This window comes from Falco peregrinus, chromosome 2 (assembly GCF_023634155.1).
Source record: "Falco peregrinus isolate bFalPer1 chromosome 2, bFalPer1.pri, whole genome shotgun sequence".
Taxonomy (NCBI): domain Eukaryota; kingdom Metazoa; phylum Chordata; class Aves; order Falconiformes; family Falconidae; genus Falco; species Falco peregrinus.
In genome coordinates, this window is record NC_073722.1 from 19,311,938 (window position 1) to 19,384,026 (window position 72,089).

The window sequence follows — 72,089 nt, forward strand, 5'->3', positions numbered from 1 at the left end:
CAGGGCTTCAGTACGCATAGTGGTTGCTCTGGAAGACAAACGTAAATAACAAATGCCCACCCCTTCCTCCTCCTTTCTCTTAGCTTTTAAATCTGAGCAGACATCATACGGTATGGAACATCCCATCAGTCAGTTTGGGTCAGCTGCCTTGGCTGTGTCCCCTCCCAAGACCTTGCTCACCCCCAGCCTACAGGTGAGGTGGGGGGAAGGTTGGAGAGACAGCCGTGATGCTGCGCAAGCGCTGCTCAGCAGCGGTCAGAACACTGGTGTGTTGTCACCACCTTTCTAGCTCCCAGGACAAGCACAGCACTGTGAGGGCTGCTGTGGGGCTCAGCCAGACTCAGCGCCACCTGTCTTCTTCACTGCTTTGGACCAGGCAGGGCACAGTTAAGGCAACACATTCAATTGCACTGCTAGTGCCTTGGAGAAACTCCTCCACAGAGCAAGGAGAAACAAAGAGATTAATCTCAGGTTCACCATTAAGCATGTGATGAAATGCTGGGCATAGCACAATACTATCCCCTTTCACTTAGGTTACGCAAGGCCAGAAGTCTGTTTCTGCCTATATAGTGCAGAAATATGAATTTCAGTATCTAATGGCGCAGTGGGAAATTATGTCACTGGAAACCTATCCAGCTTTCTCTGGCTCCTCAGTACAGGTATGACTTCTTTATCTGTGTCTCAGACAGCAGTAACCTTGGGTATATGTCCTAAGAAAAGCTTGAAGTTGTATTTAACTCTGCAACAAGACATCCCTAATCTTCTGTCAGGAAGCTCCTTGAAACAAACTGGTATAACTCATGTTTAGAATATGTAAATACAAGTTGCATTTGGTCCTCCAAAGTTCACACCTTAGACTTTTACTTCTTCCAGTATGAAAATACATACAAGAAAGAGTAACCTATCAAACAAGGTAAAATTTGTTACATTGCATTATTTGACTTAATAGGAAGGGACCCACGAAAGAGCACAGCTTTGTTATTAGCATCCCATAAGCAGGTAATCGTAAATTTGTGCCATTTTACTGCCCAAAGGTATCACACAGTGAAATGTGAAAATTAATGGCATTGGGAGTTTGATGTGAAAATACATGAAAAAGCCTACTAATTTGTTAATGCTCTGATGCTTGCTTAGAACAAAAACCATTTACCTAAAGTAATTCAAAGTGTTTTGAAGACTAAAGCTTTTTTACTTGTTATTTGGAAGAGTAACATACAAGTAATATTAACACACTTCAAATTTACACGGGTCAGTTTTCAGCTCTGCCCCACAAAGAACCAGAAAGAAAAAAATGTCATCTTTGTAGAAAAAGTCTTATAATTCTGAGACTGAAATGGTAATTTGGCTCTTATAGTGCAGAGAGCACCAATTTTTTTGGTTTGGTTGTTTGTTGGGGTTTTGCCAAAGCAGGTGAAGCACAGCAAAGAAAAGGCTTTTTTTTTTTTTTCCAGAAAATGGAAATGCAGAGCATTCCATGCAGTAGATATGCCTGTAAATTTTAATTTATATACAAGTTTTAGGGAAACTTCTGGCTAATTTACTTTTTTTTTTTAATTCCTTTTTTATTTTTTACCTCCTTCCTGGAGAAGGCAAAAAGTAGTTCTCGTATGTAAGCAACACAGAAGATGGAAAACTTGGGAAATTACACTCACCAATGCAAAAGCAGGGGAAGAGTTCTGGTTCCCAAGTTCAGAACAATTCAGAATAATTCAAGGGTCAGTGACTTTTTCCAGCTGTCTTTTGATTATATAACATTTCTCCTTAAAGTGTCCAGGAGAAGTGGAACTCTATAAAGAAGCCTCCCTAGATACAAACCAGATGGTGGTGGCAGTGGAATATGAGCAAGCTGCCATCATGAGGGTTATAAATTTCATAGGCCACTTCTTGAAAGTTGGGGTAAACAAGGAAAGGCAACCATGTGAGCACTCCAGCAACCCTCATACATTGCACATCGGGGTGTTGCTAAAAACCAGTGCAGAGTTTATAAAACTGATAACACTTTAAATCCTGTGGACTAAAACTCTCAATCCTGACACTGGCATCTGTTATCACAGGATTAGAGCACCAAAAATGCAGGAAAAAAGCTATTTATGCTTTCCAAGCTGTTTTCCTTCACTATAAAAAAAAAATATGCAAAACACCCACCATAATCCTTCATGATGCATCCAATGGTAGGCCTCCACTTTGACACATTCATTGGTACTGCAATACTAACACATCACTTCCGTTATTCCCATAGACATCCCAGGAGTTTTTAGGAAAACCTCTAGTTCATACTTGTTCTCCTTTATGTGTCCCCAGGAAGCCTGTTCCCGCTCATTTAAAAGGAATTACCTATGCTTCAAACATGGATCAGTCAAAGATAACTCCCACCTACCTACAACAACTGAATAAACCATGCTATAGATCAACAGCTGATACAAATTCCACTTTTTCTTGTGCATTACCATTTTTTCTTGTGTATTTCAGCCTGTGTAAGGCAACTGGTTTTTTGTGTCTCAAGCTATATATTTCTAGACAGAGTTTGTACCTTTCTCTGTCATTCCAAGCATATCTTCCAAGAAAAGACATCTCAACGGCACACAAAAATTCTAACCACTGCAAAAGCACTACACCTGTAATGGTCATCATGCACAGTCACCTTGTGCTAAGAGGCTATGACCTTTGTACATAAGTTACTTGGGAGACCATTTATTCTATTTTTTATAGGGACATCTAGTAGTAAAGATATGCAAACAGTTTGGAAACACATGGCTGTGTTTTCTGCTCTTTCACTCATTCTCTGCTCCAACTCCTCAGGTACCAGCTCTTTTACTAACTTGCTCCAACAGGGACTGCATAGTTGTTTAGACTGAGGGATTCACGAGTCATGGTGTATTCTGGCTTACTAAAAGTTCACAGAATAATATTTGAAATACATGAAGATTTATAGCAAAGAACATAAAGCACAGTGGAAAACAGCATCTTCTTCAAAACCTCTCTGGGTATTTTACTTCCTTTCCTATTTGCTTTTCTTTTTTTTTCCAGACGTTACAAGCGCCCATTAAGAATTTGACATATCTCATTCTCTTAGCACTACCACTACCCAGAATTTTTAGATCATCTCATTACTCATTGATTTCTGGGACATGAAAACTCTCCTGATCAATGTCAAATAATAAAGGTTGCTATGACAACCTGTCTCAGCTGACATGAAAATAACTAATGATTTCATTAATAGAAGAGATTAAAGGTAGTGATAATCAGTGCCAATTTGTTCTGTAATGGCATCTGTATTGACGCATCTCTGGTGTCAGAAACACTAGACAATTTTCTTTTACTGAATTGAGTTAGAAGAGATTGGCAATACCCTGTTTCCTTAGGTATGTCCCAGGGAGCTCCTCCTAACACTGTAAGTAACATGTCAAACCCAATACTGTTTTGCTAATTAAATGTTATTAACGCTAAGTATATCAGTGGTAGAGTACAGCACTGAAGGGCTGTAGTGTCTATTTTAGGTTTAATCTTATTTTCCATTTATAGTAATAATATAAAACATAGCTGGAAGCTTTTCTTTGTCTTGAAGGTGATCACACCATTTGTATCTTCTAAGTACAAAATCATTCATTTTCAGTTCTGGGTGAACAGCTACAGTGGTAGGTGTAGGGCTTTGGCGTGTGACTAAGCCACACATACACTCAAGAGACAGTGTGAAAATTAATCTCGGGAAATCAGTGCAAATGGTGCCTTATCATTTGGGATCTCTGTGGTCAAGAGTAGAAAACGCACGGGCTAAGATCCCAGCTTTAAATGAGATATACACAGATCAGTATATTCATAAATTCTGATTCGAATTTCTTGCAGCGTCAGATCTGATCTGCTGCAGCCATCATGGCTGTGAGGCAGTGGCTTGCTTGGGCACAAGATGGGCGCTCTGTCTTACAACACTAACATTAAATAGACTTCCCTTCGCTTCTCTTCATAAATAAATGAAAATTGGAGATGTAAAATACCTTGAAAAAGAGTCAATTTAGTAATGATAGGGACAGCTCCCTTCGGTTTACTGAGTGTCAGGCTAAAAAAAAAAAAAGAGCAAGTCATCTTTCAGTCAAATTGTAGGTTAATTTTGCCATTTTAAGGGCAAAATATGATATCCATTGAGATCCACGAGACCTCTTAAAAATGCAAAAGAATTTATAGAAATTATACACTAAGAAACACAATATAACCCAACCCCTAGAAACCTTAGTAGTTCAGGGTCATCTAATTAGTTATGGAGGTGGACACACATTATTATAGTGATATCTACTGGACACATAACACCTCAAATTGTCCCATGTGCCTTGGTAGAGCATTATTTGGCAAGAAAAGTCTGGTTTCTGCTGAAATGGTACTTGATGTTTAATAGTAAGTATATCAGAAATGATCTGACGTATTTAGTAAATAAATTGTGGTTAGTTACAGCAGACTTTGGTAGATGTGCTCTTATGAACTGTTAACAAAGATCAGCTAAATGCAATTGTGAAAAATGTAAGTCTTTGTATTTGTAAAATGTAGGGTAACGTTTACTTTTTAAACTTACAGCAAATATCTCAAGACACATCCATTTCGTTTTCATATGTCTTTGCTGCTTATTGCAACAGAGCTATCTACCAGAGGGAAGGTCAGCAGAGAGGCTATGGGTAACCTACAACAGCTGAGCACGTTTTCAGATTTCTGATCATAACTGACATCTTAGGAGTCCCAGCTCTGCATTGGGGCCACACAGACCAGTAAACATGATTTTTGCCATTACTAGGAGAAAGCACCAGGCTTTGTACTAACCTGGCAGTGCAGAGACCCAGCACTCGACTGTGTCTCGGCCTGAGCTGGTCGGGGCTTGGTTTAACATTGCGCAGTGGTCAGTGACCACTGCCAGACCCTGTTTTAGCCTGAGCCCTGGGAATACCCTGTGCAGTAAGATGTGACAGCCCCAGGGCACCACTGTGCAACAAACAGCCCCTTGGGGTAGCAGGGCTGGCAGAGGCTGGGGGCTACCTTTCAAACTTCAGCTGGGAAGCAACGAGAAAGAAGCAGACTGTGTCAAGAAAACGTATAAAAATAACTCTAGTCAGATCATATACCCAGGAGTAAGAACCTCCACTGCCCATGACTTTCATATTCCCAGAGGAGGCCCTGGGATGCCAATCACTCTTTGTTTTACTGAAAGAAAATCTAGGTACAATTCAGATGTGGCTGATCTCTCTCCAAAGAGATGAGATGAGGGTAAGACATTCAGAGCATCAGGACTGCAGGATGAAACACTGTGTACATCAAGAGATAAGCCTCAAAACAGCCCGACCGACTGAAAAAAAGCATTCACTCCACGTAAAGCTTTACCTGCCCTAATCAGACAACTTGGTTGGAAAGCAGCTCCCTGCTTATTAAATGGAAAGACATAGGCAGGTAAATCTGACTTCGTCTACCATGCAACAGTGTGAATAACTTGCCCAAGGTCACACAGAAAGGGTGATCTGAACATACCTGTTTCAAGTCTTGCATAACTGTGTATCATTTAATGAACCTACCATTCATGACACTTTCACTGACGCTGTGACTGCTGCTCAGAGGTGCTAGTCATCATCTCGTGAAAATGTCTTGCTTTGTTTCCTTCCTTTAGTTGAACACTGCAATGACAGTCAGTAAAACTCAGCTATGTACAACTGTTACAACCTTGACGCTGAATGGAACAGAGAATACTCAAACAAGCACTAACCTGTAGTGATACAATCTTTCATTCTGAAACTCTGCTGAAAACTCTTTCCAGTTTCATCTTCTCTGTGAAAAAATCCCAGTCAACATATTGTACATGGGTTAATTGTCTTAACATCTCTGCATACACACGGTACAGCACATTTGACAGGCGGGGCCTATGTGATTTAATGGGGACTATTCTCTCATGTAGCTAAAATAAAAGCTTGGCTTAAGGGTAGTGCTGGAAGTCCCTGAGGTCAGCCAAATCCCAATGCTAGATTTATCTAAGGGACAAACATGTAGCTGCCAAAAAGCAGCTACATTCTCCTTGGCCTGAGGCTGCACTGCTAAGACTAGCAGAGCTGAAATTCTTCGTCCTTCAGACTGTGGGGCTGCTATGAAAGCTCCTCTCCAGCAGCTAGGCTGCAGCGCTGAGCTGGGGTGAGACACACTGAGAAAGCTATGCAAATCTTGCCTTTTTTAAAAACAGGTGATTGTATAGAGGAGACACTGAGGGTGTCAAAAAGTAGTAGGATGCTCCTAGCAGGACAAACACAGAAAAGAAGGCCAGGTTTTTAGACATTTAAGATGAGCTTCAGTGAAATAGCTGTTGGCACCTAAAGCCTAAAAGTTTTTTGCTTTTATTCCCTATGCATGCACCATTTTGAGAATCAGGAAGATGTATAGGCAGGAATCATGCTCACTTCAAAAAGTGGCAGAAGGCATAGCCTGAAGGGTACTGAGGAAAGGAAATAAACCCAAAGTTTATGCTGCTCTAACTCTGTTATCTCTGTTCCTTGCCCATCACCACCCAATGCAGTAGGACATGAGAGTAACATTGTAATGGTTGATGCTCCTGGTTTTATGCAGCTGTATGGTACTGCCTGCTTACTTTTCTGAAAACAGGGTATCCAGTACTAACCTCCTGACTAAGCTCTTCGCTGTGAGAAAAAGGTTTCTGAGTAGCAGTTTAAACATTAACATACCTTTAAGGGACAGATGGCTTCATCTCATCATTAGCTTTGACAAGCCAGGATGGGCTATAGGTCTTATTTTCCTTCTAATATTCTTTTGTTGCCTTTCTGGCAATGGTAATTTTTTTAAAATAATAAAGAGCTTTTAAGGAAACATGGCTGAGAAATGCAAACTTTGGCAGTGTTCTGCAAAGCTGAGAAACTAATTTCTCCTTCTTCTCAGGAGTGGATGTAATAGCAGCTCTCCTTGAATTCGCTGTGGCACTGGCATGTTCCAGGCTCCAGAGTCTGCCCCTACTAAGGTCGGTATTTCCTTGCTCAACAGAGCTGCAATGAAATGTACACATTGAGCAAACACGGCACGCCAGCTAAAGTCAGGAGAGAAAGCTAAGCAAAGACTCCGAAGTTTGATTATCAGCATTAATTTATAAAAATTAGGAGTGCAGTGAGAATGTGTCTGTATACCACAAACTGTCTGTCTTTTATGTCTCTGGCTACTATGGCCACAGTCACAGGAGTCCATAGCAACCACAAATCTAATATAGGTGAGAAGCTGAGGAGTTTGTACAATATCTCGGAGCCAATACGCTTATAAAACAAAGAGTCAAAAACAAACAAAAAGCCCCACCAAAAACAGACACACAAAAAAAGGTAAAGAATTGAGAATATTAATACTGAAATTAAATTTGTATGAAAAGTCTTTTCAGCTGGATACACATTGTGACAAGGGGATTCCGGATGGGGCCAGGGCTTTGTAGTCATACGCACTCTTTTTCTTGTAAAGTAAAAACTGGATGCTGCTACATAGGTACTTTTCGCAGCTACCCAAATAACAAGTTTCACATATTGTCTCTACCACATGTATAACACCACTCAGCATCAAGAATTAAAATAGAGAGGGAAGAGAATTAAATGAGAACATTGTGTCAAAAGGGTACTGCAGTAAAAGTAAGTAATTTCATTTGGAATTCACACCTACTTGAATGTGTAATTTTACACAGACAGAAATTTGCTTGAGTTTAATAAGGAATGGCTCCATAACAGTGATCTCATGAGGAATAAAAGAAAGCCAGTGTGGTTTACATGTACAGAAATTAAATCACTAAATACTGAGCAAATAAAAATTTGCATAAGCAGTGGGCTAGTAGTTATTTTACCATTCCTTAGGCTTTTGCATGCTATTTCAAGTGTTCTAATCTTCCCCATTTAGACAGTCTTACATGGATATGACATGTGAGCTTGTGGTATAAAGCATTAATGACACCAATGAGAAGAGTTGTACAGAAAAACAGAGGACTTGCACTTAAGTTCTCTTGTCTTTGGCCCTGGTTCATGAAGTGACATCCCCATACTCTTTAAATCTATCTCTATTCTGATCAGCATTTAGGAATGCATTTAGCTTTAAGCATATGCTTGAGTAATATTGAATTTGTAAAATCTAATTTGCACGGTCCTAAACAGAAATGATTTCCTGACTCTAGTCCCAAGCCTTTAAAATAACAAACAGCTGACAGCAACCTGTCCATGTCTAAGTCACACATTGTTCGTAAATCACACCACAAAGCTCAAGTGCACAGTACTGTAGAAATGCAAGTTCATATTCTGTAGGCCATGATTTATTTTGTGTTACTATGTTATCACCAGTACCTAAAACTGACTTAAGTTATCTAAGGCTTTGTAAAGCCAGCCTTCCACGGATTGATCCTCTCTGACATGGTTGTCTCACCATCCTGACACTGCAGTTTGACTGTTAGGAAACCAAAAACCACAGATAAAACTGCTCAAAATATAGCTTGGCTATTTTGTTCCAATAATTCTTCCATTCTGTTTCTTTAGAAAGCAATCAGGAAATTTTACTGTTTGGGGATGTACTTTCATCATAGAAGGAAGAGGGACAGGTGATAAATAAGGAAGATAATTGCTTTAAAAATTTTTTAATTCCAATTATGAAATTAATTTAGGGAGTCATTTACATGGAGACAAAAATGTTCTATTTTTCCTGAAATATTTCCCCATTTATTTCCCCAATAGGAAACCCAAAATTCAGTTCTTTCTGATGCACAAAAAATGTCTGCATGTCTTTCCTTCAGACCTGACTCCCTCCACTTATTTATATATTTGTTTTAGATTCTTCAAAGTCATGCATGCTCACTTTTTTTTTTTTTTTTTTTTTTTTTTTGCTATGTTACCAGGGAAATATATATTGTTACTAAGGCAACAGGTAATAGCACTGTGTGTATGTGTAACTTGTTAATAAAGTCAAAACTCTGAGCACAGCAGTGGGATATAAACTATTAATTTACCTGGAAAAATTCTAGGGTTTGACTATTATTCAGCCTTTCAAATGATAGATGGCTTATGTTCAGGCGTTTTGGTAATCCCTTGACAATGAACTATTTAATTCTACAAATTTATCATTGCAAATTGCCAGTGCCATTTTTGGGCTGACTAGCTGCATGTTTCAGTAAGCGCTGCTCTCAGTACTAGAAAACCAAGTGATCAGTTCACAGCACAAAGCATTCAAGGAAGTTACATTGTGACAGAGCTGAGCTAGGAGCACTTTATAAGACTGAGCATTTACTTATCCTGTCCCTTGAAGGACTGTTAATCCCTGTAATCCATATTTTGGAGAGCAGAAGAGCAACTGGTGAGAGCTGTTAATTTCACTATTACTTCTTCCCGTCATTAGTGCTCTGAACAATCCCCTTATGCCAAAAGAAATTTCAAACAAAAAAGGTGAAGTTTGGTCATGAAGCAAAATGGTCTCTTTCAAGTTTTTGACAGTAATAAGAATGCGTTTCTCACATCTGAATGTTATACTAGGTCACCCTAGTGTATGAGATCACATCTCATGAGATTGCCATCTAGGGTAAAAAAAATCAGCAGTATCATTCAGTTGAAGGTGTGGACGTAGAATATTACATAGAACAGTAATTTCATTATCCTGACTGACTTAATTCACTTTACAAATGTACCTCTGCAATTTTAATTTATTGCACTTAGCTCATGATCCAGCCTTCGGACAACGAAAGCACAGATAACTTGAGCAGGAGTAAGCCTGAGAAACAGAAGCATCACCCCACCACTAGATTTACTTTGATCCAGCATCAAAGACACTCATGATTCTCTGACAGATGTTTGGTTGTCAGAATATAACAATGTGGTAGGTTGACCCTGGCTGGATGCCAGGTGCCCACCAAAGCCACTCTATCACTCTCCTCAGACAGACAGGGGAGAGAAAATATAACAAAAGGCTCGCGGGTCAAGATAAGGACAGGGAGATCACTCAGCAATTACCGTCATGGGCAAAACAGACCTGACTTGGGGAAATTAACTTGATTTATTACCATTCAAATCAGAGTAGGATAATGAGAAATAAAAATTAAACCTTATAATGCATTCCCCCCACCCCTCCCTTGCTCCTGGGCTTAACTTCACTCCGGATTTCTGTGCCCACCACAGCACAGGAGGATGGGGAATGGGGGCTGTGGTCTGCTCATCACACGCTGTCTCTGCCACTCCTTCCTCCTCAGAGGGAGGCTCCTCACAGTGTTACCTGCTCCAGCATGGGGTCCCTCCCATAGGACACAGTTCTCCATGAACTTCTCCAACACGACTCCTTCCCACAGGCTGCAGCTCTTCACACACTGCTCCAGTGTAGGTCCCTTCCACAGGGTGCAGTCCTTCAGGAGCAGACTGCTTCAGCGTGGGTTCCCCATGAGGTCAGAAGCCCAGCCAGCAAGCCTGCCCCAGCCTGGGCTCCTCTGACTCTACAGGTTCTGCCAGGAGCCTACTCCAGCATGGGCTGCCCAGGGGTCACAGCCCCCTTCGGGCATCTGCATGCTGCAGCGTGGGGTTGTCCCTGGACCATAGGTGGGGATCTGCTCTACCACGAACCTCCATGGGCTGCAGGTGGATATCTGCTCCACCGTGGATCTCCATGGGATGAGGGGGACAGCCTGCCTCACCATGGTCTTCACCACGGGCTGCAGGGGAATCTCTGCTCTAGTGCCTGGAGCACCTCCTCCCGCTCCTTCATTGACCTGGGTGTCTGCAGAGTTGTTGCTTTCACACATTCTCACTCCTTTTTCCAGCTGGGATTGCTGTTGTGCAGGGGTTTTTCCGCCTTCTTAAATACATTATCCCAGAGGTGCTACACCATCACTGATGGGCTCAGCCTCGGCCAGTGGCAGGTCAGTCTTGCAGCCAGCTGGCATTGGCTCCATTGGACATGGGGGAAGCTTCTAGCAGCTTCTCACAGAAGCCACCCCTGTAGTATCCCCCACCAAAACCTTGCCATGCAAACAAAATACAAGGAAACATTGCCAATCAGTCTAATGAACAGTCTCCATCATGCCTTGTTCTGTACCCAGATTAAAAAAATCTGTAATAAATATATAACACAGGTTATAATACAGGACTTAGTTCTGGTTATTAGCCAGGATAATTCTGTTATGACACTAATTAAAAAAAACAACCAAACAAAAAACATTGAAAATACGAAGCTGATCAAGTTTCTTGATACTGTTAAGACACTGACAAATAGTACCATCTCTATGTATTTTGTTAATTTTTTTTCATGAATAACTACTGGCAGAACACGCCTGAAATGTAGAAAGTTTAAAAACGTCCCGAATTTTCTGAAAAAATAATTTAAAGGATTGAAAAATCAGTCTTGGAATATGCTTAAATTATTTCTCCTTCACCTCTTTCTCCTGACCATGTGAAATACATAATTTCTAACTGATTATTAAAGTTACTGCTGAGGATTATCCAGTGAACGCCTGTGGACTGGTTTCCCCATACAGCAACATGGGAAATACTTTGCCCTCTCAGGAACAGAAGACGTTTCATTTAGCCCTTTCTCCCTTCTAGGGGTAAGCCAGCCTAGCTCGTTTTCATCAGTGCGATGAGCCTTTGTCAGCAAGAAGAAAAGACACTGATGTTCCAATTTAATAGTTCTTGTTGCCAGCTCATATAGCTGCGAGGTAACTGAGAAGCAGGACTGTGTTTTGGACATGGAAGGGCTCTGCAAGATGTTTAAAAACCATCTACTAAACACATTTCCCCAGGTATAAAAACACGTCATGTACAGTAACGATCAGCGCTTGTACAATTTTGCCTTGCATTCCTGGAAATAAACAGTTCAAAACAATAGTAAAGTTCTGAGCTTTGTACAAGTACGGGAGTGACCTAGCACCGTAAACATATGGATCTGTACATGCATTTATATATCCCGTGGAATAATGATTACTGTTGCCCTAGTTTAGAAAGGTCAATTGGCAACTTTGTACAGCTGCAAAATGACTGCCAGAGTCCCTGGGGAGATGCTGCAGATGCAGGACTGATGATGCAGATCAAAACTGAGAGAATAGGCTGAAAACACTTTCTGTAAGAAGCTTGTGGAGGCCCATCCCTCCAGTAGGCTCTCACTAGAGGAAGTTTTAAGGCAATGACTGGAGAACTACTGGCAGATCTTTCAGAACAGCAGAATGAAATGGGATGGGAGGAAGAATCTGATGACAGTATGGAAAAATCAGATCTAAAAATGCTCTAACCCAGATGTGCTTTCATTTGCAGCAGGGGCACAGCTCCCATTCCCTCAGTGAAAGTGCATTTATTACATCACATCTCTTTGGTCTTTTTGAAAAGAGGAAAGGTTTCTGACTTGGCCACAAGTGTCTCCAAGAAATGGCTCTACTGTGCCATTGCAGATTTGGGTTATTTGCACATTTCATTACATAGTGACAATAAAGATTACACTCCCAGAACAGAATTGTGGCAGAAATCACTGTTTGGAGAACCAGCAAATTCTAAGGATAACTATGAATCCTTAGGATCTCTCTGACTGATGAACTGTGTATTCGATTCTTATTATACAGAAAGATAAGTGAAAAGTCATCTCACCTATATCTATACATTTCAGGATTGCCTACACAAAATTTTCTCAGGCTGCAAAATATTCCTTTTGAAAAAGGCATGAAATAGATCACCATCCATAAATTGGTTCTTGATCCGTTTGCTCCAGGAACATGGTTTGAGACAGTTGCATATTCTGCTCATGGACGATCTATGAAGAAACACAAAGATGTCTAAAGCATGGCAAAAATAGCAGAACAACAGAAAAAAGGTTGTTGTCAGCTCTGACAGAAATTACTACAAATTTTGAAGCTCTGAGGCTCTGTGTCTGGCAGAAGCCTAAGTAGGTGAATAACATCTCACTCATTAGCACTACATTCATCGGGTACTTCAAATGCCAGAGGTGGGCTCAGCGCTTTCTGGTGAATATACAAAAAAATCAGTAAGTCTCCACAAAAATAAGCGAGCACCGGACTGTGTAACTTTACTTTCTAGAGGAATCTGTGGATGTATATATAGACAGATGGGAGCTGTTTACAACTGTGTATCAAAGTAACAAGCTGATGTGACATTCACAAGAAGAATATCTTAGAGAGTTTGTTTACTAATTTAAATAATTCAGTGGTACTTTAAATTAACCAGGTAGTAAACTTTAAGCTGTGCTTCAGACATAGCATCATAGAGTTCACATCAAAAACAAGAATGTGTTTCTGGTCCAATTTCTTGCCTGTGGATCCTGTTTCAGTTCAGCAAGCAAGAGGATGATTTCAGAATTAATTAGCAGTGCCTGTGCTCATTCTTCAGTTTAAATAGGAAATTACCAAGAGGACAGAGTAGAGCTTTAAAAGCTTCATGCAGGTTGACAGTCACCACTGGATTTCTGAAAAAAAATTCTACAGTTTCCATTTAGTTTTGTTGATGTGCTACTTCATGGACTTCTGGCTCTTATAAACCTGTCTTTTAAAAAGCTACAGTATCATTGATCCTGTCTACAGCAATTTAACTACAGATCATGAACCCCAAAATGTTTTATCTTATGATGAAAGAGTATCATGAGCTGTTGATCAGTGAGTGAACACTTACATGACTATAATGAACTTAGAAATTCAACTGAGTTATGGGATGAACTAGGTGGAAAAGAACTTGTGTCCTAAAACTTCCACAGTTTAATTAATTTAAAATTAAGTGAATAAAGAGATGTAGAACCATTAGGTCCAGCCTTGCATTAACATAGATGCAACATATTTTAAACTGCCCTTGCCCGAGGGCAGTTTTAGGAACTCCTCTTACAATGATGGATGTGCTTCCAGCTCTTCCAAGGTGGGATTTGTCTATTCTCCATCCCAAAGCACATCACTGGAAAATATTTTAATTTCAAATTACCTAGATGCTGTGCTGCTGGTTTTGGTTTTTTTTTTCCCAAAAGTCATCACAGTTGCTGTGATGGTCTTCATGATACAGGAGCAATTAAATACCAATAAAGTAGTTCAGCTCCTAAGTTGCACTGATACTAGTACCTTCGTACTAGTATATTAAACAGCATCAAGACATTGGGCCACAATTACCCGTATTATTTAATCATTATCATACTCTTTGGCATAATTCTGGCCCATGACAATGCTCACAGACAATGTTTGGACACAGTTCAAGGGAGAGCACATCTGGTGGTTGTTCCCAACAGGCATTTTGGACTTGGCCAACCTGTTCTGAAGCAGAGAGGGACAAGAGTGCCACTTACCCTCAGAGCTAAGTAACAGCAGTATTAGTTACAAAAATAAACATGGATAGAGTTAAAAAGCCAACCTTCTCTACAGCACCAGTCCCAAGTGACTGCGACTGTCTCCCAGGAGACAATTAAGACAGCAGGAGAACTGCACAACTTGCAACATACTGTAGCAGCCTCCAATTCATTCAAAAGCATGAGACGGAAAACAAAATCCCTATCACATCATGACTGGACAGCCAACTTGGGGCACCTGTAGCACCCTGAAACAGTGGCTGGGGATCCTGCAGCCCAGGGAGAGGAAAAGACCAACGTGGGCACAGATGGCCACCTGGCCTTGGGCAGGAACCTTGATCCTCTAAAACCAGCAAGCAGCCTGCCCCCAGGAAAATGAGCAAATCCCTACAGATTATTCAAGTAAAGGACATTTTCCTCTCCAATTAAGGCCATTGTAGCTCATGAAAAAGAACCCAACAGGTTATTTGGAAAAGAATATGTTAATCTGACCCAGTATTCTTGTTTTTAGGGTGCCCACCTGGAAGAAGGCAATCCTAAACTCCAGGCTTTGCCACCTGGACAGATGGTCAGTTACATTAAAGCTCTTGACTGATACAAAACACTGAAGCAGCCCCTGCCATGGGCACAGGTTTCTGTCACACCCAGACCCCCTGGGGTTCCCACATCGCCCCGGGTCTGGGTGACTCAAAAGGGTACCCCTGTGCACAGGATTCTTTCTTGTCTCCAGCTTGTTGAACCCAAACATTCCAAACACCATTTCAGCAAAAGAAGACAGTAGACTCCAGTTCTCTCAAGCAAAGGAGGAATTAGGGATGAGGCTCCTGTCCCCGAGAGCACCACCCCACCAGCCTGCCATGGTGCCAGTTACAACAGAAAAAGCACCAAGCCGACCCTCATGAGGGTGCTCTGGGTAGCACACACAGCTTTCCTTTCCCTACTTTGAAAGCTTAAGCTTCTGTAAGAGAGGCACAGCTGAGCAAAACATCTGAATTCTTTCATTTTCTAGCTCTTGGTGGCATCTGACTTTGGTTTGCGTTGCCCTGAGCCCACTTGGAGAAGCCCAGAACAGCTTACCTGCCTCATGGGGCTGACCACCACCATGAAACAGCATCCACATAGCACCAGCAGCAAAATCCAGACTCGTTTTGAGGCCACCCCTTCCCTGCCAGCCTTCGCTCACTTGCTTTGCGGGGATCTGCAGTCTGTTCAACTGATCAATCTGTTTCATGGGTGATATAACAAAGATATAAAGAATCACTAACAGAAGCTGAAACTAAAGCAATGATTAACTCGACCTATTGAATGATCTCATTAAGATGCAGCTTCTTTCTGAGACACCTGGGATAGAACAGTAGACCAGAGAAGTGGGGTAATGGAGCACTGTGGGCAAAACCGTATAGTGCAGAGAACAAATGAAGTTATATAAGAACAAGGAATGCGCATCTTCCCCAGGCAAGTTCAGCTGAAATTCACCAACTTGTCAACCACCAGGGGTCTTGAAAGACCCCAAGAAAGACCCCCAGCAGCAAAGTGCGCATACACAAGGGCCTTATGCGTATGTAAATCATTTTGGGGGGGTAGTTATACTATGTATTAGATTTCAGGGTAATATGATGCTTTGTTGTAATAAATCGAGGAACACTGGTCAGATAGGTAGGCTTGAGTGAGATGCTAATGTCAGCGCGCCCAGTGCTGCAATAAAGAATGCCTGCCTTCTAAACTTATGAAACGAAGTCTTAGAGGGTCTTTCTTTTGCCAGATTTTCATTATCATGGGTTTTGCTTTCCTGTGGGAACAGTGCAACCCTCTTGCCTTGCACCACTCTCAGTACATCTCTGGTTTTCATCCCCTCCCTGGGAAGTCTCCCAAAGTTGTAGGAAATCACTCCACGAGGGAGTAGGGCAGGATGGGACAGTGGCTGCACAGTGGCACAGAGGTGGTGGGTGAGGCTCCCTGAGGGATGAAACAGGGGCAGAACTCCTTAGTGCATTCAGGACACGAACTGTGCCTTCAAACACCCAAAACTCACTGCTGCCTTGGTGTTCCTCCTCCATTTCGTGGTCTGGCATAGGAACAGCACCAGCAGTGAGCGGTACCTGACCTTGCTGGCAATGCAACCCAGGGAGGGAGCAGCTAAAACAACACCTCCACGTTTTCACCTCTTGAATGGTCTGTTGATGTAGAGACAAAAGCTCCCTGGAGGAGGAAAAAAAATACTTCAGTGCAAACCCATACTTTCAAGGTCAGACATGAAGTTTCAGAATACTATTTTATGAAAACAAAGTGAGAAAGAAAGATGTAGCAACACACATAACTCTGTGTCAACAAGGACAAAACTGTTACTGAAATCTATCACAAGGGTGTTAATAAATTCTACCAAATGCTAAGTACTTTTGTATTGAATGCACCATTTGGAACTTTCAGGATGAAAATAACATCCTGGAAGATGCACCTGAAAACTTCCCCAAAGCAAGGAGTCAATAAAATACTCTCCGATCAGTCACTGGTCGCAGAGCTTGAACAGCTGCAGCCACCTTGTGTCCTTAAGGGCTACCTGAGTGGCAGGTAAGCACCACACAAGCCTGGGCGCTAGCCATTGCAGTTGGACAGTGTAGCTGGGCCCAGCTTTTTTTTGGATCCACAGTACAGGAAGATACTGCGCTAAGCCACTTCCAGTATGCTATAGATAAGCTTACATCAGCCTGCCTGCAGGTAACCAGTACAAATGGCATAGTACAAGAATTTTAATCATAAACGAGATAAATTACGCATGTATACACAGTGATGCACAAAGCGTTGGTTTGGTTAATTTCTTCTTAGAGAGTTTTTAAGTATCCTGGCTTACATGCTTAAGAGTACAGTATTTTCTTCTTAGTGGTTTTTTGTTGTTGTTCAAAATATAAGAATAATCAGACATTAAACAAGCATGCAGAGATCTCACAGAACTTTTCGCCACCTTCTGAGCTGGAATTACGTAATTTTCTTTTCAAGACACTCCGATCAGATTTCTGAGTTAAGTTCATATGAAACAAGAACAGCAAACCAAATACCATGACTATCTGCTTTGCTGTAAGGGGTTATAAGGTTGTATTAGAGGTTGTAAGAGACACAGTGAAGAAAAAGAAAATAGTCTGTGTTTTAAAATAAACCAAGAATGGTCACAGAGCAATAAATGGCACAAAAAGCAAGATGTCAAAAGGGGGAAAGAAAAAGAAATGCCAACAGCAGCATACTTAGACTAAATGTCCCCTTAGCACAAGAGAAAAAGCAAAGGCTGAACTTGACAAGGCTGAAAATAAATTTGACAGTCTTAGACAAGAAATGTAAGATGACCTTGGTTACACTGATTTGAGTAAGCAGTTGTAGACAGATGGCCAAGAGAAAAAAATCTGGGTACTTTGAAGTATAAAATATTCGGGCGACTGCAGAGACAGTGTTGCTGATTATGAATGAGGTCTGAAGCGTCAAACTAGATGTTGCAATGTAAAAAATGCCAAAAACTGTCTTCAGAAAACAATCTAAAATGTCTTATCAGAGTCTATACACAAAAATATCTGACACTGAGTAGAAGATATCCAACCATAATAAATGAAATTCAAAGAAAACAAAAAGCAACAGAGTCATTGTAATTAAAATCCTTGGTCACCCTTAGTACAATAGTAAAGAGAATATATTCGAATGACGGAATATTATCATGTCTTTGTGCAATTGAACTAATGCAGAAAAATCACACAGTAGCGTTGGAAGTCATTATATATCCATTTCTAATAAAAAATATTGATTCTGAATAAAGCAGACTAGTTGTTAGCAATGTACAGGGGAGGGGAGGGGTGCAACTGCCGGAGCTCCATTCTGGGTGTCCTCACCTGTGAGGTCCATGAACTGTTTGGCCTTAAAACCTTCCCATAACATCTCCCTACACGCAGCCCTGCAGTGATATCACTGGGCAGTTTTCTTAAGCAGCACTGTAAGCCGTGCTGTCCTTTGAAACCGCAGGTGTACTCAAGTGTTTCTTCTGTGCGTGACTCCCTGCTACAAGAAGTCTGTATGGATTTGGAACACCTTTGGTGATACAGGCTTTCATGTTTCTCAGGTTGTCAGCAGAGACATCAACTTCAAGATAGATGGGGGTACAAACACCGTTATCACACACTATCAGCCTGAAGGTGTGCAGACTTCAAATAAATTTGAAACCATGACTTCTGTTTTTCTCCTGCCTACCAAGAACTGCAAAGGGCTCTTTGTGCTGGAGAAATATTTGACTTACACCTTTCATTTATTAATTAGAAATCTGCAGAAGTAAGAGGAGCATTTTTAACATTTGGTTTGCTGAATTTTTCTCCTAGCAGTGAGCCCTCACATTTAACCATTCATTATATTCTGCTCATTCACAGTCTCTGGATGATGTGCCATTATAGTTAAGTTTTTTCCTCAAGAGTGACTTGCATTGCTAAAAATGTGCAAAAGGAAAAAAAAAATCACTTAATATTTCATCTTGTATGTAGTGCTTGTTATTTTGGAAAGAAGGACTGCAGAAGTTGCATACTGTGCAAGTATTTTAAACTTAATGAAAGCTCAACAGCATATCAGAAATAATACTGCATTTTCGTTGATAAAAACATGTAAGAACTTGGTCTGGGTGCCTATAAAAAAATTAAAGTTTTTTTCACCATTAACTGCCTTTTTAGGTCAAGCTCTCTTAGGTTTACTTCTAAGGCAGCTTTGCACCATTCAGATGTAGCAAATGTATCATCAGTTTAAGCTCTTGGCCACTCTAATACAGCTCCTTTGTTTAATTTGTTCACTTCTGAATGAAAGCTACTTTCAGGATGTTTTCCATTAAAAACTATTTAAAGTAGTCTAAATAAACTTTCAGTTGTATTTTACCTTCTAATTCTAAAACAATACATTAATCACAGTTGAAACAATGATGGCCAACTCCAGCTTTCTGACTGTGAGTGCTGAGATTGTGAGCACTGTTAAAGTCCATACCCTGCAGATGACTAGAAAAAAATAACATCTGCAGATGTCAAACTGCTGAAGCATCCTGGACAACCTCCTCCACAGCTCAACCAGATGGTATATTTTGGTTTCTACTAAAAAAGGACTCCATCAAGCACATTAAAGCACCTGGATAGGGATTTTTAGAACATAATAATGGTTAAATGGTAAGGGACCCATAGTTTTCCCGTAGCTGATGAGGCTATGGAAAGGAACCGCAGAGGTACACATGCATGCCTGCACCAGCAAATGGTGTGGGTAAGAGTTAGAGCTGCTTCAAACATGAACAGAAGAGAGAAGTGTGGATAAATACCAACCAGGGAGCCTATTCCAAGAAAAAAAAAAAGTTAACAAAGAAAATCATTCCGTTTGCTGTAGGTTTGACGTCTAATTCTGGTCGTAAGATGTGTGGTGGTATGATATAACCATTCTGACTGAAATGGCCCAAACCAAGGTTTCTGCCTCATTTTTCTGTCTGGGGGGATGAGGAAGAGAGGAAAATGGAGGATGGAATGGGAAGGGGAGGAGACCACTACAATTTCAGCTCGACGTCTGGAGCTATAAAAGTATAAAGTATAAGAGTATAAAAGACATTCTGCATTGATGTGAACATAACATCTGACAGCTGTCATTCTCTCTCCTGCATTCTTGCTAGCGAACCGAGATCAAAATATGTTCAATGTCAGCAATTTTTTAAAATATATAGCTGTTTCATAACAGCATCTGAAAATAAAAGTTGAATGCTGTAACCTATGGTACAATAGTACAGTGAAACACCAAACCTGTCCATGACTTACATTTCTGATGGTTGGGCCAATTTTTATATGTCAAGAGCTATAAGCAATTAAGTGTCTGTTACACACTTTCATTTAAGAGAAAAATAAATCTTTTCCTTGTATCCCATAAATGAGATTTTCAAAGCATAAAATGTCACATGGCCACATGTTGTTTTAAGGTCTGCTGTCAGACTTGGCTATATCAGATGTTTTTGTCTGACAAGATATTAAAAAAAAAAAGAATGACCTGTTAAAACCAATTATTATCTGATAAAAATCATCACTTTTCAGGGCACAAGCCAACCAAGTCACTTTGAATAGGAATAAATGTTCACTATTGGGTTTCTGTTTCCTTCAGCAAAAAACCCAGATCCTGCTCCTTGCTCCAGACAGTGTTATCAAATGGAGACATCCCATGTAAAATACCTGTCTCCTAAGCATATGTGACTGCTGAGGCAGTCAAAATTCATAGATTTGCTTTATATTAACTTCTTTCTAGCTTAGTTGAAGCAACGAGTTCTAAAGTGTAATTAACTTGTGTAGTTATTTTAAACTGTCACTTTTTTTACTGAATTGCTCTTCTATTATTTTCTAGAATAAAAAAGAGACTAGGGTCACCTGATTTATCTTCTTTATACAAGCCATACCTTTGTAACAATCCAGACCTAAATTAGAAAACCACAGCCATGTATTACTTTTTACCTGTTGTATCAATGAAACAATTAAAAAATCATGTTTGGCTGCCTATGTTAATTCTGTTCTCTGTGATATTGCCTGGGAGAGTCAGTGCACCTCATCTCCTTGTTCCCACTGGGCCACTTGTACCTAAATTGATCCTCTTTCTATCTGCTTGAAAGCAGAAACTGAACACTCCATGTAGTTAATTATATGTAAATATCCTAGATAAAATTACATAAGATTACATAAACATATACATAAATATAAATGAATACATGTATTTCTTTACATATCTCTATGTAGGCATGCTTGAAAACATGTTGCATACATAGATACTTAGGAAGCAATAAGGATTTGCTTATTTTTGAAAGTCAATTAATACTTAAAAAAATAGCATTTTTTAAAATCACAGTAAATAAGTAAATGGTGCATACTTTAAAACTACCTCCATAAGAATATTCAGAATTTGGAGTTATTTAGAGTTATTTGGAGATACCCACAACGTACAATATCTCCTCCGTCAGCACTTGAAAGGCAAAAAACTGTAAAAATGTGTAATAAAATGGAAAGTTGAGTTCTAATGACAAAATTGACTGCCTAACAACATTTTACAGATGGATACACAATGAACTAAACCACCTTGTCTGTTTGCTTTGGGAAACATGTGGCAATTAGGACCTGTGCTAATTATGTGTGAGAAAACAGACTGTTTCACACACTCACACAGCTCTTACACATACGCGTCTGCTGCTCTCCATAATTTGCCACTGAAGAAACTGAGCTATTGAAAAGATCCATCTTCTAGTCGATATTTCCAATTCAAAATGGGAGGTTAGTTTTAAGAATTTGATTGACTCCACTGGCACCATCCAAGGCTTTACAGTCCCCTGTTTGTCGGGGGTTTATTTACTTTGCAAACCTCTGAACAGATCGGAATATGACATTTACTTGAAACATCTAAATGACTCTTCAATGAATCATTCTGCAAATTACTTTTTCCTTCAGCCTCTCTAGGACAACCCAGCCCTGCATTCCAAAAGGGAAATACAAGGGAATAATCAGCTGCTTTTCCCATCATTAAGATGTTGACTTTCACTGCACTTGACACTGAGGTCTCAGTCAGTAATTAAAGCTCTGTTTTACTGAGCATTCACCCAGTGTAAGATACTAAAATGCAGCTCCTCCCATTTTTCTTGTAAGAATTATTTGCCTTTATAGTATTTAATGCAAAAACAAAGGGAAAACAAAGCACAGTGCTACAAGGGACTGAAGCATCTCCATTCACTCAGCAAATACAGCAGATGTACTCTGTCGTCATCCTTCACCTTGTAAGACATAACCTTGCTTTTTCCTTCACCAGGATTAAAGGCTTTTAATCTCTTTTTTTTTTGCATTATCTGTATCTTACTGCATAAAAATATTCCTTTGAACATAGAATAAAATTTCCTCTTTGTGGTGACAAATGTGCAATTATATATATTAGAAGTTTTAATTCTTAGTCATGCTCATTTCTAATTCCCCAGAAAACAGGATAAACATCTGTAGCAGTAACAACTGTTATCCACCTCTAAAAAAATCTCTCATTGATTATGTCCATTCCAGCACTGACCACAAGCTGTAGCTAGCTTTATCTTGAAAAAACAATGCCAAAACAGTTTTAAAGAAATACTATTTTCTCTTGGAATCTTTTAGGAATTAATCTTTCTACTTCCCAAATAACCATTTACAAAACTCAACCCATCCCCCATCTTTCTCTCTTCTCTTCACTCTTTATATTTGTCTCTTCCTCTTCTCAACCCTTTCTCTTCTCCTTTGTCTTCTACTCTTTCAGTATAACTCACTGAGCAGATTCTGACCTGATTTAAACTTTGGGTAGCCTTGCCACTTTTTAACCAGGCTACAGAGGATGAGCATCACAATTCCACAGAAACTGCAGGGAACAGCCGACACTGCCAAGTGACTTGCACTGAATAAAATCCAGCTGCTGGGGAAGGGGAGGGGGTGTGCAGAAATCACCCCTCTTTTTCTTCCTAACCAGCAAAGGTTACTTAGATTCTACACTGAAGATCATCACCAAATGTCTCCTTATGTCCTTTGGTATGGATACAGCAAACATTTAGACTCCCGCTTTAACCTTAAGCACAAAGTTATTCAACAGAGTGCTTTACTTAAATTGATTTGTCACTGTCCTACTCTTGCATAAATATTCTTAATTACTTGAGGCGAATTACAAGTGCATATATCAGTGCTGGCTGAGATTATACGTACTTAAATTTTGGGGGTACTTCCATTTCTTACCACAGTTAATTTAATGGAAAATTACAAAATGAAACAACTTGCCATTTCATAGTGCAGCCTATGAATTATTAAACTTTAATTACAGTTGCTTTAGGTTTTTTAATCATTCAAGTCAACACTTATAGTCTTAAGTGTTACACATGTTTTGAATATTTCATCTACTGATGGCTCAAATTAGCACTAAGACAAAGTCTTCCCCAGCACTTTATGAATTTTAGAGCACTCATTCCAGAAAGGACCTAGAGGGCTAAATGTGTCATTGTTAAAACCTTCATGCACTGTCCTTATAACAGAAAACAGCATGATGCTTCTCAATGGGGGAGGTTTCAGACAATTCTCATGTAGGGAAAAGAGGTAGTACCATAAAATGTTCCATTATTTTTCTCTGTGATGCAGGGACAGAAGTAGTCCTGGCTAGAAAGTAATGCATTCCACCAGCTTTTGTCAGCATTGGATTATACACTGAACAGGCTTTGATCTTCACAGAAAAATGTTACCTTTGCTTTCCTCCCTAATATCCAGCAAGCAGCACTCTGGGCCAGCTAGGGATCAAACCAAGAAGCTTTATTCCAGGAAAGTCAACTAAAGCTGGTTTTTAGACCACACAAGGCTTAAAAATAGTCAGATGAAACAAGAATTTCAAAACTCAAGCTTAAGGTTTCTCTTGATCCTGGCTTTGTGTCAGCTTTATCTGCTAGACACCGTCCATCTTTGTTGCAAATCCTTTCATTTCTTTTCCAGTACTGGCATCCAATAGTTTCTGTATTATCATTCGCATCTCTTATTATCATATTGACGCAAGAGAAGGGAAGGTAACTCAGTGCTTACACTGCCGGACCCTGTGTGCCTGTACAAATGTCACCAGGATGTCAGGTATGCTGCAAGCCACAGGATTTGCGGAGAAGGAGGGGAAATCAGGAGAGAGAGATGCCAATCTTTTTTTCCAATGTTCATGTGATTGCCTCTGCAATTCTTGTGGGAGAGAAGCTACTCAAAAGGATTTTCTTTTTTAGCACTACAGTGGTGGAGCTTTCTTAAAAAAATAAAACTTTCTTTGGAGGACTAAGAAAAGATGGGGACTTTTTGACAAGAAACACAATATTGTTTAAAATTGTAATTTCCGAAGCTGAAATATGTAGACAGAACTGGTTTGCTTCTGGGGAAGATGGGGGTGGGGGGTGGAATAAATGTGACAGAGATGGGTTTAGGGGACATTTGATTAAAAAAAAAAAAAAATAAAGGTGGGGGGAAGTACTTCCACTGAGAAAACTAGACAGCTATAAGATGGAGCATAACTGGAAGTTGCAACTTCCCTCGTATGTCACATGGGTGTTGCTACATTTACTCAAATATTTACAATCATTTGCTGTGAAAAGTAATAAGGATCCCCAAAAGCTTCAGAAAGCCTTTGAAAAACTCTCAAAAAGCAAACAGGTGTAAATAAGCTATGCAAAATTGGTAGGCATTTAAAACTTAGTCTGGTATTAACGTATAATGTATTTGAGAAAGATCCCTAGATTTAAATAGTCCAAAGATCAATAATTTATGCTTCAGGTCTTTTTACCAAGCTGGTTATTTCCAAGGCATCAAAGGAAAATAGTTTTAAACAAGACATTACAGCAGTGCCAAAAACACTATTCACGATGTAATTTTTTAAGAATACAGAATGAGAACATCTGTGTGATATCCAGACTAAGCCACTGTTTCAGTGAAGTTTAAAAAATAATCACCTGAGAACTCACATAGTCTTGTAACCAAATAAATCTTTAGGATTTCCTTCTAACACTATAAAAGTCATATTTCTGAATTTTATTATTAATTATCTTTAAGCATGCACAGTGAAATGGATTCACTGAAAAGCCCTCAAAAAACATTTATGTTTCACAGTCTTGTGTTCTAAGCCTGATTTCAGTGCTGCTCTCTCTCATGAAATTATGACAAGTCTCAGATTTTTTTGTTTGTTTCTCTTCAATGCATAGACTTCCTTAGGCATAACAAAAGGTAAAGGATAATCCTGTAAAGTAAACATTATGTCGGAGCCAAGGGATCCACAAGCACTCCCAAGCTCCCACATTCTGGAAGCACAGCCCAGGTTCGGCCTGTGTCAGGGTGAGACCCCAGGATCAGCCATTCCCTCCTAACTGCTCAAGACCAGGTCCTACTCTCAAGTCCAAGGACTCTGTTTCTCTTTATTTAATGTTTCTTCATGTTTTGGAAGATGAGGTAGTCTTGACATATGCACCATTGCTTTTAATGATGTGTTAAACCTCAGAGAAGTTTTTAACAAAGGAAAATCTCTGAAGTCAGGCTGTCAGAGAAGATGGCTGTCTTGGGTCAGATATATAAAATATCTTGGGGAAATGTGGAGACTTTGAGCTAATGCCCTTTAGATAAAAGTAATACTGTACCTAATGAAGTGTTTACTCTAGCATAGGCTTTTAAAGCTTATTTCAGAGTACTATTAATCTATCCTGATTAAACAGAGATAGTACCTCTATAGTCAAGTCCTTAGCCATCAATATAAATTTATTAATTTCTCAAGGCAAGTTAGGCTAAAAAGAACAGAAGATATTAAAAAAAGTCTATCTGCGGACATATGCTACATTACCCAGGAAAAAATTTAATTCATGACTCTCCAAATTCTACAAAAGGTTTCTGGCACCGAAATGTGCTGCAAGAGCTAACAAGTGCTCGTTCAGCTAAACGAACGTTCCCAACCCAATGTCCTCAGCCAGAACAGACAAGGTCAGATGAAAGACAGAAGCTCATCTGAGTAAGTAACAATGAAAAGTTCATGTGCTGAGAAAGACAACCGATAAAACCACTGAGGAATGACAAGAGATGCTTACCAAGCGCAGGTGACCTCCTTGGTACCCGCCAACGGTTCTGCTTTGCAGGCCTGCCCGTATGGTGCAATTCAGCGCCACGAATAAGCGCCCAAACTCTAAAGAAGCACCAAAACAAAACCAAAAGAGCAAGAACTCCGTTCCATCAGGACCATGCCTAACCCAGGCTAATCAGCCTTGCTGTTCAGCACAGCTCATTTGCTCTGGAAGAGCACTGACGTGCTGCTGGGCCCAGGCGGGGTGCCTGCAGCCTGCGGGGCAGCCCGTGGCACCCACACAGCTCACACAGGCCTGGCGCAGGGCCGCTTGCAGGAACAGGCTGGCAGCCCTCTCTGGGGATGTGGCAGGGCTTTCACCAGCCCCGCTGCTGCCGCCCTGGCAGCACAGCACGGAGCGGGCACGGCGGTACCCTGAGGGCCTTGCCACCAGGAGCAGTGAACTTGAACAGGGCCCAAACATTCCCCTCCTTGCAGCGAACCCCAAGCTGTTCAACTCCATCTCAGCTACTTTTATAGCCATAAGGCTTTACCTCCAACTTCGCTCCAGCTGAAATTTTGTGTTTAATGCATACGGATCATCCCAGACATGTCTGAAATGCTCTGACCCTCTGGGTCGAGAAGCCACGACACCCATTTCGTTCTTGCAACACCTCAAGGCTGTTTTTCAGACAAGAAAGGAATATTCTTTAAAGGAAACTGCAAGTAAAAGCTATATGAAGAGAATGTAAATGTTGCCCTGGCTGAAATATAGCTGGGACAGCTCAAGCTGGCTTCTGTATATTTCAAAAAAAGTGCTGGCATCACCACAAACAGCGGCATTCCTTATCCTGCTTCCTTGAACCTTGAACATCCATCAGCAAAGTATAATTTGTACCACTAGTCTTTCATTTTCTCTCTGTATTATATATTTTTATACATTACCTTATAATGCTGATGGACAGAATCAGGCCTTTTTCTTTAAGTATTGCTTTTTCTCACACTTATGGAATAGTTGAAAGTCCAAAAGTCAGCAGTAATTAATTTTCTCCTCTTGCTTGCCTTACTGTATGTTTGTATACTTTGATTGCCAAAGTATATTTAGCTCTCCCAGTCTATCCCCATTCTTTTTCTCATCCGTAATTTTTCTTGTGTAAGCACTTTCATCAATCTTCCCTTGAACCATAAATTTTAATCTTTCCTACGGTTTAAAATTACACTAGAAGGGTCAGCCTTTCTACGTGTACTGCATAGCACAAGCACATCCTTCAGTTTCTTGTAACTCCTTCCCTGATGTCAAAGAGGTGTGCCGACCTCCCATTCTATCTTTAACAAATAATTATTTCAGCAGATACTTATTTAATGCTCTCACAGAAAGATTTTTGCTATGCCATTCACTTTCTCTGTAAACTCATACAGTAGGAGGAAAGCAACTTAGCCTTTCTGGTATAAAGAACATTTCTGATAACACAAAAAATGGTCTGAGGTGTGGGTGCTGGTGCCAGGAGACAAAGTGATGATACAGAAAAGCATATAAGATTCATAGGTTATTTAATGTGGTTATCTAGGCTTGTATTCTTACACCTGCATGCAATATAGAGTGAAGGAGTAGTGTGATATCAGACACCACAACTGCTTAAGAACCCTTCTTACCAAATAAAAACAATATAGGCAAAGCTGAGACCTGAAGGACACGCTGAAAATCTGACTTCCCACATACATCACCCAGGTGTGTGGGGTTTTTTCTTTTTCTAGAAGTCAGTTCTCAATAGCATCACAATCTTCATCTCCCATGCCTCAGCTGAGAGCTCTTCTCAAGAAGGCTGTGAGATAACCAGCAGGCAAGAAGCCTGCCCCCATCGATGGGTAGCTGCTTCACAGCAGGGCATTCTGAAATTTTTGGCATTTACAACAGCCATGTTGTGACAGAAAATCCAGGGTTTCTCGTTACCCCTTAGAGGGCTTATATATATGCCAGATGTGCTCACCCAAGACTTGCAGATACAACCAGAAAAATAAACATTCAAGTAATAATGGAAATTTGCCAAACCAGATTCGAAACAAGATTTGGATGGCATTTTCAAAATGTCAGCTCTTTCCCATACTAGAAAGTACACAGCCAAATGCTCTTTTTTTTATTTTTTTTTTTTTTAAGGAGTAGGAGGGTCAAATCCATCCAATTGCTTCAAACCAAAGAAATAGGGTAAAATGGACAAAATTTTAAAATACAATAATTCATTTATGAAATGAAACATTCCAATTTCTTTTTACTTAGTCTTTGTACAAGTAAATTTGTATTTAGTAATGATAAATGAAAAAATAATTAATTTAATTAATAATATTATTATGTTTTTTCAATGCTTTGTTTTGTCCACTGGCCTGAAAAATTAATTCTTTTCTAAATAAACCTGAGCTCAAAAGTTAAGAAAAGCAACGTCATATCAAATGGATACTTTCTTACTATGCTTAAGGAAAAAATCATATACTTCATTAGAAATGTCTGCAGTCTAAAAACAAAGAACAACCAAAAACCTACTTTAAACCTACTTTGTTTTACATTTGTTTACCTACTGCCTTACCAGCCTAACTGCAGAACACCACAGCAAAAGCTTGTACAATGCCCTGTCTGGAAGATTTACCAGGTACATTAATTTGACTAACACTTCTCTGGGTACTTAGTCTTTATTTAGAGATATTTTTTTTTCTTTGTACTACTCATGCACTTACAAGTTTTAGTGTCTCAACTCAAAATCGGTCCATAGCTGTTATAAAGCTGCCTGGGCTATGCATTTTTTCTACAAATTGCCATAACCCCTTTTGCTGTCTCTACCATGCTTAGAAAAGCCTTTGATTCATGGGGAATACTTCATACACTAAACATTAATGAAATGGAAAATCGAATGATCCCAACTAGTCAAAAATGTCCATTGACTACATTACAAAGATGATGCACAGGCAACACTGAACAAACAGCAAACCTGTTATTTACAAAACTGATCATAGCACCTGAAACACAAGGCCACTATCCATCTCAGCGTTACTCTTCAGTAAAGTGCCAGCAGCTGATTTTACCATTGATATTTTACTGTACATTCTTGTCCTATTTCCTTAAAGAAAATAAACATATATGGACTCATTATTTTATGAAAAAAAACAAAAACCAAACCAACACATGCACATGAAAAACTTGTTAATTTATCCTCCACGTTTAACCTGTCACTTCCCTCTCATCTGAATAGAAATAACTGATTTCACTATAGAATTGCATATTTTAGGATGGCCTAGAAAATCTACTTGTTTCTTTTGTTCCTGCAATCTATCTTGAGGAAATATAATTGCACCTCTACTTGAAACTGTTTTTACCTTGTCAAAAGCCCTTCACTGCCCATCCAGCTGGTCTGAGAACAGTCTGCAATGCTGTTAACTAGAGATGAACAAAACAAGAATCAAAGCAGTAAGAGTTAGTGAAGTGAGCTCTGCTCAGAGAGTACCCAAGCCAGGTTCAGATATAGAGTTCTTCGGAGGAATGTCTCCACCATATGTGATCAAGTCCAACAATTAATCTTAGTCCATTCATAATGATGGATTATCCTGTAACACTTGGTACTACTGAGAAATTACATTTTTAATGGCACACTAAATCCTTTCCATGAAGTTCATAGGGTATCATCTAGATTTTTGGTTGAATAAATCAAACATCATGTGTTAGATGTGTTATAAAGTAACCTTTTGCACTGCATCAAAATGTATGCCAAAGACCAGGCTGCTTTGATGCCACATGTGCCTGCAAGTAATAAGGTTCTGAAAGCAATTAATCAAAAAATAAGTCTCTCACTCACCAGGCAGGCATGAGTCATTTTGCCGTGGGTATCCCTTGTGTTCAGACAATGCATTTAGGAAACATGGATTCTCTCTATATAATCTTGTCTGCCCTAAAGTATTGTAGATGGTCATCACAGCACTGTAAGCACACATCTGAAACTCTGCAATTGGGATTCTCTCCATCGTTCAGAGCACAGAAACAGCAGCTGAAAACATTGCTATAATTTCCTAATGATGAATCAGTACTAGTATTATTTACTTTGGAGACTTCTCCCCATCAGGCCAGAGCAAAGAAGTGTTAACAGGTATCGTAAATGATAGTCTTGAAGCAATGAAAGATTAAGTGACATGCTACAACTGATCAGCTCTTTCAAATCCCCAAAGTTTGAAATGCAAGGTTACCCTACCCATCCCTTTTCCAAGTGTGCTTCTCTCAGGGTAATTTTATCTATAGCTGTAGGTCTGAATAGCGTTGATACAGAGAGTTCACTTCTGGAATGGCAAAGTAACACCAAGTCCTGGTGTATCATCTGTGGCCCATCTACCAAGGCTGCTCGGAGGCTTGGAGTAGTTCAGCAGTGCACGTTGACCTTTGAGGAACCAATGTCAGTGACTTAAATCATTTACAAAAATCCATGCTATAGATAAAAGGGAATGCAAGAAGTTCAGGTCAGATTTTGCTGAATTTAAGTTCTGGTGAAACTTACGGCCTAGATTTCTAATTCAGGAGATTTACCCTTCATCTTGTCTGAAGGTTTACATAGTATTGTATTGTCACTGCCACACACATGACAGCTGTGAGTCAGATCTCTGAAAATAATGCAAAAAAGCTTTACTATCAGGAGAATTTTTGTTCAGAAAAGCTGCTTACAAATCCTAATGGTAGCTTGTAAGCCTCTAGGATGGCCGTAGGTCATGTTTTCCAGCTTTCTTCCCTGCAACCACAAGAGACAGAAATTTACTTTCTATGTATAAAGGTGACCTTCCTACCCAGTCCTATGATCTAGCAGCTGCAGCTTTAAAAGGAACATCAAATACAGAACATTGTGCAGAAAATTAACCAAAAAATAACCAACATCAATCGCGTACAAAATCTGTATGTGTCAATATTAACTGCATGTATGAGGACACTATGAGTTATCTATTTTACCAATGTTTTTTTTCATTGGGTAGCACCTGGAGGCTAACTGAGATGAGTTTCTGATATATTATGCAGAGTAATATAAGGTTCAGAAGCAACAGAAGGAGTTGCAAAAGGAGTGGTTTTCTTGTTTTTCAATCAATGGATGACAATACTTCAAACTAAAGTTCTGCTACCACCTTGGGATGGCTTTCTACTTTTCCCTTGTATGCCTTCATGAGCCAAGATAAAGCTCCATTTACTTTATGTCACACAGAAAAAAATATTCTTGTGGGCAAAAGGGAATGCACCACACATGCACAATCAAAACATTAGCTGGACGGGCAGTACATTCTAACAGCTTAATAATCCATGTTGTCCAATTAACACAGAAAAGCTTCATTAATATTACAGGAAAAATTGCTATAGAAAGAAAATAACTCCTTCCTGCTACATACCCCTTTTCTCTGGCGTGTGCTTGCCTTTCCTGCATCACCTTGGCTCCCCTAAGGTCAGTGGTCTCGGGCTTCCTTGAGAGGCTCTCAGAGGGAGGGAAGGGGGAGGGTGTTGTGTGTGCAGCAGCCATCAGCATCGTCAGCCCTTTGCTGGGAGCAGTACGACGATCATGGTGGGGATCCCAAAGATCTACTTGAAGTTATCCTTTTCTGCTTTTTATCACAGTATGCTTCTTTCTCGTTGCTTCCCAGCTGAAGTCTCAAAGATGCGCCCCCAGCCCTTTTAACCCTGGGGGCTGCTGTTTGTTGCACAGTGATTTCTTGGGGCTCTTTGGCCTTTACTACATGTAGTTTCCCATCGCTCAGGCTAAAACAGGTCAGGCAGTGGTCACTGACCACTACACAGCTGCTAAACCAAGCTACAACCAGCTCAGGCAGAGACACAGACAAGCGCTGGGTCCCTGCACTGCCAGGTCAGTGCAAAGCCTGGTGCTTTCCCCTGGTAATGGCAAAAATCACATTTGCCAGGCTAGCACAACAAACGTGTCTTCATGTTAGTCATGCTTAGGACTACTTCATCTTCTCATTTTTCTTTATTCCTTTCACTTTATTATGTTTTTAAATGGACTTGAGCTTTCTAAATGAATCAAACAGTAGAGAATGAAAATCAGTCCATAATAAAAATGGGTTTTCAAGAATGAGAGGGCTGAATGGATAAGAAAAACAAACAAACAAATATTCTGATGGTATTTCAAGTTCAAAAAGCCACATGTATTACAGAAAAAATGAAAACTCCTGGTTTTGTATTGCTGTTGGTGATCACAGGCAGCAGCTGGAAGGAAGATGGTCCAGCCCATCTCCCCTGTGCAAGACAGGGACAGTTACAATGCGGAGTAACCTAGCCATAAATAATACCAGTGACAGAAGTTCCACAATATCCTCCACTGCCCCCTACCCACTGCTTCACTGCCTTTTACCCCAGACAGTTTTTCTCAGCACCCTTCTTGCTGTAACTTAAGGCCATTAGTTCTTCTTTAATCCACAAATATCTCTAACACTTTGGTTTGTTCACTGATGCACATAAAGAACATCTCTCTCCTCCTGCCAGACTGGTGCAAGTGTTACTAAGATCAACGGCCACTTTGAAACAATGGAGTTGTAGTAGAAAAGCAAGATATTGTTTACCCTCCAGCTCCTCAAGAACCTGTACTACCTGGGCCATTGTTCTGCATGGTCCCCTGCGGTTGCGTCCAGGGCAAATGCTGGGGATTTACAATTCAGATTTTCACCTCTGCCCAGTCCTGACCAATTTATCCATTTCAGACAATCTCCCTGTATTTTTTTTCCAGACATGGAAATCCAACAAAGGCATTCTTAGCAGCTAGGTATATTTTTTATCCTAAAAGCCAGTTATATTGTACAGCCTAAGTTTGCTGTAAGTTTATAATGTGCAGCAGCATGCACAGGCCAGGCTCACACGGAGCGCCCCGAGCTGAGGTTGCCTCCAGCTCTGTCTCCCCCAGCTCCCTCTCGCAGGACCAGCCAGCCACAATGTACTCAAGCTGGCCTCCAGCCAAGCACCCCACAGCCAGCAGATGCGCTCGAGGCCTTGGCTGTGGCTTTCAGTGGTTTTGATGCCTGTTTATTAAAATGTGAAATACCATGGGGTTCCACTGGCAGGACGCTGTGGGCAAAGAGTGCCTGCTTAGCTTGGTTTTGTCAGCCTTCGTGTCCTGCTGTCTTCTAATGGTCCTGTGCCGTGCAGAAGAGTGGAGCTAAACATATCTGCTCTCAGAGTGCTACAAATGAAGATGCCAATTTAATTATTTACTATTAGTTATTAGCTATAGGAATTAAAATACCCCTTTTAGATGTATTAATCATACTTACTCTAATCAAAGCTATACCAGAACAAGTGCATTTGCTCAACATAGCTATTAAACACAAGACAAATTAGAGCAAAAGGGCCACCTAGTGACAAAACTATTGCAAGTAATTTTAGAGTACACAAAAATGCTTTTCTTTTTCCCTGAAGTTTTAGCTGAACATGCAGTGAATGTTAAAGAAATCAGAGGCTTACTGAAAGCCATACAAACACTTCTGTAGATAAGCAGAACACCTTTACTGGAAAGAAATACACAACTTTATTCCATTTCTTTTTCATTTCTATAAGCTCCCACCAGCTCTTTCTGCTCATCTTAGAAGTTTTGGACTCTTTGAAGTCCAAAGTTTTGGCTTATGTGGGCTCATCCAATAAGAATTGTATAAATGTTTAACTGCTCACCACTCAGAAAATCAGCTGGATTCAGTGAAAATTATGGCATCAAGTCACCTGTCAAAGCAGCCAAATCCTAGGAAGCTCAGAAGAGAGAAGCAGCTCTAAAGCTGACATACCTTTGTCTTTCCCCTTCTACACCTTCCCTGTCCTCCACAGGATGTCACTGCTCCTCTCTCCTTCCCGTCACACCGGGTGACCTGTTGAGTGTGTCTTGTTCCCTACTCAATGCGTTGGGCACAAGTTTAAAACCAAAATACTCAAAGTACTTAAATGGTGAACCACGCACAGGACAAGAGAGTCACAGTGCAGAAACACAGAAGCTTCAGGAGCATTATAGATGGTGTTTCCATAAGAAGCACCTTTCTTTAAGCAGCACTCAGCCAACAGGAATGATTGAAAAAGTGATGCTGTACGAGGGACATGCAATGTAATAAACCTTAGGGAGGCCACATCACCCATCAACACCCCAGAACAGCAATTTCTCCGGTTCTTCACGTCACTGTTCGTGACCTCTGGGGACAAAAATGAGCAAAGAGGTAACAGGGAGACAAAATCTACCAGATGGTAAGATCAGTGGAAAAGGGAGTGGAGGTACAGCTACGAGGCTGGCAGTTCGGACTGGTACATCCGTGTACAGCAGCAAATCATAGCAGAGTTGTGTGCCAGTGAGCTCAGGTCTGAGCACAGGACAGTCATGCTGGGGTAGCACTGCACTCCAGAAAACTCTACAACTTCCTAGTACACAAGGAGCCAATTAGCCCGTTTCTGCACCACACCTCATTAATTTTCAGGTCCTGGAGTACAGTTGTGTGGACCTGGAAGGGATGTCTAGGTGCTCCATTATGTTTTCAGTTCCAGTGCCCAGATGAGTACCTACCATTTGGGCTGGTCTTTCTTTAACTTGCGCTGATTCTTCTTTTCTTTGTTCCAATTCTCCTCTCAATAACTTCACTTCAGCTTCAGTTCCTATCAGCTCCTTTTAATCTCTTCTTGCACACCCTGTGCACAGGCCCTTGCACACCCTCTTTCTTCAGTGTCATTGTCCGCCCTTTCTAGTCTTCACAAACAAAGTAGCTAACAAAAATGTTGGAACTCCCTCAACATTGGCTAACCACCTTGTGATGTAAAAAAAAGTGTCAGACATATGATGGATGACCACAGAAAATGAAACCACAACAACAAAACCCCAACCTCCCCTCTCTCCTCACTTTCCATTTCCATGGCAGGTAGCACACTAGAATCAAGCTGCAGGGAAGATTATTTAACTCAGTGACAAGGAAAAACTTCGTAGTAGTAAAGATCGCTGAGCACTGGAATAGCTTGCACAAGGGGACTGTAGAACCTCTGTTGCTAGAGGCTTGAGAAACTGTAGTCATTAATGATGTAGGGGTTCTTGATTGTCCATGTGGGCAGGATAGTGCACTAGTTAATCTCTACAGACCTTCTCCAGATCCCTCTTCTAGGATCCTATGAAAATTAAGAAACATTAAGAAGATGCAAAATGATTTTACATCTCCACTGCACAACTCACGAAAAATTTTCCTGTAACATACAACAGTAAGTCTAATACATCTATACACATTTATAACATGATTTACAACACAATGACCATAGGAAAAACAATTAACTTACTATTCCAGGAAATTCCTGACTATAAAGATGTAATATTTCATATCCGCTATTATTGTTCAAAGAGGCAAAATAATGTTGCCCTCTATTTGAAGTGGAAATGCATTTTTAATATATTAAAATGCAAATATTTCATTAAAAAAATGAACTAGCAATTATTTTCCAAAGAATCCTCCATCCATACTGGAAATTAGGCAGAGAATAAGAATTCCCTATTTTTCAGCATCTGAGATACATTTTTCATCACAGCAGAATAAACATTTTTCACAGAACAAATAATTATACTCAAAGCCTATCCCAGATTTTCCCTTCTCTGCTGAGGAAGCAGAGGAAACGGGCATACTTGGTGATGTTTGTACATCCTCACTGTATAAATTTTTAATTCTCTCAGGCAGAAGAAATGAGAGGCTTCATGCCTTCTTGTTCCCAGACCAGGTCACATTCAAGAAGACATACTTCAAGATCAGACATTAGGCAAAGCATCAGCAGTGGCAGGAATCACACTGCAGCGCAAGTTTAATGAGAAGCTGGTTTCATTTGGTTTACAATTCTATTAAAACGACTACAGAGAAAACTATCACAAGTTAAAGAGTCCACTTGAGCAGCACTACACTATGGCTTACTTTATGATGAACTAATTGCTCTCCAGACTATCACAGCACATATAAAGTGTTTCATCTGTTCCTGAACAAGGCTATAAATTTTTGGGATTAAGGACCTTATTTGTACAAAAACTCAGGACAGACGAATGCTGCTATTCAATTCACCAGCAGTAGTGCTTGCCCCTTGCAAGATTTCTGCCTGCCTAGTGTAAGTAAGATTATGAGCTTTATTGATTTTCAGTGTAACTTAAGAGCTGAATATAAGACATAAACAGACACTTGCCATTAATCAAAGCAACCGCTAAAGCACTGCTGTTTATGTTCTGTACCAACATAAACGGAGGCAGATTTAAAGTATAAGGCCAGGCTTTTCTTTAATGAGATTGCGATAGGTTTTGTGGTTATTGGGTTTTAAAAACTATTTCTCCCCAGGGAGGTAGAGGAGAAAGGAGAATAAATAAAGGTCATAAACTGCCTCTCATTTAGTGCAAGCTACCTGTTGATACCAGAAAGCCTCAGAAACATAACATTTAACAATACCAATGTGTTTCTATCTATGAGTCTAAAGGTCTCAATGAGTTACATGTTATGCTGGTATATAAAGCCACACAAAGATCAGACATTCCGTTATGTAACTATTCTTAAATGAAGTCATAAGAACTTTGTACACCTACCAGGAATGCCTGCATTCTCCACATAATACCTATTCCTGTTTACTCACTTCTAGCTATCAGGAATTTGTTGCAGATGAATAGACAACTAATACAAAACTTCACTGAAGAATATCTGCTCTAGGTGAAAATATATTGGAATAAGATATTTTACCTGGTCAACAGCTGCCCACGAAGGATGTATGCGGTCACTAAGACCCCTTATCCTTCCCACAGAAACAGATTTCCTTTGGCATATTGCTGTCACCAGGTATACCTCTGAGAAACAACACTTGGAGCTCCAGAGGCCCACAGAGCACTGCTGAGCTGCCATTCCTCTTCATTACTGCAGTAGCCACAACCTGGAAAGTTGTAGCAGAAAACAAAAACACACACACACACCCCCTCCAAAAAAAGGCACGTGCATTTTGTGTACATTTGCAAAAGAAGCTGAGACAGCATTACTATGAGAAAGCATTAAAGGTTATTGGTTTGACATTGCATATGCTCCCCAGCAAGTACACAGGCTGAGCATTGGCAGACAGGTATTTTGGATGGTTTCCTGATGATTCTTCTTTAAAAAGTTTCAGTCTCTACCTTCATACCGAAGCCATTCCTCTGTTTCTTCGGCAGCTCTTTTCCAGCCATCTTCATTCCTTCCCCATGAGGGCAGAACCACATTTGAATGCCAGAAATCATTCTTTTTTTGCTGTGGGTTTTTTTTTTTTTCCTACTCTTTCTCAGTCCCTTATTTAAGTATCTAGGGTTTTGACAGCATGTCCGAGGTTTACCGATATTTTAAACTATTGTGGATTAAACAGAGCATGAAAAGGACATCAGCCCCCACCTTTATCTCCCATTTGGCTTCTGCAGTGTTGGCAAAGAGTGCCAACACAGTGACATGTCTTCCCTCTCCCCCTTGACCCAGTCCCCTCACCACATGCCAGACTTTCCCTGTTGGCTCTCTGAATGCCTACTGCCTGCATGAGGATTCCCAAAGCAGGAGACCTTCAGCACTGCAAGCCCCTGGTCCCAGAAGCCCACCGAGGAGCAGAGAGAAGGCAGCACCCTTCTTTCCTGAGATATGCCCACAGCAGCAACATTCCCTCTTCCCTCCTATTACATGTGGATTGTTTTCATCCCTGCTTTGAATTCTGATTCTTCAAAAACAAGCAAACAAAACCAAACCCCCAGCCCCTGAATACAGCTTTGCAATTTCAGGTGCATTGACGGCGGTCAGCTCAGCACTGCACGTACCGAGAAACACTCTGACCCTAGAGGCTCTTTGGATACTTAGGCAGAAATACAACTGAAGCTTGTAGTTGTGGAATTACATTTTTTTCCTCAGTGTTATTTGCAAATAAAGCATCAAAAAATCAAATGCAGAAGTAATTTTCAGCAGCTTGATTGCTGTCTCCCATAAATTCGACATGCTTAATTTCTAATTTTCACAACCTCATTTAATTGTAAAGCCACTCCTGCTGTTCACCTCCTCCACAACATACCCAGTGGGGGTGTGTGGCAGTTATGAGTAGCACTCCAGAACACATTTTCAGAAATGAAGGTAATGTAGATGACTAGGAAACAAGCTCATGAAGTCTCACAAAGACAGTGCAAAGTCCTGTGCCTTCCTTTCTGATTCAGTGTGAAATGCTGCCTCTTACTATGGGAAAGTAATGAATACTTGACTGCTCTTTTTCACACTAGTGTTGACTTTGGCCATGAAACACATTTATTACGTGACACAAAAAAAGAAGAAAGGATAAAAGGAAAAAAAGGAGAAAAATTAAAAGGAGAAAGCTGTTTCTTTAATCAAGGAGAGCGAGGGATCTGGAAAATAAAAATACATTGTGCTAAAGACCAATGACATATGATATTTCTAAAGGGGACAATTCTTTTATTGACTTTTTGGATATTCCACTTCAAGGCAAGCAGACCCATATTATTGTTCTCACAAAACTTTCTGCAGAAATTGGAATAATATAAGTGAAAGACAGAGCTATTAACCACACTTGCAAAACTTACTCAAGAGCATGCCAAGGCCTCAGGCTCTGTCTCCTCTGTTAGTACTGCCACTTTTTTGGCTAATTCCCTAAGGAAACAAGGTTTATACAACTGTATGGGCTTCTCTCTGCCTCAGCTTCCCTTCCTCAAGCCCTGCAGTAAGCCTGTAACTGGTCAGCCCATTTCAACCAAATTCAGACAAGGGAGGGCAAACTCCACTGCTGTATGCTCAGAAGTCAGAAGCCGTTCCCAACTTCCAGGTCCATACATGCCTTGCAACCTCATCCACTCCCATTTTATGTTAGCAAGGACAGAAGAAATCAATGGTTCAGATATACTTTTTTATCTGCCAAATCAGTGACGACAGCGTTTATTTTTATTACTGCTTTTTATTTAGCAAAGGCACAGTTCATTCATTCCTGCTTTTCTACTTTTTTTTAATCAAGTCTTTTACATTCCAGTCTACCAAGAAACACTGTTTAAAAAATGCTAATACACTTCATCACATTGCTCCTAGGGTTATTATTCCACGGCATCACTTGGAGCTAGTCGGTAACTCTCATGCTACGTAGTTTTTTCTAGAATCCAGTCTGAATACTCAGCAACTTTTGTGTAGACACCTGGCTGCCTGGGGCGAGCGCAGCCTTCGCCCCAGCTGGTGATGCCCACCAGATACCACACCTCCTCGTGCCTGCATGACAGCGGCCCTCCTGAATCTCCCTGTGTCACAGGAGAAGAAATCAGAGCATGCAAGGAAGAGCTCTCGTCAGTATTTCTCTCTCAAAATAAAACCTTGATTAAAATCAGCATCATATAGCATTAACACCAGCATAACTGCCTGGATTTCCATCACTTTCACTTAAGGTTAACTAACAGAGTACTGAATCAGATTTTCTTTTTTATCTAGTAAATTCACTTCTAAATTCTTTCCAGTCATTGCAAATAATTTCCACTTCCCACAAGGGTTCAAAACTACTGACTTTTTATATATTTATTTATCTACATACACTGATTTAAAACCCAATGAAGACTACACATGCAAGTGAGAAAAACAGTAAATTTGCCAATGTTTTCTCCTACAACCTTAGTTTTAGGACACAAACCTCAGCTCTCTGCATGGCTTATCTTGTTTGAGTGACTGTCCCTCTCAGGATAAAACACCTCTCTCTTTTCTTTTCCTATTCCTAACTGATCTTTCTGAACATAAGGTTCTTTAGCATAGCTGTTATGAGTTGTTAAGACAATAGCAAGTCTGTTACTTTTATAAACCAGCATCCCCATGTTCTGGTACACAGTATCAGATAAAGCAACCTTAACTGGCATAGAGGAAATCTCAGCTTCAAGTATTTTTATTGCTAATTACTCAATACCGATCATAGTAACAGTAAACATCTTAACATAAAAATGTTAACCGTTAAATGCTTAATATGAAAATACTGTATGTGGTAGAGAATTTAATCTTACTAATCAGACTTTTTTCTTCTTGCATAAATTAACTCAGAATACTTAAATTAATGGAAGTGCACGAGCTTACGCCTAAGCAGAGAATCTGGCTCACTGAACTCATGCTGTTGTGACATTTTCAATTATAATAACGAACAAAATCCACTCATGTTGTCTTTAGCCTTCCATACCTTGTGCATTTTAATAGCATCGCTAGCACCCTTCCTTTTGGTTTGTACACAGTGGATGCTTTGAAATAAGCTTTCACATGTATTTCAGGTCAAGAAATAAAAATATCACATAGGAAACCTGCTTTTACTGGAGAAACGCTCTGAGATACTATACTTCTGTCTTTGGATTTCTAATACTCCAAAGGAATACTGGTTTACTGCCTAAATGCATGAGTTTCTGAGTGTGTATATATATATATATATAATTTCTTATCCATGGAATCTATCCCTAAAGATTTCAATGTCACATAAGAAATATCTTGCAAATACCTTGATTTCCAGTGCTTCTGACATGCAAGAGTGATAAATTAATCAACAGCTTTATTGATAACCATATTTTTCTAATGGCAACTAAAAAAAAATCACAGTACTAAATTATATATTTGAACAAATGGCTGGAATATAGAACTATATACTACTACTTTTTATTACCTTACAAGCATCCCTTCCACCTTCGTCATAACCAGCACAGATCACTTTGTCACCTATTCTGTGCTTCCGGTACCTTGCCTGGCACTCCTCCCTGGACATGAGGGGAACGGTAGCCTTCTGAAGGATATCTTCCACACGACCTACGTGATGGGTGGTATGAACAGAGACACGTTTGCTTCTAGCAAAACAGAAGTTCAAATTAAACCCCAGAAATCCCCTTACAGTGGTATTACACAGTTGGAGGCCAGTGCTTTTAGAGCAATGTTAGATGTTCATGACACTGATTTTCCTTTTTTCTTGGTTAGTAAACCATGTGAATTATCTGTAATTTGAATGCTCTTACAATATCGTTTTACGTCTCATGACTGGGCAAGCTTCAAAACTCCCTTGGGATTTGCAATGAATCCTCATATGAGTACGGCTTTCAGGACATTGGACCTTGTAACTTGCCCTCCCATTAAGAACATTGCTTTGTGTTATTAAGAATTATTTCTTAATAATGTTTTACAATAGGTTTGGAGTCTCCCAGTTGCCCAATCTGTGCTGCTCCATGCCCTCGTAGTTTACAGGATGGAGAAATCGGCACGTAGAGTAAATAAGAGTATTTTAGAGCAGCCTTTTCTTAGAAATTAACAGAGGAAATTAGCCTATACGGCATCCGCCTAAATTTTTTAGATTTCACATTGAACTCTAACCTTCAAATAGGAAAGTGTACAAAGGAAAGGACATTGTTTAAATAGGGGTGTGTGTGTACATATAGATATACACATGTAAAACCAGACTTTTATAATTAACAGCTATTTGGCCTAACTCCATATAATATCAGAGGAGTTCAAATCCCATCAACTGTCAAAACATGAAAATTATTAGCACTGTTTATAATCAGCCTTCAGAATCATAAAAGCAACATCTTCCATCTTAATTTCTAAAGTCATAGGAATACAATGACGCCAAAAAAAAAAACCAACCCAAAAAAACCCCCATGAGTTATGGGCAGACTGTAATTCTAAACCTCACAGTTCAGTGATAAGTCTGTCAGCTTTTTCCAGCCAGGAGCACGAAAAGGAGTGTGCAGCCCAGATATATACTGGGTTTTGCCAGTAGATTAAGCTAGAATCTAAGGAAAATTATTTGAGGTTTGTACAGGATATATTTAAGGTTGCCTACTTACATTTATCATACTACTGAGTCAAATGATTTATAAAATCTAATTTTTTTGTCAGAGCACTAAGGCATTTAATGATAATTTCATACATCTCATTTGATGCCTTAATAGAAGTAGATTCTAATTAAGAATTATATTACAATGCTGGCCAGATAGTAATAATGGTACTCAAGAACATAGCAGAATTTTCTTTAAAAAAGAAGGGGGAGTTTCTTTAATAAAAAAAAAAAAAGGGGAGGGAGGGTGTATGGTTTCTTCACCCACATGACTTTTGCAAATACCAGAACTCACTGTTCATACATGCATCTGTACCTTTTTCTTTTCTGTAACCCCAGCCAATTACCCAACAGTCAGTATAAAGTATGTTAGCATCTTCTTTTGATGGCAGGCAAATAGGCAGTTGAAGATCTAAAATACAATTAAAAAAATATTAGTTTGACTAGCAGAGATAACGGCAGCATTAAGGTTTTGTGGGCATCTACACGACCCCTGATGACAGCCTCCTTGTTATGCTTTGTCTCTTACAGTACGTATCGTTCCAGGCACATAAATGAAAGCCACCCCTTTTCTTTTTAAAGCCAATAGAATGAGATTCTCCTCAACCCCCAGTAACTCCATATTAAAGGAAGCCAGCCCAGGTGTCATGCACTGCCATACCAATGCCAGCCTTATGTCATCCTGCACATTTTCAGAATTCCTCTGAAATACACTACATACCAGTAAAATTCATAGGCTTATCAAGTTTCATTAAAGCAATGTCATATCCAGTCTGTGCATATTTATACTGAGGGTGAACAATAATCTCTTCCACTTTGAAGAAGGGCGTATCCTCATTTATTTCTGATTGTTTTAAAATACCAGCATAAACACGCCAAATGTTGGGATTCTCAAGACTGAGGGAAAAAGACAAACAGTCAGTCTGCAGCAAAAAATTTGCACTCATTTAGAGTTTGTGTGCAGATGCCAAGATCCTCTGTTACTCCTGAGTGTACACTGAGGCCTTTTTTCATATTTTTTTTCATACACTCAAAATTGAAAAAAAGTTTGTTTTGTCCATTCCCTCCACTTCTTTCTGTTCCTCTCCCTATTCCTATTTTCCTCTTCACATCAGTTTTCTCTTTCATTGTCCTGATCCTCCATCCTCTTCTGCCATCTTTTATGGTCTCTTTTTCTCTCTCTTTCTATTTTATTTTAATTGAGCCTAATGCAAGCCCTGAAGTAGTAAATGACATTATTTCCATTCATTCCAACACAACAGCTTTTCTAATAATGAAAATAAGCTTAGGAATATAAATTCAGATAGAGTCTATTCTGACATTTCCTTGTTAGGAAAATGACACAGCCATGTAAATATAGATTAGCAAGTGTAATGTCATAGACCTACGTGAAAAGTTCCAGTTAATCCTGATTATTTCAGTTTTACTTTGAGTAAGTTTAAGGGCTATTTCATTGTGATATTCTACCATTAAGGCAACCTAGAAGTTTTGGTACATACAATGAAGACGACACAAAATTTGTCCGAAATAAACTTTCAAAAAAATTTTAAGATTTTATATATAAATTCATAAATATCAGTTAGGCTTAATAATTAGCAAAATTTGTCATTTTGATTTTTATTTTGCAAGCAAATCTTCTCCCTTTGCCTTTTATTATACTGGTAACTTCTACAGTGGATAACAGGTAAAGAATGGTATCTTTTATATAGGTTTTTTAGAGTTTAAGCACTTCTATAAAGTTTGCCAGTGGAGGCAAAATATTGGCAACACTGTTCCACGTGAAATCAATAATGGGCATATTCACTACACTGCATGAGTAAAAATGACTGGTTTGGGGCAACGTTGCTGGGTCTTCCCTCTTTGAAGCATTTCATCTGTTACCTGTCCCTTTTCTCCCAGCAGGCTGCATTATAGCCTTACACTTTCCACTCTGTAAATGACAGGATAACCTGCATACAGGTGATGACAACCTAATAAATTAAATTAATCATCTATGTGACCATTAAATTAGCTGTTCACAACACAAGCAATTTCATGACCCAAATCTGATGGTCATTTGATTAACAATACAGACTATATGCATCAGTGCAAAGTAGCCATGTCCTAGGTATTGGCTGCTTTAGATTTTGTTCTTATCTGCATTAATATAAATATAATATTTATCTTATTTAATTATTATATTACATATATTTATTATATTATAATATAATAATAAAACTGTTATATTTATTTTAATGCAGATACAGTATATATACTAATATAAATAATATATATCTATATTATATATATGAAATCTGCATTAAAAATAAGAGCATTAACTGACTGACTAATAGAATTTTTTGGGGAAAAAAAATCTGCTAAAGTAAAACCAGGGCAACTGGGATCTGGATGTTTCATGTAATGCAGAAACAGGTAGATCAGGTGCCAGAAGCAGCCTAACTGGACCCCCACAGAGATTTACTCTGTGTCCTGGTCTTGCTGAGAACCCTGCTGCTGAAGCTCTCGGATTAATACCACTACTTAAGTGCCACAGAGATATCTCCAAGATAAGTCATTTGAAGGTTATGAAATGGAATAACCTACCAACAGATTTTCCTTGATGGATGACATGGTGTTACAGTCAGAAAAAGCTTATATCGTGTGAGAATGTCTAAGTTTCTGTAGGTATCTGGTGCCTACTTTAGAATTACATCTTCTAGACACAATAAAATAGTTCAGCATCGGTAGTACAATACTATGTTACAAAGGGACAAAGTATAGAGTTCCAGTTATGTTAAGGATATGAATAGTCTACCTTAAAAGTTCATCTTTTGGTTACATTGAAAGAGTTTATTCTAGTCCTCATTTTTATTTTTCTAAAAGGTAGATCTCAATTTATCTCACCCGCGGGATGACATTTTTTTTAAATTATTTATATATTTACACTTAGGCCTCACCTCATGACGCAGTGAGCAGCTGTGAGAACCCACTGGTTGCTGATGATAGAGCCCCCACAGAGGTGTCTCTGACGAGGTAATTTCACATGCAAGCTGACTTGCCACGGCCATTCACCCGGGGAAGAGTCTGTCCCTCCAACGATCCTAATAGTTCTTGCAGAATGCTGCATACACACTATAGGAATAATTAAAAACTGTGCTTAGAGATAATTTGCACCCAACACTGAAAAGTGAGATGAGACTACTGCTGATCCCTGAACAGGGACCAATCCACTGCAAAGGTGGATCCATGATACATGCTAACCCCTTTATCATTTATGGTCATAAAATCTATTAAAACCAAGTTCACAGTGCTACTGTTGGTGTTTACAATGTGCAGAACTGGCAGACTTCACTTTTTTGGAACACTTTAACATCACAAGGCAACAAAGCATCCCATTGGGACAATGCAACCAAGTAAAAAAACCAAAGAAAAAAAAAAAAAAAAGGGGGGGGGGGTTGGCCTCCTGTACTGAAATCAGTTAAGCACTGTTGTTGCTTTTACATGGGAGAAGTTTTACTTACCAGTACTGGCTTTTTTTTTACATAATCTTAGTGAGTATCCAGAGATCCTTCCTGGCCCGTGTACTATTTCCACTGGAGATCCATTTGAAGACATTCTTAGGTGACACTCACACTTTCTGCCAATGAATTAATGCAAAGATTCAGTTTTTACTTTTTTTATGCTGAACACATACATTACCCCCTCAACCAAGTCTGTGCAACTATTGTTTCGGCAATCTTTGAACATTTTTAAAAAATATTTCTCACCTCTCCTCATTGCATGAATCTTGGAGAGGAAAGTAGGTAAAAAATTGGCAGCGGACCACGTCTGTGCAAACCTGCTGACAGGCTCTGTGTCCTTTAGTATAAGTGACATTGAGTTCATCTCCCAAAAAATCCATATGCATGTAAGTGCGAGAAGTGCAGGCTGTAGAAGTGAGGGCATTCCAAGCATCAGAAAGTCTATGAAATTGATTAATTCAAATTATTATTTTTATTGTAATTTACTGTTTACCAGGAAAGGATCTTCTGCAGTTTAGGAGACCAAAGCCTGACAAAGCATTTTCTCGCGATGTAAGTGCCTCTGGTATCCCATTTGTTGACGTCTTCAGAAGGCAAAGATTTCTGAAAAGAAAAATGTTTTACAGTAACTAAATCTGTTCTCACACCCTAAATTTGATTGTTTAGGTACTGGTAAGGGAAGGTTCTTTCTTAAATGTGTTTTTTTCTTCCAAGTCTTCTATCTGTAAAAGTATTTCATAAGAAAATGCATTCACTGAGTTCACTAGTTCACAGTAAATTGATGGGCCGTTTGTAGTTTTGTGAAATGGCATATGACTGTACTAGTAAAGGTCGTACAGTATTTATACATACATAGAAGATGTGACTTCAGAAGCTTTGCTTCTCCCTGAAATTCCTTTGAAACTATATTCTTATGTTTTATGTGGAATGTAGATTTTTAACTATTCTCTCCACTAAGTATGAAAGAAGCAAGCTCATTAGGCACATTTTTAAATGTGTTAACTTTACCGAAAGTCTTTTCAAGTAAATAATATTGCTAGGAAACCAGATGACACTTCTGATAATATCTTAAAACTCAGCTTTAAGTCATTAAAGCAATCTGGAGGCTCACTGTCTCTTTGCTGCATATAACTCTTTTCAGATTAACACCAGATATGCAGCTGCAATACAAAAGCCCTGATCATACTGGAGAACAGAAGAAATGCCCACAGGGGATTATAAATTCATGAATACAAAACATAAAAGGTTATTTTTCAGTGAATGACATCATTTTTAACAAAAAAAATCCCTAAGTATAAGAAAATCGTGATTAAAAAAAGACTCTGTGCTTCTGAAAAATAAAATAAAATCTACTTCGAGAATTAACCTTAGTTGCCATATTCACCTTTGGGATTTGATTTGCCATTCTCTGGTAAAGAATGTAAAGAACAAGCACTTTGGGAAATATGTACAGATAGTTTGGCAGACAGAGATGTCAGGAGTGAAAAAACTGGTAATATTCATTCCTGAAAATTCTTGATCTTCAAAAATGTCCATTTGACAATCTGTATAAAACAAGAACAAAATATCAAAATTCCAAAGATTATATTACGTCATCAGAATGTTGAAGTTTACAGATTACTCTTTTCTATTCTTATTCACGGTTTCCTTCCTTTGTGACTGATAAGACGGAAAGGTAACATTACATTTTAACCAAAACCTGTTTCTCAGAACATTTCTGAGTGTGTTAACTCACAGAGAGGATTACTGAGCAGGGATAGGGTTCATATAGAGAAGGGGAAAAATTATATATTAGAATACAGATTTGCTAATCTAATAGAGAAGACTTTAAATTAGGAACAGTGGAGACAAGTGTACAAATCCACAGTTAGGAATAAATCATGGTAATCTAGGCAAAGCCTATAAAAATTAAGATAATGGGTATATCTAAAAGGACCATGAGATGACTAGAAGAAAAATAATGGAATGACCTTCTTAAGACTTTATTAGATGCTATTTGAAAAGTAGGTAGAATAAGCAGGAGTAATGTACAGCCTGTCCTCTGACAAGACTAAAATAACCTAACAGAGGCTTGGCAGGCTAATTCACACAACCAAACTACAGGTACAGAAGTTAGAGGAAGTACTGCCATGTTTAGAAAGAGAATGAATTGCCTCTCTAAAGATACGCCTGAAGTCGTAGTTAACAAGAAAATGAGGAAAAAACAAAGCACCAGCAAGGAGGATGTTTCTTGAAACCATCAAGCTGTAAAGACAGTAAAAACAGTGAAATGATCCAAAACGCAGGACTTGATGGCAGCAGGGAACTTCAGCTGTTGAGAAAGTACAGCAGTGGAGTCGACACTACACAATGAGTTACTGAAACATACTGGGAACATCTTAGTACAGAAAGGGTTAAAAACAGTAAAAGGGAGAAGTAGAACTTAACGTGATTCCTGTTAATTTGATGAGGTTTTCAAAAAACATAAACATGAAAGGACAACAATACTGGATAGTAATCACACAATTAGAACAGGGAGAAAAAAAATCAGGAGACTAGAAAGTAAGGGTTAATTAGTAGGTAAGATCCCATGTTAAGGGGAAACAGAGTTCAGGAGAATGGGCATCTTCTAAAGGAAATTCTATCTGAAGCACAAATGTGGATCTGGAAGTTTAGGGAAGCTAACCCATGATCTCAACAATCATGTTCAGTGATTGTTCAATATTCAATGACCTCAAGGAAGGTACTTTGCAAAGGGCAGAAATACACACAAATTGCTATGGAGGCGTAATAGCATGTGTGCGTAAGGACAAAATCAGAAAAGCAAAGGCACAAAACAAAAGGCCGAATAGCAAGAAACTTATAAGAAAAATAGGCAGTACCATTCAATTAGCATTAAGAAAGAAGCTCAGGTTCTGCTCAGGGGAGAAGGAAAGCTAATGGCAAAGGACACAAGAAAGGCTACAGAAGGACCTTTTATGTTCTCTCTCTTCATGAAAACAAACTGCAGTCAGATGGTCAACAACATTAGCATTACTATGCAGAGGAAGGGGGCACAGTAGAGCAGGAAACATAGAAATCCTATATTGATTTCAGTCATCTTAGAATTGAACTGACTAGAATCTCAGAGCTTCTTGGTACAATTTAGCTTTTGGCATTCACAGAGCGTTGCTGTGATTCCAAAAGCTTTGAAAGGGGAAGCATCGAGTTTTAAAATCAGGGCACTGAGAACATATACAATGTAGCATTAGTCAGCCTAAACACAGTCAGAAAAAAAACTAGAACGAATATTCAAATAAACCCATTTCAGGTATTTACAACACAACAAGGCAGAAGGTGGTACTGAGACTTTAAAACTACATTTCACAAATCTCTGTCTGGACAGGTATAGCTGATGTATCTTGGATTAGGACAGATGACATCCTTAGATGACCCCTTGATCCAATAGTACTGTCCAGGCCTCTGTGATCCCACAATTTATTCCTTCTCTCCTCCTGCCTTTCTCACAAGACACAGAAAGCAAGGGAGAACAGGTAGGAACAAGACTGACCTTCACATGCTTTCAGAAATTGTGATTCAATTTGTGATGGATCATTACTGCCATGTCATCACTGTCATAAACGTCTTTGATGAAGTGTCAAATAGCTTTTGGTATTTTTATTTTTTAAAATTTGAAGTCATAATGTTTGTGCATATGCTACAGTCCCCCAATTCTTCTTAAAATCTGTGAGCAGGACCCTCTTGAGTACTGTGATTCTTCTTCTAGTGATGAATGCATGCCTTTCTAGTATATCTTAATGCAAGAGTTTTGGGGGGAAAGAAAAATCTTCCCTCCGTTCTCTCTCATACACATAGTAAGGAAATAGCTAAATTCTTTTCTTCTCTTTGCTAAACTTTATTTTCCTTTTTTTATTCTTCACACTTCATTTTCCTTTAAGTGTCTTCACTGTTAAGATCTGAACAAAATTACTTTTTCTGTAGTTTCCAAAAATTATTCCCACAGTAGGACTAGCAGAGTCTGAAGAAAACACTGATGTAGACGCAGAGTGTCTACAAAATGTGATTTATGTGGGAAAACTAGATTATCTGTGAGCTAAAATCAGGCTATATGGAAGAAGAACAATATCGTCACCGTTAAGCAGGGAAAATACCACATACTAAGACAAAGTAGAGGTAAATATGTAAAAAGAAAGAAAGAAAAAGAAAAAAAATTAAAAAGTGAAAGATGTTTCAATTGGGAATAAGAAGGTATAATACACACTGTTTGATCTTGCATTCTTGAGAGTTTTGCCTGAGTAATGATTGTAGGAACAAGCACAGACACTGCTTTCATCACAAGTCACCCAGAAAACACAGAATACTTCCCTATATTAGCCGGTTGTATTAGAAAGCTGCAGGTCTTCATTAAAAATTTCTAAGTGCATACATGGTATACAAACAATTCAGAAAGCTTTATATTCCTCCTGATCTTTGACTCTGATGGGATTTTAGCTTTCCTTTTTGAATCCATGGTACAAAGGTAATACGCAATTTCATCAAGCTAACCTTATGAAAAATTCTTTACATCTTCAAAGCAGGCAACTGGTTTTGTAAGACAAACGCTAAAATGAAAAAATTAAAAAGATCTGAACTTCCTTTTTGCCTGAGAATACTAACTATATTTGCAAGAGTAAGTTTATAGTAGAATTATCATATATAATGAAACATTTATGCATGTCAGAGATAGACTGCACCTCATCATCCATAACCCTTAAAACTAAACTGAATCAGAGATTTTAAATAGTTACCTATTTCAGAAAGCTGGCATGGCTTTAAAGAGAATCCAGACACAACCTCATCAAGCACCTTTATGCTGGTTGGAGTTCCTACACTGGTATGTTTCAAGAAGCATTTTTTACTGAGTGACAAAGAATAAAGAGAGTGGTAAGACAACAGGCTATCTCCTTGCTCTACACCATCCTCCTGGCCCCATAATTCCTACCATGCTGCATGTTCTGGCCATGGGCCAGAGGAATCTTCAATCTCCAGAATAATTTTCAAATTAGGAACAGAGCTAGCTGAACAATGTTTAACTTGTAAATTGAGCAGATTAACAGCTCAAAAATTTGGCCTGATAGAAATGTAAGAATTTCTCTGACTTCTCTGACGATGCTATTTTCACAGCAACAAGCAGAACAAGATTTAACAGAGTAATAATGCTGCACGCCTACCAATATAATTTGCATTTCAGTATCTCCAGAGGATTTTAACTTTCTTCTGTGCTACGATAATCAAGTTTTCATTTGTCTATCGGTGAGAAGGGCAAGCTAATTGACTGTAGACATTTTCCTATTTTTAAGTTTGAATAAACATTCCAAGGATAACGAGTCAAGGAAAAAATACTTCCTTGAATAAATTCTCACATCTTAGACTGCTCTGAAATTTACTCTACTAAAGCACAGTGCTGCTCAAAGAAAGTGATCAAACCTGTATTTACCGTAAGTTTGCATTGTGAAATGTTTCTGAGGCATATGTAAAAAAATGACAATGTTTGTCATTGGTACATCTTTTTTGACACTGTTGATAGCTGTCAACCATAGCAACATCATGAATATTCCCTTCCATATCCAGTCCTGCGTGGACATCTGGGCTGCAAGCTGTGGAAAAAAAAAGAGAGACCGAGTTCTGAAAGCACACTTCTGTTCTTTTCCCCACCCTGCACTGCAAACTGCCCAACAGAGAGCAGCTGGTACAACACAGCTCTCACATTCCAGATTCCACATCCCATGCTCACTTCAGTTACTAGATGTGAAGTATGATGGAACCAAATCAGAAGCGCAGGTACAGTACAGTACTGCACGGCAAAGGAAAAAACTGGCAGACTTTGACACTGCCTCTGCCCACCGGAGCAAGGAGCTCTAACCACTGTGCCTGAGACCATCATGCCGTTAATCACAGCAAGAACTCAAGGTTAATACTAAAACATACTTCCCCATTTCCAAATTCACAGAGCAGTTTAAGAGGCAGGTCCTGTCCCCATAAACAACATACATCTCCCATCTGAGTCAGAAAATTCAGTTTACACTCCACGGAGGGAGCGCTGGGACGGCGGGGTTTGAAATAGCACGTTTTGCCTCCGTCTCTTCGCCAAACACGAATCAGCCAGCCATTGGAGGCAGTTTGAAACATCTACGGGTAGATTTTCAATTTAATGATGTTAGCCTGATTCCAGAGTAACTCCAGCGATACTGAATAGTCTACATAGCGTAAAGTAAAACATCCCACTGAAATCTATTTTGTTCAGCCAAAGCTGCTCAGAAACAGAAACGTGACAGGATGTTGGAAGGAAAGGGCTTTTAAAAGTCTTGACTGTTCTGAAAGGCAAGTGGCAAGCAAAAGCAAACACAACCAATATGTCAACAGCCACAATGGAGAACTTGCATAAAGACCTATTTAGATCTGGCGTATCGAGGTGCTATCACCAATAAAACTAAGAATTAGCCTGACATCCATAAGACACTACTTGGCCTCAAAGTCTGAAAGTGAGTAAACGTATTCTTCCGTATTCTGTTTTTTCTGCAGTTCTGGGCTATGCTTAAAGCTGATCTCCTCTTAATGACATCATTATGACGTACAAGTTTAAAACACAATTAAAACAAAACATTTAATAGGTTTTAAATACACCTACTGATAACTTGCAGGTATGGCATGCTGACACTAAGACTCTGTGCTGGAGTGGAATTGTAGTAGTAAATTAACCTTTATAACTGGAGCTACCAGTTAAAGCATGTGCTCCCATCTGCCTCTAGCAAATGGAACAGTGACTGCAGGAGCATAACTTCCCTGTTACCTCATCTGGGGAGCCTCAGTGCTGGATAGCTGGGGCTGAAGGGTGAAACCAGCTAAAGATTCTGTGAGCTGTGTTTGAAAGATCTGGCAAAGAACATACAAATTGCTGCCTGGCTGCTTCTCTGATTCTAACGCTGCTTTCGAAATGCTACTTTTCTAATATCTGCTACATGATACAAAGCATAAAATGCATACATGTGGAATTACCGTATCTTACCACTAATCTGGATGTTACACTGTTTTAAGGAATGTCCAGAGATAGCTCCTTCCATATCCACTTTCGGCAGCATTTCTGTATCGCTGTCTTTTAAGTAGCAGGAAAACCTGTGTTTTAAAATCCAGCAATTCACAGCTTTTGTAGTACAACACAGACTTTCATAATTGTTTCTCAGGTGAAATGCAGGCTGACCAATAACCCTCAACATTAAAATTTAGGCAGTAGGTGCGGTTTGGAGAAAGATAGCATAAAGCTGCATCTGCTTTGTGGGCACAGGTGGCAGATGAGATTACTCAGTGTATGTGGGAGCTCCAAGAGGTCTCATTAAAGCAAGAAGCAGAACCCAGAGTTTGGATAACAAACACACTGGGCACAGACAGGGAGGACAACCTCATCCTCTTGTGTTACTGAAGTTCTTAATTGTCAGAAAAATATGCTACAGAGAGGGTGGGGGGCAGCATGGGGGACCACTGGAGATGGAAATAGCACACGTGGTCCCTCAGCAACAAATACGTGGCACAGAGGAGGGAGTGCCCCATCAGTCCTGTTTTCTTGGAAGGGCTGGTATGTGAGTGTGAGAGACTGGGCATTGCCAAATGCAATCTTTCAAATTCAAGCAAACACTCTTTTAGATCACCAGTTTTAAAGATACATGATGCTGTTTTCCATGGCAACCCTGTACCTTTCCCTGCATGCCTGCGTTCTATCAAAATGTTACCGAGTTCCTAAAATTATCACAGGGCACCGGCAAAAGCCACACGAACATTTTACCTTTTTGCAGGATCTTTCATCCATGCTGCGGGCAAGTAGGTGAAGAGCAGACAGGTAGGATGGTAAGTACACACTACTTGGCAGTAATTGGCGCTCGGTGTAAAAAACGTAGCAAGGTCTCCTCCTTGGAAGTATGTATTTTCATAGATCTGAGTCACACATTCTGATAGAGAAAAACAAGTGGCATAAATTATTAGAGACAAGAGCACACAGTTCACCAGGAGAGGGTGAAACGGCTGCTCCTCTTTGTCATTGAACTTGCTTTTCAGATGGTCCTTTGGCAGGAGGAGAGGGTGAGGGGAGTGGGTAGCGTAGCATAGTTTCTAGCTCCTTTAGAGAGGAGCTCTCCAGCAGAAATAAAACTCTGTGGTGTGCCTCCCCCCATCCCTTGCCTCACTCTTGTTGCTGGAGCAGGGCAGCTCGAGCTGAGGCAGCAGGCCGAGCAGCAGGATGGGCCACAAGGCAGATCTGCACAGCAGAGGACAGGACCTTCCCACGGCGCATCTCAGGAGCGGCAGAAGCTCCCTCACACTCCACCTCAAACCCCCTCTAACTAGCCTTACAATAAAGACAATAATGTTACAGAAGTGGTGCCTTGGGAACGGTCCAGAATAAAAATGAACTCAACTACCGCCCTGCTCCTGCGGGAATCCACCGTCGATCACATAGTGAAGTCTGTAATGAAACCCACTCGCACGGCAGAGCTCTGCAGCATCCCTAAGGAGCAACCTGCTCCCACCTGGCAGAATGAAGGCGTTTGTTACAATCTCTGCGTTAGAGCACGCAGCAGGGCCAGCCTCGCAGAGCAGCCCACTCTCTTCCTGGACTCTGCCCTCCAAAGAGGCAGCAAACAGGCAAATACTCCCAATTTTTATTCCTATATCTACACAAGTGCTTTTCCTTAGCTAAAAGAGAAAACACTGTATTTTTACAGAATGGGAGGAAACCCAACTGAAAACATTTTAGCTAGCTGCTTAATCTGTTACTATAGCATTACCGTACTGCATCAAAAGCTATTGAAAATGAAAGGAAATGGAACTACCATGTTGGATTTTACAGTTAGAACTTGTTCATTTTATTTCTTACAAGTGGGTTTTATCTCTTAATGTGATTATAAACTACACTCAGGTAGCTCTATGTTTCCTGCACACTGGTAAAATATATAATTTACCCCAGAAAAGGAAAAGGTAAGGAATTATTACATGTATGTGCAAGATATGCTAACGTCTTTTAATTTCTTGTTAACACAAAATTTGTACTTTATAAACATCCACATTTTCTGGTATATATACTTCCAAGATATTTCTCTAAAAAAATGCTATTTATTATTCTTAGCAGTTTCTTCACCCAATTTTGTCATTAAAAGAAAAGCATTTTCTATTACTTAGAATATTCTAAGTGATTTCTGAAGTGAAAAGAAGAGAATATTGCAATTATTTGCTCTATCAGACATTCTGGATCTTATTTACCTTCTTCTAATATAAACTAACACAAAAAAAATTACTTATGCTGTAAAACTATGTAACATTCAAAACTATGATGGTTCTGAATGCTTTAATAAAAGTATATTCAAAAAATATGTTTTCTAGGCCTCAGAAAGGTTCCAAGATGTTAGCTTTGCAGAGATTTAAATCCAAGTAAAACATCTCCTTAAAAACACTATATTTATCAGACAAACTTTGCTAAAAAGCTGAGTTACCTCATCGTGCCCTGAGAACACAGTTAATACATTACTGACCATAAACCTGCTTTAGGCCTTAGTTAGAATTTATCAGCACATGGAACTTCAGGGAAATGCAATGCAATTTTTGTAGTTTGACTTTTGCTAACTGAACAAGGTAAATCATTAACACATACTAGTTTTCCAGCGTATTGAGAGAATCTTAGAAAAAAAAGTTTACAATAAAACAATTGGTTCTGGAGTTATATTCATGCTTATTGCAGTAGTCTTTCAAGTATGACGGTATGTAGGCGTGATATACTTTTTACATCAGTAATTTCACACAGGCAACATGTGAACAAGTCTGAAGGTTGGTAGTTGGTTTCTTTGTTAAAAAAAATAAAATAATAAAAGGACGTTGGATCTGAAGCTCAGCTGCTGTCCCCCAGTAAGGCTGCTGGGCTGAGCAGCTCCTGCACCGTGGCCATCGGTCCTGCCTCCCACCCCGAGGACAGCCCCTGGGGAAGGGGCTGAGGCTCCTCGACAGCCAGCTTATCCCAGCACTGCTGGGCTCAGCCCCCAGCAGTCAGCACCCATTACTGCAAACGTCAAAGAGCTCTAATTTGTGCCAGGGGAACCAGGTTAGAGCAAAGTCAGCTGAGAAGCACGGAGTGCCACTCTGCCGCCTGCACCCCCCACCCACCACAAAGGGCTCCCTGCCTCAGTTTCTGCTAAAGCTGCTAACCTTGGTGCTGGGTGCAGGACACTCAACATCACACCAGCTTCACAGTTGCTAGCTGGATGTGCCTCAGGCAGATAGAGAAAACTGCCCATAGCATGGTCCTGTGGGTGCTGGGCAAGGTGACCGCAAGGCAGGGGCGGCAGGACAAGATCACTAAAGCCCCATTTGAAAGTTCCAGGTCAGGCAACAGGGTTATGTGAGTTACCCAAACTTGACTGAACACAACCCAGTAGGATCAAGACAGCTCTTGACAGATCAAGACTGTGTTACTCTGGGTGCCTATCTTAGGAATTACATATTCACTTACCACTGTAAACAGAAGCAAGTAAGAAAAGGAAATAAAAAGTCTGATAAATCCAAATCATCCTAAAAAACACAAAATCACTTATTAGGATATGTTTAATAAAGGGTGTATAATTAGTTTTATAAAGTACTGCAAGGCATATACCAACTTACGCTTGTACTATTACACCATTAATTCAAAATGACATTGAGAATGACAAATTACAGTGATATGCAGTTAGGGCATATATAAAGTAGCATAAAAGAGCAATGAAGGTTGGTCCTCTACTTATGGGTGCAAGAAGCAATAAAGCTTATAAGGACTTAGAGAATTTCTGCTTTGTTTTACAGCAGAACATTTATTCCTGCTTAGACTGGGAGCAGGATCAAAATGTCATTATTAATCCTGACTCTGTCCTGGTAGTTACGTGGATACTATTATCAATGTAGCAAGCAAATAACTTGTACTCACTGCTTCTGATATATATTACCTGAATTCTAAACAATTTCTTCTCCCCACCCCACCCCCCCCCCCATGCTACAACTTAAGCCAGGAAAGAATCAAATAAATTAATCACACAACACAATCCATAAATAGATCAACCTACGCTGTCTTGTTGCTATGAAAACCTTTCACTGAGTATCAGTTGCAATAATGGTTACATACCTGAACATACAGTCGGTCTGGATGAATGGATAAGGTTTATGCTCGACTAAAAAAAAAAAAATAATAAAAAAATCAATGGTTTGCGTTAAATATTACTGTGCCTGCAATGCTAACTTATCTTTAATATTTACTTTGAATGGGTACTTTTTCTGTCAATATTGTTACCGACCTTGGGCCACATTTTGAGAGCATACATCATCCAGACCAGAATGTAATTGATGTCCAGGTTTTACACCAGCTGAGCATCTGCCTCTTGATGACATTTTAAAATAAAAGGCAAAACCCTGGTTCAGAACAGCCTGAATATGTGTAATTATCACAAGAACCTACATAAAGAGGGAACAAGATTAATCTCCAGAGTAAATCCTGAGCTGGGGGCAGGGGAGGCAGGAACCTGCATGAAATCAGTAAGACTAGTAACTCAGATCCAAGTAAATGACACCATTAAGAAACTACTGTAACTCAGGGCAGAAACACCACCTATGTTTTATTACCATAAAACCATTTACTTGAGGCATTCCCCTGGCAAACAGAGACATACCTATTCTTCAACTGTGTATTCTCTGCTCTATTTTCTTTAACATTGGTTCAAGTTCTTATTCCTCCTTTTCAATACTCTGCAGAAATTATCATGTCTACATCTTCCAAGTAGTTTTACTGTGGCCATTTCTACACTCCTATTTTGTTGTTAGATACAACTAAGAGCATTTTCTGTTTGCCAGAAGCCAAAAAAAACCCCAAAAAACAACCAAATCTGTTTGCAGATACAAGAAACGTAAACATAACAAGTCAGACTTGATTTATAGTTGGTCTGAATCGCTTGTTTTGGTTTGTACAATTCTTTTTAACATGTGTAACCAAAGCAAAATAAAATTCAAACCAAAAAGAGTCTTTCAAATCTTTAAAAAAAGGTACTTTGTTTCACAGTGAAATTGCCAAAGGGACAACTCTTCCCTCCTCCCTACTCTTTTTCCTCTTTTCTTTTAGGCCAAATATGCCAAAAAGACAGATACACATGCTCTACTCAAAAAGTACCTAGATCAACACATTTCACCCCACTGTGACCTTTCTGAGCATCCTGATGATTGAAATGACTTCTCCATGACTTACGGGCCAGCAAGGTCTCCCAGCTCCTCCTTACAGAGAAGAACTGTCTCAAAGACGGTCTTCACACTCCCTTGTGTATCGATTCCTTTGCCCTGACATGCTTGTAGGAGAGGCCTCAGATGTTTTCAGTACAGCAGCTTTCATTTTTATGCACTCTCTTCTGTTTTAAGCAGGGAATGGTGAGAAGGGATAGTGCTAGAAGGCTTTACTGCAAGACACATTGATAATTTATTCCTGTAACATGAAGTGTTTTGAGCTTAAGATGTCTGTACAGCTCAGAAGAGGAGATATTCCATCAGCCACTGGGTGGTAGAGGTATCATGGGAATACAGCTGTAGGAAAGTATACCACACCATCTCCAGCCAACAACAATGAAGCCTTCCTGTGTAACCACAGGTATATCACTTAAGTCTCTCTTTTCTCAACTATAAAATTATGATAATCTTTTACACGGCTGGAAAAATTATCAGCTTTACTTCAAACTATCAAATTTTCATAAATCCTGAAAGTAATCACAAAACCCACCATGTATCTGAATATATATAAACAAAACAAGCTGAACTTGTTTTTCTGTTGCTCAACCTGCACTAGTATTCAATTGATTTCATTTTGTGTTGTGTGTGTGCACACACATTTCACTGGTGGCACAAGGGCATTAGAACTTCTCTCCAAAGACTTCTCATTTTTTCACTTTACATTTCTCATCTGGGCTTTCCAGTTCAGATATTGGGCAGTGTTACTCCGTTCATTACTGTCTTATTAAAAAAAAAAAAAAAAAAAAACCAACGCAAAAAACTCCAACCCCATGCTTTTAGAAAAATGAGGCATACAGTTCAAATTAGCAGAAAAGACAGGGAAGATTCACCATCACTTTCACCAAGATCATGTCTGTCATCATACAATATGCAGTCACAGCCATTCATCACAAGCTTCTGTAGGATCCATTTCTATAATCCACTATCTCTATTTTAGAAATTTGTCTCAGGAAAAATACTCTTTTCTTGATGGCTGTTTGTTTCATAAGTAAACTAGTGGGGGAAAAAAAAAAAAGAAAAAGAAAAAGACTTTCTCAAAGTAGCAGTTCTAGAATTTAGATGTCATACTCCTTCCAAAAGCATACATCATTTTAACTACATCTATATAAGCATCAGTTGGATTTGATGGTGAAACTGAGGAATACGGCAGCAATAATATTCCAAGAGAATCACAATGAGCACACCCACTTTGGAAAATAAATGCATTTTCTTTCAGTGGGCCTGCTACTCACATCACAAATGCTCCCATTTACACCACCACACTGCTGTTCAAATCAAATCAACAGCTGCACTTCTGTACAGAAAAAAGAATGTGCTACAAACTATGTTCCTGAATGAATTATGATTTATTACACTACAGGACACTTATTATACGACAAATTATAAAATATGCTGAGACAAATTCTCAGCTGGTATCAGTTTACTGAGCTTCACTGAAATCCAAAGAGATACGTGATTTAAACTAGGAGAAGAGCTAGAAACTCAAAGGGCACAGAATACCAAAACCACCTAACAACTCCTCAGGCTTATAAAAACTCCACACTAAGGTTACTGTTGCATGAATTCCTTCTTGCCCACTTAGCTATCAATAATAATCTGGCAACTAAATCGGGATATTGTCATTAAGATTCAGTAATTCAGATGGCAGAGTTAAAAGAAGAGCTCATCAAAACATTTTGATAAAATGGAATTATTTTTTGAGGATACAAGTACAAAATTTAGATTAATCACATGAAACAAAATGGAGTGCTTGCTTCCGTTTTGACTCCATTTCATTCTGACTTAATATTTAAAAAAAATAAAACCTGCTTCAGCCTAAGCTGTCAGCTAGTTCTTTAAGATGTAATCTCCCTGGCAGTTCAATTGCCTACTATCTTGATACCGCTTTCTGCCGTGATTTATGCAAAATCTCTTTCATCTGCAAAGCTGGGAGGGATTACTGAGATGTTTCACCTCAGGAAAAGAATCATTTTAGTCTGACTTAAGTCTAATTCTGCCACCCAAAATAAAATTCTACATTTCTTATGGCGATCCTATTCAAAAAGACTATCTACTCTCTGTGGTAAGACACCCACCAGTCGTGACGTGGAAAAGGGAAAGAGCATTTAGAGGGAACGAGGAAAGACCAGTAAGACAGGAACAACACAAGTTCTCATTTCAAAATGGCTTTGTAGACATCCTTCCATCTGAATGAAGATGCTCTAATTATATCGTGAACCTGGTTCTGAATGCTCCAGTAGAAAAAATCCTAAATATTCTAAAGTATTCTCTGTGTATCTTTAATTCTGCATGGTTATAGTTATCTGCATGGTTATTGTTATGTGCATGACAAAGGACAGAGTGAAATACCAAATGCTGCTAAAACGAGTTCTAAAAATTAAATCTTGATCTTTCCTTCTTACAATGAATCAACTGGAGCCTTCACATCTGAGTCCAGATGACACTACCTGCATGAAGAATTCACTCTCACACTAGACCAAAGTCTCATGCTTGACTTGATTCCACCCAAAACGGCTGCAAAAAAATGGCCAGAATAACTTCACTGATTTTGGGGCAGTGCTAGATTGCATATTTTACGGAAATAAAAGCAGTATAGTAGTTCTATATCCTGCAATTACATGTCAGCAATAGGTATTCCTAGAAATACAGCCCAGATATAACTGCCAACCAACACAGACCAAATTCAGGACCATAATAAAAATAGAAGACAGTTGCAAATATTAAAAAAAAAAAAAAAAACAAACACAAACCACTACAGCATTTATTTTGTAAGAGGTCTTCTTTGATTACTGTCTTACAGATTTTTCTTATAAATGGAGAATGGGTTAACTGCCCAACCCCTTCCTTCTTGCAGCTAAAACACCTGATGCTGGTTATTGTTAGACATTAGAGAAGACAGCAAGTTTCAACATAATGAAGGGTTCCAGTGTCTTCACCAGGCCCTGTCAATTACCAAACAGTAACGTGAGCAAGTTATATGTGTCCCCGAACTACTAGTCTGCAGTTAGTCTGGAGGTTTGGAAGTACAGGTTTTTTTCTAACTGGTTGCCTCTCTTGGCTCAAAATAATTTGCATTTGCAATGAACACTTCCCATTTCCAGAAGCTACACTCCAGACACTGATCAGAAAAGCCCATTTGCTGAGCAAAAGAGGAAGTTATACTTAGCAGAAAACTCCCATTTTCAGAAGAATCTCAGATATTTTTTTTATTTTTAGAAAGTAAAGTGAGTTAATTTAGTTTTTAATCCATGCAAACTATAAAGATAATTTTCTAAATATGACCTGACTATGAACTGAAGTAGTACTACACTGTGAGGTTTGCCACGGGGTGGCACTGACACTGCTTTTAGAAAGGAAAGTGGGGTAGCATTCTCCAAAGGCTCTTCCGAGTCCTTTAACTACTGGAAGAGGAGTATCAGCAAGATGGTATGTTAGATCACACATGGCAAGAGGATCTGCATGCAAGATCTACACATGACTGTTTGCCTTTTGCAGCGTGAGGATTAAATTCAGGAGGGCAGGCAGATGCCTCGTAAGCACCACTAGCCCACCTCCTGCACATGCCCCAAATGTGCAGCTTTCAGAGCCCAAGAAGCAGTTTGTGTCAAGATGGCTGGAAACCTCCAGTTCCTCTGAAGCAGCCCTGGAGGTACTTTCAAGCAGCACCACCTACGAGGTCACACAGAGGGTTTGTTGTCAGTTTTCTTCGTAAAAGCTGTAAACCATGATCCAGAAACACTCACACATTCTATTTCTGTAGTAGTAGTAGAAAGCTGTGTCTTTTCTGTCACCATAAAAAAAGGGATCTTTATGAGAGAAGGCTATCAACTGCTTACAGCAAAGCAGTCATATTTCAGAAACCGAGCCAGCATCACCTTGTGATTAGCATGACTGAGATTACCCTATACAATATTACTCAGGAGTAATATTTAGGTGTAGAGTTCATACTGCTACCTTCATACCATCAGCAGATAGCTAGCCATCGGGACAAAAGTACAAGCAGCTACTATGCATATGCAGTTTCTATTACACAACGGTTTATTGCCCCATTATTTTATCAGGAAACCTGGCAAAGCTGCACTGCATTCCTAAGTCCTACAGGGTTTAAAAAAAACAAAACAAAACAAAACAAAAACAACCACCTAAACCCAAAGGGTTGTTTCTGACTACAACCAACAACTACATACTGTACGACTCAGGTTAATAAAAGTACACACTCTACAAAACGGAAGTTTTCTAACACATACACTGCAAGCAGAAAGCTCCTGTTCTTTCAGTATTGATTTCCTCAGTATTTATTTCCCCAGTATTTATTTCCTTAGCAGCCTCAGATGGCTTCAGAACCAGTTTTCATAACAAAAGACAAGAGGTCACTGCCTTTTCAGAGCAGCTCTGAACACAAAGACCACAGGATTACATCAGTGTTAATCTTGGCAAAGATACTATGTGCATCATTAAATAGGGATTTTCCCCTTTGGTAACTGTGGGCCAGCATTTGAGTCCATGCACTTTTAATAAGAAGTTTCTCATCACAGTTTTATCTAGTTTTTGATTCAATTATTTTTCTTGTTCCCATCAGAGATTATAAAGAAATTACAATTTACTTGACATCCTGTTATATGAGAAGTGTGTGGTACAAAAACAAAGCACAAGCAAATATATTGGTCATTGTAGATAGATGTCACAAAAATGATCTTATGGAGAGAACTGTTCTGCTTTGGGCAGTTTTAAAAATTGTTCCCACAAAATCATTTTTCTTCTGTGGGATCTATTAATATTACTATTCACTTGTCCTGAAAGTCCTCAATTTAAGGACGTAGTTTAACAAAACATGAGGTAACTCTCCAGGTTTCAACTAAGGTACCAAATGTCCTAAGAAAATGTATTCTGGATGTAAATTTTGTATACCAGCAAAGCTCACATTAACAAGTACCCAGAAGTGTTAAATAATTCCTTAACTTAGAGTCTCTTTGAAAAACATGTGTCACTGTTTCAAGTGTATTTATGTAAGAAGGTTGGCTGGAAAGTTATCTTATTATAAAGAAAACAATTTTCACAGCCAGCCCTGTGAACTTAAATTCTTGTTATTATCTAGCAACAAAATTCTTGAAACGAAGGCTGAAAAATGTACTGATATTATCAGTTACATGACTTGTTTTCTTAATGACAAAAGAAAAATAGCAATTACAATAAACTTATTGTCAAGGTCTGTGATTTCATTCAAGCAAACAAAGTGGGGAAATCCTTTCTTTTTATAAATTCTTTAGAAAATGGTAAACCCCGGGTTTATCAGAATAAAAATAATTTGGCAGGTTCAAGGAGAGCTCTCATTTACTTGGAAAAAAGGAATTGTTTCTCTCTATTCTGATGTTCTACAAAGCACAGCAATAGCCCAGGTAAAACCACTAAGTGCTGTTAAAAGGACACAAAGAAGCAGACAAAGGAACCTGTAAAGGTCAACAAAACCAGTAAGGACAGATTACTCCTTTGGTACTCTGTAACACATTAATCAGTAGTAGACCAGCCTGTATCAGCTGTGTCAGCTCTGACCTCCATCTTCTCATCCAGTTCCCCTCTGCAGGTTGCCCACAGCCCCAAAACAACCTAAAGGTGATGGCACACCTAAACCCCACCACCACCAACCATGGTGGCAAGAGCAACTGCTGCATCAGCAGATAAAGCCAGAGGCATGGTTATCGACATGGACCTTTCTTTGTGCAGCGCCAAGCAGGTGTTATGCTGGGGCAGCACACACCAGCCAAAAGAAGCGCCAATGCATAGGGCAGAAGTAAAGGGCAGACCAGGCTAGAGGACCTCAGCTTGGCCTAGTACCAGCTTTTTCTTCAGCGCTTACAAAAGACATGGAGAGTCTGTTCTTCTGCTGTGTGGCCTGTTGTAGATTTTGACCTGTCCTGAACGTACAACCAGCCAGAAACTTTCAGAGGTGCTTCATCCCATGACTGTAATTCATCTTTAACATCAATTAGCAAGAAATTCTCTGTGTTACCTTCAGGACCCTAGAAGGAAAAAGCAGATTGGCTCATTGTTTCAGCTTGGACTAACACAGTAAAATCTGGTCAATTGATCACCTAGAGGAATGGATGATAAGAAATAATTATCCATCGGTAACTTGCCTGCACCCAGGCATGTAACCTTTACAGATGTAATTGCATTCCATATTGAGGCACAGTAGAAGTTTATTCTCAAAATGTGTAATAACACAGTGCTTCTGTCACTATGAAATCCTATGGGTAATTTGCACACTATCTAGTTCATGGTATGATTATACAGACTGTTTATGGTACACCTAGCTGAAAAATAATTCAGAGTACTCACTACTTAAGAACTACTGCAAATGCTTAGAAAGGAGGAGTTAAATTATCAGAGATTTTTTGCTTTGTCCCCATAGATGCAGTCATCACCAAGACAGAAAAAAAATTGTGCCAAGTGGAAGAATTGATCACTTTTACCTTTCAGAACAAAACAAACCTGAAAGCTATACAAAGATTTGTGATACCCTGCAAGTTCTATGGAATATAACCAGATCCCTTCATCACAGGCATTACTGTTGTTACAGTCATAAGTTAAGGTTTTTTGCACTGTTAGAATAATTTCGTCCGAGTAGTTAAGGCATGATTTGATGTTTGAAGATTTTCACTTCAAAGATGAACATGAACTTCAGACGTACTAGAAAAGACGAGCAATTTAGGGCTATTAAAACATCTTTAACGAAACAATCAGTAATTACTAGTCTAAACAAATTGCTGGCCTGTCATAAAAATATCTGATTTTAAAACGTACCACAGCCTAAATAGCTTGGAACGTTTTGAAAAAAATAACTTCTTGAATTTCCTTTCATTCTGATCCAGCATGTGGCCTCCTCTTCAGCTTAATCCAGATGCCATTACTTGGACGAAGAATCAGATCTCCAGTTATACCAAGCTCTTCTGGCTTTTGACACGAGTCCACCCAAAAGCGCCGCAGGATGAGGGCTAGAAGAGTTTTCTCCTCCATTTGTGCGAAGCGCTGACCTACAAGTTACAGAGCAGAAAAAAACCCGCTACTGTCAGGTTGCATTAACAGTTGCATGCTCACAGCAATATCCCTAGGACCGCAGGACAGCAAGGACAGTGCATCTGCCCTGAGAACAGAACTGGCTTTAGGTCAAAATCAAGGTCATAGGGATACTACTGAAACCGGTACTTTTTTCTGCATGACAACTCTGGCCTTCCTGGGACAATCCACAGCACGTCCTCCTACCCATAGTACACAGAACTCCAACAGCAAAGAGGAAACAGTCAACACTTTACATGGAAATAATACAAAACACAGCCTTGTCATGTCTCTTGGATGCACTAGGCAGCAGGGAACGGATGGCAGACCAGAGCAGGAGAGGACACAGCACAAGGACTGTGGGGACTGACAAATCCCACTGTTTTGTGTATGCAGAGAGGAGCAAAGGAGATGCAGAACGACAGACAGACCTTCATTCAATGAACACTAAGCATCACACTGATGATTTAGCAGCACAGAAGGCAAAGTCTGATTTACATTTCAGAGGAAGGTGGAGGAGGAAAGGGGAGAACAGAGAAATATGAGGGAAACCAAACCAAGTGTCACAATCCAGGCAGTTCACTGAAACTAAACTGAAAATGGGAACAGGACACAAAGGCCAGTGCTCAAAACTTTTTATGTGCTCCCCTCTGTATAATACGCACAGATGGATGTCTGTATACATGTACACAGTGATGTACTTCTGCAATGTTATTAACAAACCCAGGAACTAGCTAGATGTGTAATATTAAATTAGATTCCTCTTTGGAACATGGGAAGACCTAGTCTGCTGTTCTTATGGGAAGGGCACTTATTCCCAATGAGACAATTTAAAACCATACAAACCTCACTTCCCAAAAAAGAACACAAACAAAACCAAAAACCCAGAAGTAGCTGTATTGCCTGTTCTTGTAAATGGCAGGACAATTGCTGCGTGTTCCCTGTCTGCACTTATGGTTAGTGCAGGGAACAGTCTTTGCATATGTTCTACAATATAAACAACACGACTCTACTTTGAGCACATATAAATGCCAAGTGGCATCCGAAGAGCTAAAAAGTTCTGGGATGACTGTGAAAACACCAGAGCAACAGCAGTGTCAGAAAGAGAGAAAGAATACATCAGTTGTGGACTGCATGTTAGGGACACCCAGCTGAGATCATGAGATGTCTCCAGAGCAAAACAAGTGCAGGACATTTGCCTTCTCTTGCTCTGTCTTGCTGACACTGAGCATCAGAAATGTGGAAGCAATCCTGTACTAACGCAGGAGCCCATTAACATGCTGCCAGGCTGCACAGGTAGTGAGGAGGAAACTCCAGCATGATAGACCTTGGCCCCTGGGAAGAAAGGAAACCCTTGGGAAGAAGCAACATGTGGCAGCTCAAGCACCAGGCTGGCAGGGGAGAGGAGACTGCCCAGAATTTGGGGGTGCACTGGGGGGGAGGACAGGATACAACCAGCAGGCACAAGAAGCCTTAAATTTCTGATACATTCACTGCTGCCCCAGTTACCACAGCAAAAGCAGCGCTGCCACATTACAAGGGCTTCCTCTGCAGCTACCTACCGATGCAGTTCCTGGGACCAGCTGAGAAAGGCACATAAACGTATGGGTGCCTTCCCTTGCAGTTTTCAGGGAAGAATCGCTCAGGCCTGAACTCCTCTGGGTCAGGGAAGATCTCAGGGTCTCTATGCAGGGCGTAAGTTATAACAAGAACATTTGTGCCTTTTGGTACCTGATATCCTCCTAAAGAGAAAAGGGAAAGGGAGAACAGGGGTCAAAACAACAGCAAGTAAGTGACTTTCTGTACACAACGGTTCAGTAAAAAATAAAACAATGCTTTCCTTTACTTGGGGAATACCTCTACTGAGGAGATGCTAGCAGTATAGGAAGTGGCAAATGCAAGACACTACTTACCAATGCAGCAATCCTCTCTCAAGGCACGAGCAAACAGTGGAACTGAAGGGAAGAGCCGAAGGGCTTCTTTCACAACACACTCAAGGTATCGAAGCTTCTTCAAATCGTCCATTGTAACAGGACGCTCCGTGTCCCCTGTCCAAGAACAAACAGGGGGATGAGCAAGACTAGAACTCCCCATTTTTGGTTAAACAAATTCATCCCAGCTGCCTCCCGGACTCTCATCACACTCCAAGACAATACAGGAGAAGATGCCACACATACATTGAACACGCATGCCCTTCCCCAGAGACATAAGGTGGGCTGTACTCTCCCTACAGACCTTCCAGCACCCATTCCCATCACCTCTAGCCACTGAAAGCTCCAGAAGGGCCATAAGGCTTGCTCCAACCTCCTCTTCTACATCTGGGCTTATATTGTACCACACATCAACTCACAAACACAACTGCCACAACCACCTCAATGAACAGGAGAATGGAAACGTACCAAACACCTCATCCAGTTCTCTGTGAACCTTCTTCTGGGCTTCAGGATTATGTCCAAGTAAGTACAGAGCCCAGTTCAGAGCAGCTGCTGTTGTATCATGGCCCTAGAGGTCCAGATTTACAAAGACATTCACTTCAACACTACTCCTGTGCACAAGCAGACTTCGTAAATATTCAGGTGTGCAGGTAGTATGGAAAGTGAGAATTATTGGTCTCATGACCATGAGAAAAACAAAAATAATGAGTGAAGAACTCTATCCAACGCACTGATTATCAGGATGTAACAACCCATGATTCTGTCAGATGACTAAACACTGAGCAAAAGGGAAAAGTGTTGAAATAACCCAAGTAAACATCCCCCTCCTCTGCCCTCCAAAAGCTGCATGAACTATCAGTATCTACACAATGAAAGAGATGTATATTCATCTTTTTGGTTACTGTCCAGTCAACAATGAAACATCTGGAAGGCCAACTACAACAGGAGAGATACAATGGACACAATCTGTAACCTTTACAAAACTATCGAAAAAATAGTCTAATGAGACACAGTACAGTAGCCATAGGAGGGAATGGAATACTTCGTGGTTTCCTATGAGAAGGGGATCAGCTACTACAGTTTTCAGCACCACATAAAAAAAGAAAAGGAAAAGGAAAGGGAAATGGAAAGGGAACAAAACAAACCAAAAAAAGAGGAACAGCAAGGGGAAAAGTTGACCAGCAAGGGTTTTGACACTAAGAAGGGGCACTTCTTGTGAAGTTCAAGATGCTGGACCTCTTCAAAATCCAACTATGGAGTAATACAGGAAAGGTAAGGTGGGAAAACAGTTTCCCTAGGTTACAACAGCAGTTGTAACCTGTAACAACTCAGGTCCACCTAATGGAGGTGTGTGGAAAACTTGTGAGTCTTGTTTAGATCCTTCATTAGACAGGGAGCCAGACATGAGAAGACAGTACACCAACGCGCAGCTGACAACAGAACCAGGAGGTTACAGCCACCGTGGCAACCGACAAAATCTGAGTACAGCTGACAAAGCGTAAGACAAAACACTGAAATTATTTAGAGCTGTCTCTAGCATTAATGAGGTTTGCAACAGGAGCTGAGAGCCCGTGGCCCACATCAGCCATTAAGCTCTTATTACTCACCTGCTTTCATGAATAAAGCCTGCTTACACAGGCAGGGCCTGCCACATGTGCGCCCTGGCAAAATACTGGGCAATACACAATTCTGGATCAACTGTTTCTATCCTTCAGTAGTTTCTATCCTACAGAGATTTCCTTTTAGGTTTCCAGGGCTAAAATAACTTTATACTAAAAGCAACCTCCTGAACAAAGAACGGGAAGAGTCACTACCCACAAACGGTGAATCTCAGGTTCTGTGAGAAAAAAAAATCCCAAAAAACCCACCCCAAACAAAAAAACAACCAACCAATGGGTTCCTTCAGTACCTCAAACATGAAAGTATCCACTTCCTCACGAATGTCCCTGTAGCTCAGTTTGTTCCCTCCATCATCTGTTGCACTCAGCAGCATGTCCAGGAAAGCTTTTCTTTTTTTGGAGCCACTTTCTTCACAGTTGCCATCAGTATCACGTTTCATTTGCTTGGAGTTTTCAAGTTCTGCAACTTTTTCTGCAATGACCTGAGATTAGAACCACTGCATCAGATATGATGCACACAGCACATGTGTACAGTCTACATCACACAGGTTTGGCCCAACTTGTTAAAACAACATCCATCCATAACAGTCTACATGCACTAGCAGCCTAGCTGTCAGCATTAGCTCATGAACTTTAACTGACTTTTTGTGTTAGTAGGTAAAATATGGCCAGCCCCGCTTGTTCCAAGCAACAGAATGCACCTTGAATAGCCTTTGTGTGATCAAGAAAATAGACAGCCAAACTATGCAAAAAACTTGTTGATCATCAAGAAGTGTAAAGACTTCCAGAATATCTGAAACAAGCCCATTGTGAACATCAACAACAGTGACAGTAAATAAATAAAATAAAAATCACAATTTAACAGGCTGATCAACAAGATGGTCTTTTTTACCCTATCCACTAATGAAGGAAAGAATCCCATCTCCAACCTCTGGGGAACACAGGAGACCGAAGAGAAGCCAGGGCACCCCACAATCCTGCATCAGGACTACACATAACATGGCTGGAACCAATACATTAAGGTTCCTAGTATGAGGATTTCCTTCAGCAGAAGAGCAATGGCTGAACTTCATTTTTCTTGGTCAAAGCACAGCCCCAGCGTCAGACAGAGATTTCTTCTTGTCACCACCATTGTCATAATAGCAAAACAGAACCCTTCAATAAACTGGAATTGCTCGCAACAAGAACAAAATAATTAAAAATAAAGGTTGTAAAGTATGTCAGTCTGTTCAGAGGAAGCACTGAATGGGGGGGGTGAGGGTGGGGAAACAGTTATATACACACATGCTGTTTCCCTCGCTGAACATACACATCTGAAGACACATACTGAGCCACCTTTTGTCTCAGTGCTTTGCCAGCACCTACACTAGGTGATATTATTATTTACCATTCCTTTTTCATATTCTAAGATTTGGGCTCTTGCAACCAGTGCACCAGCCCAGCACGGGAAGAGAGCAAATGCTACCACAGGTCCCTTTAAGAGCCTCTTTCATGCCTCACTGCTGCAATTCCCAATAAATGGAAGCAAAACATGAAACACTTAAAAACAATGCAGAGTCAATGTGGCGTTATTTCCTTTGTCATGGGCATTGATACAATGACATCATGGGGTACGTACGTGTGTATCTCAGGGAAAGCAGCCTTTCTGCTAACACCCTAACAGTAGCTTTGGGAGGGCAAACATTTGCAAGAATAGCATGGGAACTATTTGGTGAGAAAAAGAGGTGTTACTTGCACAGTATATCATGGTGAGAGAACACTGTGTTTTATGCCAAATCAGTGACGTATGCTTAATGGTTTCTGTGTTAAAGTGTTTTACTGCTGACGTGGAGACCTGCATGTGTTTGCTCATCTCAGCAGTTCTGCTCTGGATAGGGGAAAACTAATACAGGCTTCAATTTCTGAGGGCTGGACCTAGTGGCATTACCAAGCAGAGCCCTACGCTTACTGCTACAAACTTGGCTGTGAGTTGTTGCAGGTGATTCAGATGTGGAACATCTGGGGCAGAATAAGAGTTCAATGAATTCCGCTTGTTTGTTTTGGTTGTCAAGGTTCTGTACATCTTGTTACTCCCATGGAGTAGTATATACCCTTGCTTAAATGCAACACAGTTCCTGACAGGGAAATCAGCTGTTGTCTTCTTTTCAGGGAATGCCTCAGCATCCCAAGAGAAAAAACTTCTCCTCTTAATATAAGCATATCATGGAGGCTGAACCTCACCCCCATTTGGAAGCTGTCCACTGAGTGCAAGACCACTCCAACAAATAAAATGTACCATTTAAAAAATAGTTTACAAAAAAGAATCTATACTGTATCTGTAAAATTGTGAAGGATCTTCAGGTTCCTCTCATGCTCTCTTCCTTCCTTGAACAGCATATATACAAGATTGGGCCAAAGCCAAGGGCTCTTCTGTCGCTGTTGGATTAGATCACTCATCCTAGGGGCACAACAATTAAATTATGTAACATTTCTTGACAAAAAACAAATTTACAGCACTCTTTTAAGAACAAAAACAAAAAAAAAGAGCTCTATCTCCCCCAGTGAAGCAGAACTTAACATACTGTGTGGGTTTAAAGCCATTCATCTGAAGAGAAGGCAATTCCTTTGTTACCTGATTTTAAACCATCTCAAAATTTGTCACCTGTCCCAGCATCACCATGATTTATATCTTTAAGCATTGGATCCCTGAGAAGAAATGCATATTCCCATTTAGTTGGAATCCTCTTGAAACAGACATATTAAGGCACCCTGTCCAGTCCTAGTCCACATCCTGAAAAGACTACTCATGCCAGGGTTCCAAAATATCTGCCCTGAGATCTCAAACAACCATCTTAAAGCATTATATTCCTACTTGACTGTCCAGATACCATACATACAAGACAGCCCACTAAAAGTATTTAAAATAAAGAATATGAGACTTCTTGTACGCTCAAACACAACTGGAGAACACTTTAAAGGGCTGATTGTCATTTCTATTCAGCTCTTGCACATACTTTTGGCTGCAGAAAGACTTGGAGGAGTAATTATTACATTTATGCCAACTTCGGGCCCACCTATGGTACAATTTGGGAAAGGCCAAGGAACAGATGACAATCAAACCCTCTAATTCCACCCCTATTATGTAACCAGCTGTCTCAATAAGCCCCATCAAAGGCTACAGGTGATATCATAGAATCGTTTAGGTTGGAAAAGACCTCCAAGATCATTGAGCCCAACTGCTACCTCAGCACTGCCAAGTCCGTCACTAAAGCATGTCCCTAAGCACCGCATCTACAAGTCTTTTAAATACCTCCAGGGTGGTGATCCAACGGGGACTCCACTGCCTCCCTGGGCAGCCTGTTTCAATGCTTTGCAACCCTTTCAGTGAAGACATTTTTCCTAATATCCAACCTAAACCTGCCCTGGCATAGCTTGAGGCCGTTTCCTCTTGTCCTAGTGCTCGATATCTGGGAGAATGGACCAACATCCACCTCACTACAACCTCCTTTCAGGTAGCTGCAGAGAGTGAGATGGTCACCTCTGAGCCTCCTTGTCTCCAGGCTAAACACCCCGGCTCCCTCAGCCGCCCCTCACAACACTTGTGCCCCAGCCCCTTCCCCAGCCCCGCTGCCCGTCTCTGGACACGCTCCAGCCCCTCCGTGTCCCTCCTGCAGCGAGGGGCCCAAACCTGAACACAGGATTCCAGGGGCGGCCTCACCCGTGCCCAGTGCAGGGGGACGGTCACTGCCCTGGTCCCGCTGGCCACGCTGTTGCTGACACAAGCCGGGATGCTGCTGGCCCTCCTGGCCACCTGGGCACGGTGCTGGCTCATGCCCAGCCGGCTGCCCACCAGCACCCCCAGGCCCTTTCCCCCCAGGCACTTCCCAGCCGCTCTGCCCCGGCCTGGAGCGCTGCGTGGGGCCGGTGTGACCCCAGGGCAGGACCCGGCACTCGGCCTTGTGGAACCTCATCCAAGTGGCCTGGGCCCGTGGATCCAGCCTGCCCAGACCCCTCTGCAGAGCCTCCTGCC

General features: G+C 40.0%; 2 protein-coding genes across 7 annotated transcripts in view; both read right to left on the minus strand.

The window, feature by feature from the left end:
- Positions 1-38,789: 38,789 nt before the first annotated feature.
- Positions 38,790-56,640, minus strand: LOC101918416 (coagulation factor XI). Of its 5 annotated transcripts, none has more exons than XM_027794934.2 (15): positions 56,502-56,623; positions 56,333-56,378; positions 55,691-55,749; positions 52,982-53,144; positions 52,211-52,317; positions 50,642-50,801; positions 49,953-50,062; positions 46,571-46,730; positions 45,433-45,627; positions 45,187-45,302; positions 44,623-44,797; positions 42,408-42,583; positions 42,003-42,098; positions 40,526-40,665; positions 38,790-39,140 (listed from the first exon to the last, which is right to left on the minus strand). In XM_027794934.2, the coding sequence occupies exons 1-15, from the start codon at positions 56,593-56,595 to the stop codon at positions 38,985-38,987; spliced, it is 1,953 nt and encodes a 650-aa protein (XP_027650735.2). In that variant the 5' UTR covers positions 56,596-56,623; the 3' UTR covers positions 38,790-38,984. The 5 variants fall into 5 exon arrangements, 4 of the variants coding, with proteins under 4 accessions (XP_027650735.2, XP_005243200.2, XP_027650737.1 ...); XM_005243143.3 differs by adding an exon at positions 45,680-45,789 and having other exon boundaries at positions 45,433-45,592; positions 56,333-56,561; XR_008745598.1 differs by lacking the exons at positions 38,790-39,140; positions 42,408-42,583 and adding an exon at positions 45,680-45,789 and having other exon boundaries at positions 40,530-40,665; positions 45,433-45,592; positions 56,502-56,628.
- A 7,013-nt stretch (positions 56,641-63,653) lies between these two features.
- LOC101918235 (cytochrome P450 4V2) overlaps positions 63,654-72,089 on the minus strand; it is a 17,857-nt gene continuing 9,421 nt past the window's right edge. For both annotated transcript variants that reach the window (XM_027794939.2, XM_005243142.3), the window contains 6 exons: positions 70,391-70,517; positions 68,371-68,562; positions 66,927-67,029; positions 66,441-66,575; positions 66,090-66,269; positions 63,654-64,505 (listed from right to left, as the gene is read on the minus strand). In XM_027794939.2, coding sequence (XP_027650740.1) covers positions 64,330-64,505; positions 66,090-66,269; positions 66,441-66,575; positions 66,927-67,029; positions 68,371-68,562; positions 70,391-70,517 — 913 coding nt within the window. In that variant the 3' untranslated portion in view covers positions 63,654-64,329. The remainder of the gene's footprint in view (positions 64,506-66,089; positions 66,270-66,440; positions 66,576-66,926; positions 67,030-68,370; positions 68,563-70,390; positions 70,518-72,089) is intronic.

Coding starts and splice junctions, on each gene's coding strand:
- LOC101918416 (XM_027794934.2), bottom strand. CDS start 56,595: ATGTCATCAAGAGGCAGATGCTCAGCTGGTGTAAAACCTGGACATCAA. Junction 50,063..50,641: donor TTTCACAATGCAAACTTACG/GTAAATACAGGT, acceptor TTTGTCACTCAG/TAAAAAATGCTTCTTGAAAC. Junction 44,798..45,186: donor TAAAAAAAAAGCCAGTACTG/GTAAGTAAAACT, acceptor TTATTCCTATAG/TGTGTATGCAGCATTCTGCA.